At 40.8% G+C, this 72089-nt stretch overlaps 1 protein-coding gene across 2 annotated transcripts; it reads left to right on the top strand.

The window, feature by feature from the left end:
* Nucleotides 1–15462: 15462 nt before the first annotated feature.
* Nucleotides 15463–57990, top strand: HOOK1 (hook microtubule tethering protein 1). Of its 2 annotated transcripts, none has more exons than XM_044430111.1 (22): nt 15463–15590; nt 28231–28316; nt 29622–29694; nt 32521–32571; nt 33401–33533; nt 34973–35040; nt 36489–36551; nt 36951–37034; nt 40422–40588; nt 41590–41730; nt 44667–44868; nt 45607–45717; nt 47273–47360; nt 47438–47498; nt 48765–48905; nt 49161–49254; nt 49831–49865; nt 50500–50582; nt 51662–51762; nt 52011–52112; nt 52390–52458; nt 54222–57990. In XM_044430111.1, the coding sequence occupies exons 2-22, from the start codon at nt 28294–28296 to the stop codon at nt 54390–54392; spliced, it is 2061 nt and encodes a 686-aa protein (XP_044286046.1). In that variant the 5' UTR covers nt 15463–15590; nt 28231–28293; the 3' UTR covers nt 54393–57990. The 2 variants fall into 2 exon arrangements, with proteins under 2 accessions (XP_044286046.1, XP_044286045.1); XM_044430110.1 differs by lacking the exon at nt 15463–15590 and adding an exon at nt 16179–16346.
* The last annotated feature ends 14099 nt before the right edge of the window (nt 57991–72089 follow it).

Genomic DNA, 72089 nt, shown 5'->3' on the forward strand with positions numbered 1-72089 from the left:
CACAAGAAAGAACAACCCTGTGCATTAATATTGTAAGTACTGATCCATGTTCTGGGTGGACAGGGATAACATCTTCAGAAAGCACAAGTGAAATACCTTAGCAGATGTGATTCCCATCATGGTGTTGGGCTGATGTGGATAGAGTTTTGTGCCATCTGGATTCTGGACTCCAGTTTTGACTAGAAGCCACATTGGCCCAAAGATATGACTGAATGGTTATGCTATGGTACAAACTTGGTATTTCATGGCTCCACACAAAAATGACCAAGCAGATTGTTTTTGAAAGCCATGTGCAGCGTATGTATTTATTTATTGGATTTCTATCCTGCCTTTCCCTGCTTTAAAGAATTCAGAGTGTCTTATATCATTCTCCTCCTGCTGCTCTTAATCTTATCTGCACAACAACAGCCCTGTATGGTAGCTTGGGCTAAGAGACTGCGACTGACTGAAAGTTATCCAGTTGGCTCCATGGCTAGAACCCAGATTGCCTGAGTCCCACTCCTGCGCTCTTAGCCACTACACCACACCGGCTCCCAATAATGTACCACTTCAGTGCTGAAGTTGTCAATCTGGGCCTTTTTTCTACTATTCTCATTAGCACTTACTAATGGAGCACTATGTTGATGTTCAAGTGGGAAAAAATATAACACCAAACTGCAGTTAACACAACTCATGTGATATGAACGACAGATAGCATGACCTTGGTCTTTTTTTAAGGAATGAGATACCAAAAATAGAAATGGAGACATAAGTCAAAAGTAAACAAAAAGCCCAAAATAGAAAAGCATTGATAGCTGTTGCCAGAATGGAAGAACTGAAGATAAATGCTACAGAAGAGTAAGCATGTTGAATTGTACTGCACATACACATGTATCACTGTTTAAATGCTGCTGAATGCTTCCAACACATTACAGATTATACTTGCCCAAAGTTTTGCATTCTTCATCTGTTGATATATGCTGATTTTCTTTAAACATTAATCATTTATGGCACTGATAGAGCTTGACAGGGCAAGCTCTGCCACCTAAAAAAGCAGACTAACACTGTTTTGGCAAGATTTGTTTTGCTCTTTTTCAAACAGCTACCTGATTCGAAGTCTCCCATACATACAAAGCTATGAGGACTGGAGGAGCTACTTGTTCTTTTCAAAGGCAGCTCAATATGTAGCATGTGATGCATGTGTAGAATATTCCCCTCCAGTAAGTTGGTGAAGATTAGGGTTAGATGGCAGGATCTGACATCTCTGTAATGATTTAAAGTTGTGTGTGTGTGTGTGTGTTATTTTACATGTCGGTAAGTTTCAGAAGGGCAAGGGGGTAAAAGGGGAATGAGTGGGTGAGGTGATTGGTTGGTGACTGAGAGTGTGTGGACAGAGCTTGGAAGTGTGCAAGGAGAGAGAAATTGATGCTTTTCGGTCGGTCAGCTGTCAAGAGAGTTGTGGTCAGGCAGCAGTTCACAGACTCCAAAGAGGCAGCCTCATTAGAATCTCTCACAGTGCTGTGAAAGGCAGTTAAGATTCAAAAGGAAAAGGAAGGAAGTTGAATACTTAGAGGATATATTAGTGATGATAGAGAGTCAAAACCTAACTTTGCCAAGTATTATACGGGTGTGAGAGATAGAAGCTGACAGAAACCTCAGTGCAGAAGGGCAAGATTAAACTGATAAATAAAATGCAGACTGGTCAAAGAACAAAGGAGGATCTGTGTGTGAGGAGTGTTTGTGAAGGGAAAGAGTGCGATAACTCAGGCGGAAGTTGTTACTATACACTGTTTTACTCACTAAAGAAATAAGTTACTGAGCATCTTGAAACCAATGCAAATAAAGTTTTCTTTTGTTAATTGTAAACTCAGTCTCATACCTGTTTGAATACCAGTATCTCATCCTCAGGATCTCATTGGCCAACGAAGGAGCCTTATAACTTGCCCACAATTTTGAGTGAGAAGTTAATTAATGAGATTGGAATTAAGTTCCTGGTGGCAGCATTACATACTGAGAGAAAGAGAATGAAATAGCAAGAAAGTTAAAGACACACCATATCCAAACAAGTTATCGGAGAGTATTCGTGACAGTTTTGTTATTCAAATAAATGAGGTGGAAAAGAGACAAGGAAGTGGGGTTTATGTCCAGTGATCCTGCCAACTTCTCCCAGTAGTCTACAAATATAATGTGAAATTTAGTTAACAAGAGACAAGTGTTGTTTCTATCTACTGTAATTTGGGCTGTCAGTAGTCATTGCTAATTTCTCAAAGAGATTATTGGAACCATAATTGTCTAACAAGGTTTTATGCAGATGCAAAGAACTGATGAATTATTGTAGTTCTGCAGTATATTACTTCTTCTTCCACCAAGCTGGCGGTCTTTTGCAGCAGCATGTAATATTGGCTCATAGTCATTTGGCACCAGCAAAATCCATGAATGGAGCTGTAGTTTTCCTTAACTTCCCATGAGGTCAAGATAATCTTCCAGTTCGTTGCAAACTGTGATGAATGGAAAAAGCACTTTAAAAAGAGAAGGCACTGAGTGAGCATTTTTAAAGCACTTATGGCCAAGCTTACAAGGAACAGCTTCCATGAGTAAAGTCTTTCCATTAACTTTGGAACTAGATAAGTGATAGCTCTTCATGTGAATACATTTTCAAAAATACTTGAGCAGTATATTTGCACATAAAGTGTGATGGGCAGAGTGATCCTAAACAGTACCTAGAAGGCAACAAGATTTTTCCAATTCCCTGATCCAAAGATAGAAAAGAGCTTCAACCTTGGAGCTGGGGATCTGTACTTGGATCACCCTTTCTGACCATCGCCCCTCACAACCAATGCAGAAAGAATAGTATCAATCACATCTCTGAAATCATAGGAATGACTTAGGAGAGGGTTTGAAGAGGGCATTCCAGGGAGAGGGGAGGACACCAGTGCCTCTGAGCTGCACGGCAGCTTCCCCTTCCCACCCGAAGCATCTCAGCTAGACTGGCAGAACAGGGGAAGGGCAGAGGCGAAGATCACCTCTGTGGTGACCCTGGCCTTAATTGGATGCCCATAATCCTCCCAGTTCAGGTGGTTAAGGGCAGCCCCATGGATTGTGCATACATTTTCAGATATATTTTGTAAAGTTAACATTATTATTTAATACAGTGTTATCTATGCAGGGAATGCAAAATACAGTTAAAATATCTGCCAACTGAATTTATTTCTTTTTCCTTCCATAAGAGTGGACTGTCTCACTAATTTTTGGAGAAAGTTAAGAGGACAGGTGTAGGGTTGATACAATGATTCATCTTCTCCTTCCTCTGGAGACTTTGTCCTTTTGTATTCCTACTGTGAGCAGGGAGAAACAGGTTTAGCACATAGGAAGTAAATCCCTCCATACTTTTGATCCCAAACACCTGCATAGCGCTTAAATATGCAATGTTTTGTACTGTGCTTGCTATGTACACAGATATACAAAATGCTGTAATCTCATTCTAGAAGTACCAAATTATATATGCAATCAGGTTGTTGTTTTTTGCTAATGTAGCCTGAAAACCTCACAGATTTTTAAAAACAAAATTATCTACAGATGTAGACAGTATCTGTCTCCATTTTGGAACATACTCAAAGGGACAAATGAATTTAAAATGGGAAGAACCAAGAAAGAAACATGACAGAATACACCAAAAAGTGAAGGTAGAGAAGACTAGGAAAAGAATAAAGCAAACAAACCAAATAAAGGCCTTTTCCTCATGGCACTGGAAAAAATACAAAGATGAGGATTTTGCTGTGGATATAATCATGAGCCTCAACTTAAAGTTGGCACTCAATTTTAAAAACTGAAAGACAGGTGGAGAGATTAGTGGAACAATAGGTTGGATTCAAACTGCATTATGCTTAAAATAGAGCCCCAGAAATCAATGGGACAAATTAGTTGAAACTGATAAAAGCATCGCTAAGTCTGGATTCAAACAAATAATTTTGAAGGGATAGGTTTTTGTTTTTAAGAAAAAGCAAACACAGAGCACTAATGTTATATTTAAATGCTTTAATATATATGAAGAAAAAAATCAATAGTAGCATTCCCAAATGCAAAGAATAAAGAATACAGCTGTTTAGAAAGCACAAATGATGTGCTGGTTTCAGATTTTATCTTACTTAGAATAGATTCATTGATTTAAACTCTAAGTTTGACTGAATCTGGAACAAGCCAATATGTTTTTAAATTATAAGTATCCAAACAATTTCGGATACATTCAGAATGTTTTGTATGTTCCAATGGCTACAAGTAGAAGTTACCAAAACAGACTGAAATTCAAAACACTCTCATTTCTATCTTCAAGATGGGTGATATAATCAAATGTTGGTGAGTTTCAGAAGTGGGGGGGAGAGGAGGATGAATAAGGTGATTGGCTGGTGACTGAGACTGTGTGGGCAGAGCTTGGCAGTGTGTGAGGAGAGAGAAATCAGTCCGTCAGTCAGTGGTGGTCTGCCTGCAGATACAGCTAGTTGGAATTAGCAGTCTGCAGCCTCTGAAGAGGTAGCCTTCCCTTTAGAATCCTAGATAGTGCTGTGCATGGTCTTTAGGATCCATACGGACAAAAGGAAGGAGGTAGAATATTAGTTGGCATATTCATGATGATGGAGAGTTAAAACCTAACTTTGCCAAGTATTACACGGGTGTGAGAGATAGAAGCTGACAGAAACCTCAGTGCAGAAGGGAAAGATTAAACTGAGATAAATAAAATGCAGACTGGTCAAAGAACAAAGGAGGATTTGTGTGTGAGGAGTGTTTGTGAAGGCAAAGAATGAGATACCTCAGGCAGAAGTTGCTGTTATACACTCTTTTATTTATCAAGGAAATAAGTTACTGAACATCTTAAAACCAGTACACTTCTTGAACAAATAAAGTTTTGTGCTTATTGTTAAGAGCAGCAGAGGCACAGGCTGGGAGAGAGCGCTGAGTGGCCAGGGGACTGGCGAAGGCAAGGTAGGAGCTGGGCAGGGGAGTGGAGGGAAGGAGCAGCGGAGAGGAAGGGGGTGGGGCCGGAGAGGCTAGAGGGGCCAGGAGGGAGCCGACAGGCGGGGCGTCGTCCCTTGTCTGCGTCCCTTGGCTACGGCCCGGGCTGTCCGGAGACTCCCTTCCCTGAGACACAGAGGTTTGATTGTTTGCTTGTTTGTTTTGTTTGTTTGTGCTGTGCTGTGTTTTTCTTCCAATTTAAATTTAAGTTTATTTTATCCTCGTGTGTGTGTGAGTGGGTTTTCATCTGGGACAACTGGGCGAGTGAGAAGAACTGCAGGATTAACAAGGCAGGGGACCAAGGTAAGGTCTCGGAAGGGATACCGATGGCAGACCAGGAGATGGCCTTGGTGGGAGTCACGGGTGTTGCTGTCCGCTGCAACAGCTGCAACATGTTTGCCCTTCTCCCCCAGGAGAGGCAAGGATACACTTGCCCTCGGTGCAAGATGGTGACCCTGCTAGAAGAGGAGGTGAGGTGCCTGAGGGCCGAGAGAGCTCTCCAGGCCCCCCGGAGCAGCCCCCCTCTGGACAGAGGGTTGAAGGAGAGGCCATGGGAGGAGCAGCTGCGGCGACATGGAGGCATGTCACCCACAGGAGGAGGAGGCCAGCACGGCCTCCTCCTCCTCCTGGCACCAATCTGGAGCTGGGAAACAGGTTCTCTCCACTTGCGGAGGCTGGGGCTGATGAAGCCTCGGGGGACCAGCAGGACCCCCAGCCTGAGACGTCAGGCGGCAAGGGGGCCGCTGCAGGAGAAGCAAGGGCCAGGGCACGTCCGCCCACCAGCACCGGAAAGGTACGGCGGCAGGTGATTGTTGTTGGGGACTCCCTGCTGAGGGGCACTGAGCCGGCGGTGTGCTGCCCCAACCTGGAGACAAAGGAGGTTTGCTGCCTGCTGGGTGCACACATCTGGCAAGTGATGGACAGAGTGGAGCATCTTGTTCGCTCCAGGGGTCACCAGCCGCTCCTGGTGATCCATGTGGGCACAAACGATGTGGCCAGGCAGGGTGTGGTTGGGACCACCAGGGACTTTGAGGCCTTGGGGAAGAAACTCAGGGAGCTGAAGGCCCAAGTGGCCTTCTCGTCAATCTTACCTGTCCGGGGATTTGGGCCAGGAAGGGACAGGAGGGCCTCTGAGGTGAACGACTGGCTTAGGGTGTGGAGCCTGAAGGAATGCTTCGGGTTCCTCGACCACGGCACTCGTTTTCTTGCCAATGGACTTCTGGCAAGGGACGGGTTACACCTCACGAGGATGGGGAAAAGGTCCTTTGGAGATGCTCTAGCGAGCTTTGTCCAGAAGACTTTAAACTGAGCCAGGGGGGTGGGTTCAGGCCCCCCAGGAACGTGTCTGCACTGGACAAGTGTGGGGGGAGGATCAGGGCTCTGGGAGCAGGGTTTTAGAGGTACTGCAGGGACTGACAGGACTCCTTCAGAGAGGGGCCAGGTATTAGGGAGGATGGGAGGAAGGAGGAGGATGGGAACTCCAAGGAAAGGAAGCGGTGGGAAGGAGTTGAGGTGCATGTATACCAATGCTAGGAGCATGGGTAATAAGCAGGAAGAGCTTGAAGCTCTCCTGGGAATAGGAGGGTATGATCTGGTGGGAATCACAGAAACTTGGTGGGATGAAAGGCAAGTCTGGAATGTGAACAGAGAAGGGTATCACCTTTTTAGAAAGGACAGGAAGGGAAAGAGAGGTGGGGGCGTGGCTTTATACGTCAGGGAAGGGATAGGATGCAGGGAGATAGAATGCAGCACAGATGGGGATTCGGTAGAGGCAGTCTGGGTGAAACTTAGGGGTTTTGAGAGGGAAAGAGACCTGACAGTGGGGGTATGTTATTGCCCTCCAGGTCAACTTGCAGCCCTGGATGATGTCCTGACAGGCCAGATTCTAAGGATATCTCGGGGGAGAGACACAGTAATTATGGGAGATTTCAATCTCCCGGATATTACTTGGGAGACTCACTCGGCGGTGACAGTCAGGTCACGTCGCTTCCTAAAAGCTATTGAGGAAGTGTTTTTCACACAGAGGGTCCGAGAGGTGACGAGGGGGGGAAACATCCTTGACTTGGTCTTGACCAATAGGGAGGAGCTGATAGATGAAGTACAAATTAGGGGAGCTCTGGATCCTGTTTTCATAAATGACATGGAAGAAGGGTGAACAGTCTGCTGATCAAATTAGCAGACAATACTAAAACTGGAGCAGTGACCACAACTGAGGAGCAGGTACTCCAGATCCAAAAGGATCTGGACAGACTATGGAAGAGGGCAGGAGACAACAGGATGGCGTTCAAGGTGGATAAGTGCAAGGTCTTGCACTTGGGGCATAGGAATATCTGTCATAAGTACAGATTAGGTGACAAGTGGCTGGAGAGCAGCACTTGTGAAAGGGGCTTCGGGGTACTGGTTGACTGCAGGCTAAACATGAGTCAGCAGTGTGATGCGGTGGTCAAGAGGGCGAACGCCACCCTTGGTTGCATAGCCAGAAGTGTGGCTTCTAGATCAAGAGAGGTATTACTACCACTCTACAAGACTCTAGTGCGCCCGCAACTGGAGTATGGTATTCAGTTTTGGGCCCCTCATTACAGAAAGGATATAGCCAGGTTGGAGTCAGTGCAGCGTAGGGCCACAAGGTTGGTGGCCGGTTTGCAGGGGATGGGGTATGAGGTGAGACTGAGGGAACTGGGTCTCTTCAGCCTGGAGAAGAGGAGACTCAGAGGGGATCTGTTGGCGACATACAGGTATGTGAGGGGATGTCACATGGAGATGGGCAGAGACCTGTTCTCCCCTGCAGAGGAAGGCAGGACATGCTCCAATGGAGCAAAGCTCAGGGAGCCAAGGTTCCATTTGGATGCCAGGAAGCACTTCCTGACAGTCAGGACCCCGAGGGTGTGGAATGGGCTTCCACAAGAGGTCGTTGAGGCCCCATCGGTGCGGGTGTTCAAGGATAGACTGGACGTCCACATGGTGGGCATGTCGTGAGCGTAGGCTGGTGCCGGAGGTCAGACTAGATGGCCCGGGAGGCCCCTTTTGACTCGCTCTGTTTTCTATGTTTCTATGTTAATCCAGACTCATAGGCTGTTTGATAATCTGTGTTTCATCCTCAGAACCACATAGGCCAACAAAGGAGCCTTGTAGCTTGGGCACAATTTTGAGGGAGAGATTAATAAGTTTGGAATTAAATTCCTGGTGGCAGCATTACATACACAGAGAAAGAGAGGGTAATATCAAGAAAGTTAAAGACACACCATATTCTAACACAAAATGTCCCCAGTACCTGCCAGCATCATGGCTCATGTGAGTGTCTAATAAGCAACTGCTGTAATGCATACTTTGGAAAGCTTACAGAAACCTGCCTCAGGTATGAACTCTGAAAAACTTCAGAAGTTTGCCTGCATTGCAAAAATTGCTTTTATCTGGTGCCATTGCAAGAATTTGGTACTCAACAAGAATTACGTACAAACTCTGTACTGGTTTCCTCATGAAGAGCACATGTAATGTGTAGAGGGAGAGGGTATACTGTTGTTCTTATGGTCTGTTAGGGCAGAGAACCGAATATTGATTTCCTTGGAACCAGTACATGCTGCATCCAGCAGTTATCCTCCCCTGAAGATGGGTCAGGCTTGAGGCATGGACTCATCCTGAAAGTGTCTGTGTTGGACTGATGATATGTAGGTTAAAATTTCTGTTAACTGAAAAGTTAATTGGGTGAACTAACTTAGTCTCTTTTCTGTCTGGAGAAAATGTAACATAGATTGAGTTCTTCTGCAGAAATTTTGTGTAATCTCAGGCTTGAGAATTTCCAATATCTTGTTGTTCAATGATTAATGGACTTGGATTTGCAGCATGTAAGAATTGCTTCCAGGAAATCTGGTTCTTCATTAACCTTCTCTAATTTGTACTAACTGTCATATTGTTGGAATCATTGTAGCTTCATATCTGTATACACTAACTGTTCCAAAGTACGGAAGAGCATTTGCTCTGGTCTTCTGTAATGTGCTGCCATCAGCATTATTAAAAGGATGATTTAGTGGGGTGACTTTGGGTCAGTCACAAACATTCAGCCCTAACCTACAGCATTGTTATTGTTGTGAGGAGAACATGGAGGGGAGAACCTTGTAAGTTAGCTTGGGTTCCTTGGAAGAGGAAGAAAGGTGGGTATAAATTGAATAAGTGTCCAGTGGGACTATTAATGTGGTCTATAAGACAGACAGACAAATAAAAGTAATATTCCAGTCAATGAGAGTTAGAGTTTTGTGGTGCTGGCGCGGTAGAATTTGTGAACTTATGAACATGTTCTATATTGTAGTTTTTATAGGGAATGCTGAGAGAAATTATTCCATTAATAACAAATCTCTATGGTAGCAATTCTTCTACCTTGGTATCAGTTTGATTAAGGAATGTGTTTTATTATTTATTTACTAGAAAAGTTGCCATGTTGTTTATGACTGTATGCAGATTAGGGGGAAACGCTATTATCTTCCTGAGTGAAGATGCTGTATAAGTTGTTTGTGTTTTTACTAATTTTTCTGCTCTGTGAATGCAATACATGGACTTCACTTATCTGTGTGTGTGTGCATGCACACGCACATCTCTCTCTCTCTCTCTCTCTCTCTCTCTCTCTCTCTCTCTCTCTCTCTCACACACACACACACACACACACACACACACACACACACCTGTTGAAAATAAAATGCATCTCAGAAATCGGAGCATATGTCACCCAGAACTCTTTGGCATACATGTATAGTAGTAATAATATACACAAATGAGAAAGCATGGTTGTTACACACAAATCAGAAAATTCTAGTGCAAACTAGTACTCACAGTTCAAATGGTAAGCTGCTGTGGGGGGCAGGATGGAGCAATGTGGGGGATTGTTTGTGCTTGGGTTTTTGAAGATATTTCTTAGTTCCATAACAGCAAAAAGAAAAAAAAGCTGTCCAGATATATCCAACTGAGTAAAAAGATAGATCTGCACAATCAGGAAATAACTAATTTAAGTAAGTAAAATATTGAAAAAAAATAAGCAAATGTCAAAAAGTTATTGTTACATCAACAATTCTCTTTCATGAAAACCAATTACTCCATTATTTCATGTGCCAATTACATTTATAGTATAGTCCTTCCCGCACAGAGCAGCATAGCTGATGCTCACCTTCCCACCCCATTGTACCCTCCCTACAACTCTCAGAGTCACATTAGCCTGTAAGAAAATGTCTGCACAAAGATTACACCATGGCTGGGTTCGCATGTCATGACAAGCAGCCCTGCATGGTAGCACAGCCTGCAGTTTTCTTTCCTCAGTGTGTCTAACAGAAGATCAGGTTCGTTGTGGTGACTCTCCATCTTCCCACCATCTGCTTCCCTCCGTACTCCAAGCAGTATCCCAGGAGATGTGGCCATGGGGTGGATAAGATTCCTCTCTTTGCTGTGCTTGCAAGCTGAATTGGGCTTGCTGTGGCGGTCAAGCAGTCTCCTGCCCTGACAGGCAGCAGAGAAGATGAGGGACCCGAGCAGGCACCCTTTCCCCCTGCTCTGAAGGGGACGACTGGAACAGGAGGAGGTTGCCTGATGCATACTCGGGCAACAGGACAGCATGTGGAATCAGGTGGGCAGTGCAGTGGAAAGGAGCACTGATGCTCCCCTTTCTCGCTTCTGCTTGTGAGGGAGGCATTTGCAACCTGGTTCCCATTCAGACACTCTTCTTGCAAGTGGCAGTGATGGAGGGGTGCCCCCTTTCTCACTCCCACTTGTAGGAGGGGGTTCGGAAGCCAGTGCCCACTGAGCAAACACCAGTTGGGGGACCCCTCTCCTTTCAAAGCAGGGGTGACTATGGGGAGTGAGTGGGAGGGATCAGCGGAGAGGTGCTGCCTCCAGCCAGGCACTGCCACCCCAGCTAATTCTCATCCCTGCTGCCTGCGCCCCTGAGGGCCTTCATTCAAGGGCACATGTGGGGTGACAGCAGAGCAACCAGCTAAGCTCCAGTACTGCTCCTTTCTGCAACACCCCCCAGGATCACCCTAAGATCTTCAGTGAAGGAGGCGGGCAGGGCAGGGATGCCTCTGACAGCCATGCAAGATGGCAGCTGCCTGTGGCACTCTCTGGCAACAGCCACCCTTGCCAAGCAGCCCTTTGGTTCTGGCCTTCATACTAGAACGGATTGTATGATTCCAGTTTCAGATAGCACAACAAGCCATTGTAGTACAGACTATTGTTTCTATTCATAGTTTCTAAAGACCAAATGTACCACACTAAAATACTATGATGGCATTTGGGTGACATGACAGATCAACAATGGTAAAAAAAGCCACCAGTGGAAATTTGAGCCCAGGTTTGATGCTCTGCCCACTCCCTATACTAGCTCAGCTCTGTCCCAGAATAGTTCAAGGAAGGAAATCTTTTTAAAAGCATCTAAGTTACTGTGAAAGAAAAGAGAAAGGGAAATTGAAACCATGAATTCTGTCTGCTGTACTGTACTACTTTTGATAGTATACAAACAGTAATTATACAACTACCTGCTGTGACTTGGCTGCTTTGCCAGATACTACCATGTGGAGAGGTGAAGCGAGTTCAACAGGAGCAGTTCAGTTCATCTGCTCACCAAGCTCCCCTCACAAAACATTCTCACTTGCTGGAGGCTGAAGAAGGAGTGAACAGATGGTGCCACCCTTGGGGCCCAACAAACTGACACTCTCTTGGAACAGAATTGATGGCAGCCTGTAAGGAAGTGATGTTGTCTACTATCCAGCAACACAGTGGTGCTTACCACTAGGAAAAAGGGGAAAGAAACAGGAGTGAGGAGAATAAAAGGGGACGTTGGGAATAAAAGAGGGTTGAGAGGTTTCCAAGCTCCTCTTGACTTGTCTATTCTATTTTATATATGCTAAAATTAATTACCAGAACTTGGTATTTCTAAATGGAAGCAGGCAGATGATGTACATTTTGTTCTTTGCATTGCATATCCTTCATATGCCCCATCAAGTTTCACCATATCATATATTTTTCTGGTAAGTTGTTTTTATAACTATATATGTTGAAACAATGGCTTGCCCCTGAGGTTTTTCCAGCAGAGCTTCAGAAGGATTTGTTGACTCCACAAATGCACAGATTCATCCAGTTTACTGCAGGCTGCCCAAGAAAACCACCTAAAGAGCTAAAATCAGTTCCTAAACATGCTTCAAAACAAAGGTGCAATGGAAGAAAAAAAATAGAAGCATGCCTATGAAAACACGTGTAAAATGCATTAAAACTGCAGGCCTATGAACATTTAGATGAGTGGACATGCCATGGAACGTAATTAAAAGGATTCACATGAATAAAGGCATAGGATCTGCCAGCACAGCCATTTGACTTACTCGTAGCAGGTAAGATATATGGCGATTAGCCCTTGCCTGTTCTTAGCTGCTGCATTTTGAGAGCAATAACTGTGATCTGCATCAGAGGCAAAAACCTTGTTGACTGGTTGCTACCAGTGGGAGAGTCCATCCAAGGACTCATTTTCATTGGGACTGTAGCACAGGAAGAAAGGATTAATTTAATCATGATAATGATCTGCCAGCTAGTGGCTGCTATTTATAGTTTAAGATTCACACATCAAGTTCAACATCGCATGTAGTTTGGCCTTGAATTAACAGCATTCATTTTGCTGTTCAGCAGGATAGAAGAAACTACACACTAAATACCTGAAGAATGCCTCATTAATTGCTTACATTAGTTTCTCAAAAGTGGCTTGACACACCCACCATTCCCCTTGCCATAAATGCAGTGACGTAACTGAAATAGCTCAGTTTTTCCCCAGCTACTTCTAAGATCTCTACTATTCCTCATATTTATTACCAGTGTGATCATAAATCTAAACATGTTTCAGAGGATTAAATAATGGCCAAGCAAGCCACCTTCTGGACTATAGGCAGGAAGCAGGGGTGGAGTGTGGAATGGACCAATAACTTCTTTATTCCTGCCAATTCAAATGCCCGGGATCATGTTTAGACAGAAAAAGTCCCCTAATGCCCAACAACCCTCATGTACAACTTTTCAATCTACACATGCACAGGACTGTGCCCTTACAAACTCAACAGAATCAGTTGCTCTCAATCAGGATTTGGGGCAGGGACATTCAGCATGCAGAGACTATATTTGAACAGAAATTGGATAGTCCTGTCATTTATATTTTGACCATCTTCACTATAAAAATAACCACTTTATATGATCAAGCATGCAGTGTCGCTAGTATGAGGTAAGCTGTATAAACAATCACCTCTTCTGTGTTTCTCATTGTATCAATGATCATTCTTCTAACTATTAGCAGGATTCTCAGCCTGATCTTTCATGTTGCCAATGAAAACAATGCTGATATTCAGGATTTTAAAAACAAATCTGGAAACAAAAAGGTAGCATCAAATATAGAAGTTCCTGCTCTTTCTAACCTTGATCTCATTTTGTGTGGGATTTTTTTCTTTAAAACAACTGCAAGCAGTCAGAAATTACCCTGCCATTCAGTGGGTTACCACAGCCCTGTAGAGCAGTGCATTATTTATGTTACAGTTTAGAAGTGATGCACTTCTGTGTGCAGCAGGTGGGGACATGGTGACCCTTCAGATGTTCTGACTTGTATCTCCTCCCATGATGCCTCATCATCATTTTGCTGGCTAGGGCTGATGAGAGTTGTTGTGATGGCCACAGGTCGCCCACTCTGGCAGTCTGTAGAGATGGGAACCTTGGTTAATCTGGGCTCCTGTCTCTACAGGAAACCCTACACTTAGAAAAGTGGTATACTTGAAATTAATGTCAATCACATGTCAACCATTTCTTCTTTTTAATTGTAAATTTCAACAAAACCATGACAAAAAGGAAAACAAAAGAAAACATAAGAGATAAAAATAGCCACATAAAAGCTACATTCACATAAATACAAATGTAATAGTTTCAAATGATAATTCTGAAATGTGATGGTCTATAGGAAAGTACAACTTTATATTATAAAAATTATACATAAACTTCAACAAAAGTAGACCAAAAGTATCCATTTGTGAGTGCTGTCAACAATGTTGAATTTGAAGGTTGAAAGTGGCTTCTGCTTCCAGATAGATATGACCTAGTTTTAGAGGTGCATACACAGCTCCTTTTGAAATCAGCTGGCATCTAGACCATAACACGCGCACAGAGACTGTACCTAGGATGCCCCAGATCAGCCATTCCGTGTGAGTGTAACTGAAACAAGTCAGCAGCTGAATAAAATGAGACAGTGGGATCCTTGTGTTGATGCGGGGAAATTAATTGAGATGAACTTTGCTTCTGAGCTGATAGGAAATTCTAGCTGAGCATGCGGCAGGGGTAGTGAAAAGCAGAGGTTTTAGCTGGGATGCTTTGCAAAGCCACCTAGAACTACATGTCATTAAACTCAAGGGGACCTTTTCTGGATAAGTATGCATAGAATAGTGCCATAACAAGATAATTCTATGCATGTCCACTCAGAAGTAAGCTCCATGGAGTTCAAATGGGATGTACTCCCAGGTAAGTAGGATTGCAGTCCAAGAGTTCTTGCAAACTAATAAAGTTTAACCTGCTCACTTCTCAGGAACAGAAATATAAAAAAGAGACCAAGGATGATGAGGACAGATCAGGTATCTGTTTTGCTTCAGAGTTTAACTTTTTTAAATAATCTGGAATTGTCTGCAAAAAAACTCTGAAAGTTAACTCCTCAATTTTCTACTTAAGCTGTAAGTTTTCTGTTTGAAAGAATATCTCAATTATATTCCTTAACAGTATTCCTCCATTTTTGTTCTGAGCAAAATTCAGAAAACAAGGAATGGAGAAATGTCAGAAGAAACACCATTATTTCTGCTAGATTTGTTCAACATATTGTCATTTACCAAAACAACTAAAATGTTACCTGTGTGCTTAGCAGCTACATCAGCAAGCACATGTACCTCTGCAAAACCTGGGAGTTTCAGTGGAGATTATTTTGCTGGTGCCCCACTTACTGTCACAAGATGCTAAGAAAGAAATGCTTTGCTTGATAGTAGCCCTGGCTTTCCAGAGAGACTTACCTGGTCTGAACTCCCATGGTTTACTAGTGTTAGGCAAAATTCCCAGCCTTTTTAAATAATGCTGTATCTTTAATGTTGCTTAGTACTGTGGATTGTTTCTCTTTATCTCTGTTTTTAATTGATTCAGTTCTTGTCTTCTTTGATCTCCATTTGATTTTATTGCGTTCTATTGTGTTTTTACTGGCTACTTTGATCGCATTTTTAAACTGTAACGAGCTTATTTTGTTGTAAGTTGCCTAGAGGACGTTTTAACTCGGGGGCGTTTGTGTGTATGTGTGTGCTTAATGTAAATAAATAAGCAAGCATGCTAATCCATCAACTCCTTTTCAGACGGAAGAAGAAATAGAGGATGCCGCACGCAAGATGAAAAAGCACAGCACGCTCCTCTCTCTTCACCATCCTTATTTGTTCCCAGCTGAACCTTCAACCTGAGGAGTTCTGATACAGGATGCTGGAAGTCGGCTTGCCTTCCAGTTGGCACTGCCCTACTTGCCTGCTTTGTTCGTGGACTAACAGCTGCTTTCCAGTGGTGCATACCCTGTGCGTCCTCCACTTGAGGTGAGGCATGGCCACCCATTTTCTCCAGTCCAACATTCGTTTGTTTGCTTGCAAGTATCTATTCTCCGTTCTTCAACGTTAAGGTGCTGCCAGTGCAACTAATTATTCAAGCCAGCGACAGAAGACGACGCTGGAGGCGTGTGCGGAATACAATCTCGCGTGCGTGCGCGCGTGCGTGCGTGCAGGTCAGGTCCTGGCGACGCATACCGAAAGAAGGCCTGCGAAGGGCGACAGTCACGCCGAGATTGGCAGTCGGGATGGGGAACTGAGAGATGGCGGGAAGGGCGAGCGCGCACCGGCTCCCAGCCAGATCAAAGGCGAGGACGCCACGGCGGGGCCAGCAGTACCGCGCGCTTCCTCCAGGTGGCGCCATGGCAACCCTGTTATGCTCTCCCCGCTTCAGCGCCTCGCAAACCTGTTTGATTGGGCGGAGCGCCTTGTGACGCGCTCTCGTCGACCCCGCCGAGTAGGTTTCCCTCGCTCGTGATTGGCGGGCTCCCGCGTCAAACACCGAAAAGGGCCCTCCGGGACGGGACAGATGGGTGTCAATGTGTAAGGTGACACAAGCGACGGCCGACACGTAACCTGCGCATTGTTCTGGGCGTAAGTGAGGTTGGTGCATTGTGCGTTCCGCAAAAGCGCGGCGGCGGCGGCGCTTCTGTTGCTGCTGCTGCGACCCAGGGAGGGGGAGTCGCCGCCGTCGCCATGGAAGAGAAGCCGAACGACCAGCTGCTGTGCGACAGCCTCATTCTCTGGGTGAGTGACAAGAGGCCGGCTCCGGGGCGTGTGGGGGAGACGTGCCCACCCCGCCCGCAGCGCCCTTCCCAGCCGCGATCGCGCCGCTCGCCCTTCGGCTGCCCTTTCACTGCGCCGCTGCCCCTCTAGCGGCTGCTCAGCTTTCGGGCTGACCGGCGTGCAGACGGCTTACCTGGGAGTCAGGGTCCCCTCACAAAACGGGATGCCCACCTCCGAGTGAGCATGCTGTGCCGACCGCTGGGCTGGAAATCCAATATGGAGATCTGGATCGAAGCTTAGGACTGCCTGTGCGCTGGCTGGCGGGGCTGTGCTTCTGTTTGGCGCTCCCCGAAAGGGAAGTGGAGTTTTACCCAACGATTTGATTTCTTGGCAAGTAGTGGCTCCGATCCGACATCGCCCCCACCTTGCTACAGCAACATGTAGGTTCCCCCGCGATCATCAAATGCTTCCCGTACTCTTTGTCGTGGTTTTTGTCATTTATCCTACATAGCACACACCTAGGGCGCAGTCCTGAGCATGTTTAGACAGAAAGCAGCCCCAGAGCTCTGGGTCGGGAATGCGGAGAGTTGCACTATGCCTTCTGTCAAAGCATGCCTGCAGTGGTGCCCTTTTTAAAAATGTACCCACGCACTTGCCCGTATAACCTCTGCTGTCGCCTATATATTCAGCTTCTATTTCTCAAGGAAAGCAACCAAGAGTCCTGTGGCATTGTCAAGACCAGTACGTTTATTTGGCCAGAAACTTTTCTGGACCAGAGCCCACTTCATGAGGTGCATACATTTCTTAGTCTTTAAGGTGCCACAAGACTCTTGGTTGTGTTTGCGACAGTCATCAAGCACAGATGACCTCTAGACGTCTTCCCTGAAAGTTGCACATACTTTGTGCCCTTTTGTCATTAGAAGCCATCCATGGCTGTAAACGTGGCCATCTGGTGCCTCACAGCTGGCAACTCTTGCATGTACTCAGCAGGCTCAGTGGCAAAGAGGGAGATTCCTGATAAACCAGATGCATAAATGTATCTCTGAGCCTAGGGGCTCTCCACACTGACAGTTCCTAGAGCCACCAACCCCAAAAGCAACATGCTCTTATTCAGTCTTTCCTTCCTCAATGGAAGAAAAAATGGGAAAATAGGCAGGAATTATAAGGACCCCCTGCACAGGAGATGCAGCACCATGTGGTGGTTAGAGTATTGGACTGGAGACCTAGGAGATCCAGGTTCTAGTCCCCACTTGGCCCTTAAACTCACTGAGTAATTTTGGGCTGGTTACAAACTCTCAGCCCAACCTACCTTACTGGATTGTTGTGAGGATAAAGTGAAGCTATATAAGCCACCTTGGGATTTCACAAGAGTGAAAAAAGGCAGGATATAAATGCAATGTAATAATAAAGTCCATGATTGCACAATAAAAGCTTCATCTGGAAGCAACATGTGTATGTGAAGATTAGCACAGAAGATAAATGTACATTGTAGTTAATACAACTTTTACAGTTTCCTTACAAGTCTATTAAAAGTTGCATGAGTATGGTGTTTTAAAAATTGCATTGCTATTTCCCTTGCCCTGTTAAATTATTTTCCACAGGAACATCTTCTCAGTGCAAAGGGAAAGGCTTCAAGTAGCCAGATGAAAAAGAGATTTATTTATTTTAGACATCAGGTTACACTTTAGGTCTGATATAGCAGGACTTTTCCTATGTGTTTATGAGTACCATCTTAGTACCATCAGGCAGTGGTCCCCAATCTTCTGGGACATGGTGCGGGGGGGGGGGGGGACGCATTAGAATTCCCAATGCCTAAAGAAGCATGATTCTGTCTTATTCTGTGGTTGGTTCAATGGAAAATATGCATGTTTTGGGGAGTATTTCTCACTGAATAGGTGGAAATATCCTGAGGACAGCATATGAGTTGCTTTACATCTTTCTTTGTTCTAATAAAATGATTGTGCTATAGTTATGTATGCAGCCAGCTTATAGCAGGACTTTCACTCCTTTGTATTATATAATCAGGAAGTTGTGCTTTGTCTTTCGCCTTGTTCATGATTTGCTCAAAGCCAAAGGTCATTTCAAAAATGTGGTATGCCCAGTAAAACTGAGACAGATGACAGGAGGGTAATCAAGAATGGATGATGATAATGGGGGCAAATGTTGATTAAACTGAACTTAGTTGAAATCCAGAGTAGTCATTTATATTAAATGGTCTCCATGGCAGAGAATAGCAATCAGTTGTACAGTTATTTCAGTTTTGTAAGCTACTGTGCCAAGGCAAGCAAATAGGGAGTCCAGGGAGCTAAAACACATTTTGCATGTTTTTCAGTGAGGAAGAAAGAGCCCTGGATTTATTAGAGGAAACTGTGAAAGCACACACACATTTTACAGTTACCTTGCATTGCAAGAAACAAGACACATGAAAGAGAATGAAATAGTTTCTATTTCTTCATTTCTTTCATATGGGTACTTTTTTTGAGAAAGTGGTAGGAATATAAAGTTATATACAGTGTAACACAATCAAGCTACCGCTTGCTGAAGGAAAGCCCATATTAAATATCTTGTTTTTCTTTCACAAGTTGTCATGAACTATAACTCATCAAAACCAAGATACTGTCGAAAATAAACAAGAGTGTCCTTACCTTACAATCCTGTTGGTTAAAATTAGTGCATCATTAAGCTTTAATTTTCAAGTTTCAAATATTTTATACATGTTAGGTGTTTGCAAGGAATTGTATCGTGCATGTGTATCTGTGTGTGTATGAAAGAAATGTGAATTGTGAACTATGCTAGCTACCCAGCAATGAGAAGGTTCCCCCCTCCCCTTTTTTAGTTCTTCCCAGCACTATATGGGGAGGTTTTTAGGCCTTAGGCTAAAGCAAGAGTGAAGAAAGCATAATGAAGAAAGCATCAGATCCAGTTAGACATGAAGGGCTAGAAATGCCTGGAAATTCCCTGTTTTTATCTTTTTTTTAATCTGGTTTACGCATCACTCTCCTTGCATTCCTTCTGCCTAATGGTTAGGTAGAAGCAAGAAGGAAGTGCTTGTATTTAGCCGTGTTTTTTCCCCATCCTCCCTTTAAACACTTGTGTTTATTTGTAAATCTGGGGTTCTTTACAAATGTGCAGAAACCAATTTTCTTTCTGGATGACCCCATTTCATGGCTGTACTGACTGGCACAGTATTTATTTATTTAAAACTTTTCCATACTGTCCCCTCACAGTCGTCTCAGGATGGTTTACAACAAATCAATTTGTAATCAAAAGGAATGATTGTTTATTACTTGGTGTAGATTGTTGCACTTTTTAATTCTTCCCAAAGTGCTAGTAGGTAAAGCATAATTGTATTTGCAGCCATATGTTGCCCCAGTTTGTGCAGCTTTAATTCTACTTAATTACTTATTCTTGATAAAGAAATAAATTGCTTTATATTTGACTCAGTTCTTAGTAGACAACTGGAAAATAAGACTATGTATTACCAGAAAGGTTGCTACTGCCTGTCCATATTTAGTTGATGCCATAACTGTATACAGTTTGACACATCTTTTCTGTACCTATTATATAGGCAAGTAGCTTTTTGGTTGGGGTAAGTCTTCTTTCAGTTTTTTCCTCTATGAAAGCAAGTTGGCCATCTGAACTGCCGTCCATTTACTTCCTGATTTCTTGGGGTCAAGTTTAGACCACTTCTCCTTGCCATTGCACAAATTTAATCCATATGTTCTGCTAGATTAGAACAAAACTAGAATAAAAAATGTGATCAATAGTTGTGAATTTGCATTTCGAATAAAAAAGATTTAGGATGTGGATCAGCATGTGGTGTTATGTTCAATTGCCTAAAAAGAAACAAGATTATGAAGATATAGTAATACTGAAAGGAGCAGAATAACACAAACAAGTGTGGTATAAGCCAGGGTAGAAAGTAGATTATGCAGTGGAGGACTACCTAACACCATCTAGCTGCTGCTGGATTAGCAGACATTGATGTAATCCTGCTTTGGTACTGCTTAGGTTCTAAAGGAAGAGTCTATAATCTGATCATTTAACACTGTTTTACCAGTTAAGATGGCCATAATGTTAAGACATTCCATGTATGCTTGGTTTGTTAATTTAAAACATATTGATAGATCATAGTTACTATTTTAGCAAATATTGCACTATACAACAGTGAGGTCAGACCTTAAGTCTGCTATGTGAACCAGAACCAAAGAGAAACAGACACTTGAATTCCACCCATACTCTTTGCACTGTTTGTGAGAGTTAGGTAGGAAATTGTCAATGAAAGCAAGTGCATGAAGGTTGCTGGGAAACTTTCAAAGGAAGCACATGCACTTCCCTGCTTTTTGTGTTGTGTGTTTATTATCCTGCCTTTCCATCCAAAATGGTAGTCGAGGCAGCTAACAATAATAACATCAAGATGAAAGCAAAAACTTAATTAAAACATCAGATGAAAACAAATAATTTAAAATACAATTAAAAACACAACAGTAAAAGAAGGAAATATATCCAATGAGTGAAAAACCTGTTCAGCAAAAAGACCAGCTTACATGTCAAAGGCTTGGCTGAATAAAAGTGTCTTTGCATGCCAGTGGAAGGACAACAGAGAGGGATCTGATCTCGCATTCCTTAGCAAGAAATTCTAAAGTATGAGTGGCCATGAGAAGAATCTTTCTTTTGCCCTCACCAAATGTGCCTAGGCAGGCTTTCAGATAGCCTGTGCCTGGAAACAGCTGGGTATGCAGTAAAACCTGTTATAGCAAGGGCATCATATGCTCCATATTAGTGTCCCTGGTCAAGTATCCGGCCAGATTAGTGTCCCTTGTCAACTATGGACCAGGTGAGGTTTCTGAACACCATTCAAAGGCAGCCCACAGAGAGTGTGTGGCAGCCCTACGAATGTGACACACAATGTATACTCTATTGTATATTTTGTTCATTTATATTTAGGTCTCTGACTAATGTAAATGTTGTAATACTGGTAGAATTCTTTGGTACAATAACCTATTTTCTATCCCATGGATAGAAAAATAAAACATAACTTTTATTAGATAAATTATTGAAGTTTGCGAAGGTATTTCCTTTAGCTCTTCCTAAAGTGAGGAGGAGTGTCTCTTACCTAGGTATCATTGATTCTATTTCTGATCTTTTGGTAAAAATTTATTCCTATATAAAAGTTTCTTCTGTTTGAAAAACATCAATATGCTAATGCTGTATTTGGATCATGATATACCTGTGTGAAATGCTAGACTCTCAAAGTGGCCATTATGTATATGTCTTATAGGTAAAGTTAAAGGCTTTATAGGCAAAGACTTCACTCATTTATATTACAAAACCAAAGATAAAATTATATCTGCCTGTCAAGGTTCAAATTCAAATTCTTTCAAATAAAAACAGAATAGCTAAATTACTTCGTTTAGCCATCATTAGAATAACAAGTTTCATTAGAACAGCAAAACAGTAAAGCATTTTTCCTTCTTGCTTTATTTGTGTTTACCTTTGAAAATTATTTCATAAATTGAAACTTTGATATCTTTGTTTGAGTGCATCGTACAGCCTGTTCTTTTATCAGCTGTATATGATTCACTGCTAGGAAAGATAGAAACTACTTGGTAGTACAGATTGCTATAGTCTGTTTGTAATTTAGAATTACAAGAAACATAAGATTCCTTTATCTATTTTACTGTACAAAAGTCAGGGTGGTTAATGGATGTGTGGCTATTATGTCTGATTTTTGTGACTATAAATTGGTGGATGCAAGTTGGAAAACCATGGATGTAGTAAATGTGCAAACACTTGCACGATGCATGTTTAAGGGTAGTCGCCAACAATTGCTTCCACAATGGAGAAGTTTTGTGACATTATGCACTCCATTATTTGTCTCTGAGAAGGCAATCACATATAACTAAAATAATTCATAGTTTTACAGATCAGACAAAAACCACAATTCAGAATAGTTTCTAATCAGGCTAAAATGTGCTTAGGTACACCAGATGATGGTAATGTTTACAGTTCAGAGTATTTGGTGTGCTATGCTGTTCTTAACCAGAGACCCATTTGTCTGCTAATACTAATTAACTGCTTCTATTCAAGGAGACACCCACTTATATAAAGGATTATCACATGTTCTAAGGTTCACTTACTGGAAGTAAGTCCCATTCAACAATTTTAATACCACCTAGTGGCCAAAGCTCTCTGGGCAGTTCACAGCAATTTAAAACATATAGTATAAAACAGCATAAAATGAAAGAAGAAAGTACAAAAGCTGGACTGCAGCTGATGAAAACAAAAATCACGACTACAGAAGAATTATATAACTTTAAGCCAGCAATAAAGAAATCGAACTTGTGAACAATTTTTCATATCTTTTCATACCTTCATCAGTTGAAACAGTGACTGCAGCCAAGAAGTTGGAAGATCAAGACATAGAGGGACAGCAATGAATGAACTAGAAATCAGGTGAAAGGATATTTCACTGGAAACTAAGCCCAAGATCATTCACCTAATTGTATTTTCAGTCGCTATGTATAGATGTGAAAGTTGGAGAATGAAAAAAGTTGACAGGAAAAAAATTGTTGCATTTAAGTTTTACGAATGTCCTGGATTGACAGAAAGATAAACAAGTGAGTCCTAGATAAACTCAGCCAGAACTCTCCCTGGAAGCAAAACTGGCAACATAAAAGCTGTCATACGTTGGGCATATCATGAGAAGGCAAGTAGCCCCAGTGACAAAGCATCTCAGCCCACAAACGAGTCGAGCAACAGGGTGAGTTCAGCAACAGGATGAGGAGGGTGTAGGACTCTGCTCCCTTTGCTAGTCAGGAGCACGGGGTATAAGGAACCACAGAAAAGTGAAGCCAGCACCCTCTCCAGTGGAATAAATAAAGGAACTTGATAAAATCCAAAATCCTGCAATTTTTTCAGGTGAATAACCACTTATATCAATTAAACTGATTATGAAGGTAGAAAGCCAGCAGGGTTCAGGGGCTCTCCAGTGTATTGCACTGACTGCCACACATATGACTTTTTGCCAACTGGAGAGAAGTCATGGATGTGGGCTTGGTGTAATGAGCCCTGGCTCTCAGGAGACATATTTGTTTCCTTGAAGCCAAAGAGAGGTGGATGACGGGACCCCCAGGAACCAGTTAGCAGGGTCCAAACTCCTGGGTGACAGCTCTTCTGTCATGGAGAAGGGGGGTCTTGAGGAAGTAGGGTGGCATTCGGAGGAAGAGGGAAATGATCCCTTAGAAGAGACTAGCCTCTTGGAAGGTAAGCATGTATCCTGTCACACTGAGGATATCCCTCTGGGGGTGAGGGGCTTCTGGTAGTGGAAGATTCACTCATTAGGAACAAAGAAAGCTGGGTTTGGAAAGGTCATGTGGATCACACAGTGAATTGCCTGCATGGTGCAAAGGCTGCAGATATCACTTGTTGTCTAGACAGCCTTGTAGCTTCTGTGGGGTGGAGTCATTGGTCGTCGGTGTTATTGGTACACATGACATAGGGAAATGTAGTCATGAGATCCTGGGATCCAATTAAGGTTGCTAGGTATAAGACTGAAATGCAAGACCTGCAAGGTGGCTTTCACCAAAATGCTACTGGTTCCATGCACAAGCCCAGCTAGACAGGTGCAGCTGAGGAGTTTGAATGTGTGAACAGGACAGTTGTGTGGAGAGGAGGATTTCACATTTGTTAGGTGCTGGGAAACAGTTTGGTATATGGCAGGCTGTAATATGAACTAACCTAACACTCAGTCTGCAGAAGAAGGATTAACTGACACTGGGGAAATGGCTGCAATTGCCAGGTGTTGATTCAAGGAGACCCAGGTGCCCAAGGGCAAAAGAAGAGATACAGTAAAACCTTGGATTGCAAGTAACTTGGTCTGCGAGTGTTTTGCAAGACGAGCAAAAAGTTTTTCTAAATTTTAACTGTTGGTGTCCCTGCTGGCCAGATGACTTACAGACCAGCTAAACCAAGTGCCAATGAGATTCATTCAGGTGGAGATTTGTTCAGTTTCTTTATTCAGCTGAGCAAAGCCACCGGGTGCCTGCTCCCTACACGCAGGCAGGCAGCAACACACACACATTCCTGCTTTTTCTCTCTTTTTCACTTAATCTCGCCCCCATCGTTCCCTCACCCAGTCCCCTCTCAGGGTCTGCGTGACCCTTCACCCAACCCCCTTGCGGGGTCTGCATGTCCACTGCATGCCTGGCCTCGTGCAGGCCCCTTATCTAGTCCAATCCCCTCACAGGGGGAGCATGATCACTGCGTGCCAGTCCTTGCGTGGCGTCTTTCTATACTCACTGCCTCTTTATCAACATTCTTTTGCCTTCCCTTTTTCCTCTCCAAAGCAAGCAGTTATACAAAAAGCAAATGGTGTTAGTTAAGCTAAAAGCAAATAACATTAGTTAAGCTAATCAGGCTCCTTCAAAACGAGCAATGTCTTGCAGTACGAGTATTACGTGCACTTTGCCTGCCCAGCGTCATGTCACAACTGAGCGCTGGTTCTTCTCTCACTGTGGGTGTGTGTACAGCATCGTCTCCCCCCGCTCGAGCGCACCTGCAATCGCACCCGTCTCCCTGTGATCACGCCCGTCTCCCCCCGAGTGTGCCCCAATCGCGCCTGCCTCCCTCCGAGCACGCCCACGATCGCATCCACCTCCCCCCCAAGCGTGCCTGCTTCAAATTTTTGTGATTAAAAAAAAAGATACAGAACGGATTAACCTTATTTACACTGAACCTTATGGGGAAATTTGCTTTGATATACAAGTGCTTTGGATTACAAGCATGTTTCTGGAACGAATTATGCTCGCAATTCAAGGTTTTACTGTCCTGTAAATTGTAGCCAAGGACAGAGGAATTTGCACTACCCAAGAAAGCAGGAGATCATGGGCAATAAGGACAAATTGTCCTTGCCTGGAATATTTCACTCCATCAGCTATCTGATTAGCAACAGGAGATAAAAGAAAGGAGCTCATAATCTTAGTGGAAAACTGTAGTACTGATGCTGAATTAGATGGAATTTACATTGATAAGTTCTTGCTGGGGTTGTGTAACAGACTTACAGTTCTGATAAAAGATTAAAAACAGCAGAAATCCATTTAAACACATTTAAAGATTCAAACGCTATTTATTCAAAGGGCCCAGTGTATGCAAATTGTGGGACAAATATGCAGAGCTCGGCTCTCTGAGTGTAACCATTCCATGTACAATTCCAGAACAGGGTGTGGGGCATGGTCTGGTTTTGATTCCTGTGTGAGAAATGCTGTGAAATTCTGTTGGGTTCAAACAAAATAGATTTCCCAGAGTTGCACTGCTCTAGCTACAAAATCTGTGATTGTTTAGCTTAGAAAAAAGGCATGATAGAGGCATGCCAGAATTATGCATGGTATGGAGAAAGTGAATAATACTATTCACTTTTCTCATAATACTAGAATGCAGGGTCATCCCATGAACCTGCTTAGTGAGAGATTCAGGACAGGTAAAAGGAAGTATTTCTTCACACAGCACATAGTTAAACTATGGAGTCCACAGTGCCTGTGTACATCAGTTGCCCAGGAGCTTGGGCAGGTGGAACTCTTGTACCCATTATGCTTAAGGGTTCTTGTGGGCAGCACGTTGTCTACTATTTATTTATTTATAACATTTGTATGCTGCCTATTTATTATGCACTTCATTTCTATTGTTATTGCATTGTGATATATAATACAATAATTATGCAATTCACCATAATGCTAGAGGCCAAAAGGGCCTTGCAGCAGCAGCGTGGGACCTCAAATAGGCTTTGTGACCTTCCAGCAGCTCTCCCCGTCCCTTCGCACTTCTTCATGGGTGTGCCACACACCAGGCCTGCTCAGCCTCCACACACCTTGCTTGCTCCACCTTCCCCCCTGACCTGAAGCCCAGCCCTTACCTGCTTTCTGGTTCCATCGCTGCTTGCATGCACCCTCCCAGGCTTCTGCACACCACTGGCCACCTGCCGCTGCTGCCACTGCAACTTCCTCCTCCTTTCAAGGCCCAAGACCCAAAAGGGCCCTAATGATCATCTGTATTTGCAGATGCTTCCCAGCAGTGATGCTAGCACAGGGGAACGGCTGCAAAGACAGATGTAGCTTCACTTACCTGCCCCCGCTCACCTCCTGCTGTGTGGCCCAGTTCATAACTGGTACCAGTCCATGGCATGGGGGTTGGGGATCGCTGTCCTACAGCATGGTTGTTCTTATAGATATATGCTACCCCCTATATTAGAGGCTGTGGAACATGGGTTGGTCAGTATTTGTGGTTCTCCTGTGGACTGTTAATCAGCTACTGTGTGAACAGCACACTGGACTAAAGCCATCATCTGATCCAATATGGCTTTTCTTATATTCTCAAAAAGTTCTACAGTTCCTAGCCCTAGCCACTCCTGCTTTTAAAAATGCTGGGACTTTTAGGCAATTTTCTGTTTAAACATGCACACAATTTCAAGTTAATGGTTTTAAAACTGAAGCAACATTTTCTAACCATGAGATTCAATTTGCAAATTTATTAAAAACTGACTGTGAATTCCATTGACACAAATCTCAATGTTCTTAGGAAAAAAGAGAAGGAAGGAAGGAGAAAAGGTGGGATATCCCACATAAGCGGAATAACCCAAATGTTGTTCTACCATATGCAGTGGCAGTGGTGAAATAATCTCATTTTTCTCTCACATGAGGGTTTAAAACTATATTCATCAACTGCTACAGGTCTGAGCCAGAACAAGCCCAGAAACAGGACTCTACTGGCAGCATTCTGTAAGGCATGAACACTAATGTCAGTTATGTTGTACTAGTGTAAGGGACCTACAGAGCTATGCCAATGGTATTTCTTTGTCTTCTGCTAGACGTCCATCCTGCTAATGCACTGTCCCTCATGTTAGCGCCCAAGTCTCATTGAATGCTGCCTTATAGAGCAAAAGGCGAACTGTCAAAAATTTTATTTTCTTCAGATATTATACGATACTGAGCATGATTTTAATTTCCCTAAATGCCAGTCAGTCAAGTATACATTAGAACATTACTTTAATAAAGAATGGAATAAATAACTTTGCTGGAAATTTTACAGAGAATACTAAAGACCTATTTTTCCCATAGTTTCAAAAATTCCAAAAATTCTTCATGTCTAACCTTCTAACCTTCCATAATATCTTCTTAATTACATAGTTTTAGCCATCATTGCGGGGAAGGGGATTAAGGCTGAGTGTCAATACCTACTTTATCTTAACCAATACATTTATCATTATGTAAATATTTCATAATCGAAAACTTTTAGTGTGTAATGAATTAATTGGTTAATTTTATTTCTACCTTATCCAAATAGGCAAAGCTCTCTTGATAATTCATAATAAAAACATAAATAAAATAACAAATTCTAAAACTTCATATACCTATTATATTTATATATGTATATGTATAAATGTATTTCCCTTTCAAAGAAGCCATGGCAGCTTAGCTGGTTCCTATTTTCTCCATTTATGCACATAACAACCCTGTTGGATGGGTTAGGCTGCCAGTCAGTCCATTGTATTTCCTGGCCAAGTGGCTACTACAGCCTGGGACTCCACACTGTAACCATGTTGTCTCTAATTTTTCTACTGACTGTAAATTTTTAGGCTTGTCATGGCATGAGTCAATTTCACTAAGCTTACTTTTGATGTATAATTTGCACTCAAATTAATTGCCATGGGTGCTGTTCAACTGGAAATTACTGCATAGGGATATTTTACTGTGTTGAATAGAATTGTGGTCAAGGTAAATAACTTGTAAAATCCACCACTGAGGCCACCCTGCGTGGCACTTATATACCACAGCTGGGCAGGGCTGTACTTTTGTTTTTGTTTTTAATATGCCTGCATGCAAGACTGACAATTTTGTTCTTATCCATCTAGTTGCAAACATTTAATACTGCTGAATCCTGCAGAGACATTCAAGGCTTAACTAATGGTGTCGCCATGGCACAAGCACTTCATGAAATGTAAGTTAATCTAAAGTATGTTTATGGAATTATTATTATTCCTTGTGTGTTTTTCTTTGTTTTCCTCTGAAGCAGCTGTTTGGAGATGACTGCTTTCCCTGCTGTATAGATATAAATGGACCCATGGTGTCCTTTGGGATGCTATATAAATCTTATTTCATCTGAGAGGATGGTATGGTAAAACAAAATGGGTGCATTCCTGGGGAAGGATACACTTCAATATTTTATTGTACAGTAAGTCTCACTTAAAAACTAGATTAGTATATGAAGGTATATGGCTAGGTTGCAGCTTCTGGGAGTTGTAGGACTTTCTTCTGTCTAAACACAAATAGATGAATAGCGTCTGTGGAGGATCAGTGAGCTGCATCCAAAAGTGTCCTTCCACTGACAGAAGGCTCTTTAACCCAACAGAAACTTCCATCACTGAATTGAGGGAGGAGTGCTTGCAATTCCCTCTCCGCCACATCACCAAATACTGCTCAGAATAGGAAGATGCAGGAGAGAAGGGAAGCCAACGAAAATAATCTCTCTCCCTGCTCCACTGACAGATGCAGCCACTGGATCAAAGAGCATTGCATCAGTAGAAGGTCACCTCTGGATGCAATCCAGTGTACTTTGCCAATGTACTTGCCATCATTGTTTACCTACCTTTGTAAAAGAAACAGGACTGGAGCTCAGATGTAAGCTTCAGTAATTTTGCAGTCTATAAAAGAGGATGTCTGTCTGTCCACCTGTCTTTCAGTGCTGTCACTCTAAGACCATGGAAACAGGTTGTGTGAAACTTAGCACATTTTAATTAATGTAAATATGCACATGTGGTTGATGGCTGCAATAATATATTTAACTCTTAGAAGCAGGCTTCCCTAATGAACACAAAGCTTTGCAGTCAGCGGAGGTCAGAAGTTTGAGGTCAGTGGAGGCAGAAGGCAGATGTAGAACTCTGTCTTCCTCCACACCGCTATGGGGCAATTAGGGGCAAAAACTGGCCAGAGCTTTCTCTCAAGATGCTATAAGGATGCAACATGGTTATGAATGGCTCCTAGGCTTGCTGGCTGTGCACTCCGTCTGTTACCACAGAGGCGGCATGCCTGTATACATCAGCTGCTGAGGAGCTTGGGCAGCATCTAGAAATGTACCTAAAATGCCAGCAGCTGTTGCTTCTTAATAGTGGGCTAGGAATTGTATCCAACTTTAGCAACTATAGAAGTTTGATGGCTGGACTGTATCAAACTAATCGCTATTCTAGCCCATGCAAGGAGGGTCCATTTGTTAGTATTTAATAAATATAGATTATTTTTATTCTAGTGATGCTGCCTGGTTTGACAAAGCTTGGCTAAGCCGTATTAAAGAAGATGTTGGTGACAATTGGAGAATAAAGGTAATGAAAGCATATTTATACATTTACATAGGGTAAGATTTCAAAGTTAGAACTCTACACTCTACAAATAAACATTTTACACCATTAAAGGCTACTTGATTTAGCAAATTCTGGATCAGAGTCTCATTAGACCGTAAGTTCTATTTGGGCTTCTGTGAAAGAGTTACTTATACACTTGGGGGATATCCCAAATTGCTTCAGAGATTTTCATTTTATGTCAGCTACATAGATAAGAAGTATCAGTTTGAGAATTTCTTAATCTTTGGGTCAGATTTTTGTGTTATTTTTGATGCTGTGGCTTTCTCTTGTTGGAGTGCTAATAGCTGCTCATAGGAAACAATGGAGAAATCCTAAACTTATTGTTGCAGTGCTTTGAAATCTATGCCTACCCTTCCACACCACATGTATGTGTGCATACAGAGTAAACAGAAGCAATGGAATATAACCTTTGAAGCTGCCAATCAACAATTAGCAGTTGCAGAGCAAATTTAGCAGGTATAAAGATCACTTGGTCATGGTCTTCTCATGGTAGAGTGATGCATTGTATTTCTATTTAAATTACTGTGACTCTAAATATCCATAGCTTTCTATTATATATAACAATATAAATCAGAACATGCAATTTTCATGCAAATCTGACCTCTTTTTAATGATGTTTTTTGTCTTTTTTGACTGATACCTGTGGCCATCCTAGATCAATCAAAATGCTGCTTTTTCAATTGCTGTAATAATTTATGATGGAACTAGGCAGAGCTCCCTTGCTAGGGCATCCCAGATTGTTGGCACAACATTTGTAAAGGTCCTGTCCTTCATAACGACCTAGTACATTTCAGTGTCAGAGGTCCTGTTCCATGAAGTGAGAAGGCAGCATCAGATAAACAGACATTTCAGGTGATTTCATTTCATGACTTGTATCATCTACCAAAGTAATAACTAGTTGAATCACTACCTTCATCTACCCCTCAAACACCAGGAAACAGAAGCAAGTAATTGATCCAAAAAGCCTGTCATTTACAGAGCCATGCTGTGCTTTACCATTCTAACAATGGAAAAATGCAGATCCCAATTAAATCAAGAAAATAGGGCAAATGTGTTTATTATTTCTTAGGTTTTAACATCCAGTTTGATTGTATGCACCCAGAGCCACACTTCTTTGCTTAGTGTCTATTCTAGTCACTGAGGAATACTATCCTTGCATGCCCTAAATAGCTAGTGTTCTTTACATACTGATTAATTCTTAATCTACATGGATGCAATTCCAGCCACCAGTTATCCAAGGGCTTTAGAATCTGACTAACCTCTTGAGTAAGCCAAATAGTGCATACAGTTTTTAAATGTTTCAATTAATTCAAAATAGCTATATAAGCAAGTCCTAGATGGATTCTTCTGTCCCCTCTGTTTGTTTATTTATTTAAACCATTTTTATGCCGCCCCATTCACAAAAAGCCTTGGGGTGACTTACAACATCAATAAATAAACACAAACAGGCGTATAATCAGACTTTAAAAAACCGGAAACATCTCGGCATGTACATAAAAACCCAATAAATACAATTCATAAATTAACAATTAAAATAACTTTTAAATAAAAAGGTCTTGGCCTGTCACCGAAAAACAAATAACGACAGCGCCAGGCAGACGCCGTGTGAATGTGTGCCTCTCTCTCCCCTTCACTATAGTGGTTTTGTCCATGGAGCTTGAAAAATATTGAGGTTGCACACAGCCTAAACTTGCAACAAATTAGAAGCTGCGAGCAGTCACAGAAGGGTGTTGTTGTATCTCTCAGTACTTAACCACTGCAACAAAAAACATTCAGAGACTGTGGAAAACCAGTTTAGATTTTATACTGAAAGTTCCAATAAGAGCATCTGCATGTGCACACAAACAAATGTGGGCACCCCCCACCACAACCAAACACCATGTTTTGGTAGGGCCTTGTTCATCACTAAGCAGTGATGAACATTTTTTTTTTTGCAATAATATGCTGAGCTACATGAGACATAAGAGATCAGGTGACCAGAATTCACAGTGTTGTGGTTTTCATTTAAAACTGGGGAATGGAGAAATTGGATTAGACCAGGAATGCGGAGGGTAAGCTTTTTCCCCAGTGCCACTTTCCCAATCGAAATCCTCCATGCTGCCAAAGCTGCTATCAAAGCCCAAGCAAGGGAAAAATAGGTAACAGTATTTTTCCAGTGTGGCCTAACAGTAACTAGGAATTCAGGCAAGATTTTGATAGAGCGAAAGGGTTAATGCTGCTCAGCACAAGCATTCGAGTAAAATTTGGGGTGCCAGGTGGATGCTTTAAACAGAAAATACAGATACCTTATCATAGACCTTTTGCTTGGTTTAATAGATAGATGGAGAAATGAGTATACAAACAAGAGGATTAATTATCTGTTTTCAAAATTTCAAAAAGTGAAAATCAAGTTATTAATTTCCATGATTAGTGACCTGAGAACTTCCCTTCTTAAGCTAGGGAAAAAAGATTTGAGGCTGGGCCTCTCCTTCTCTTTGAAAAGTTCTGCTGCATTTCTCTCCTCCTCCTCCTTACCTGCGCATGGGCAGCTACTTTACAGGAATATTCGTTGAAAGTCCTCATATATTCCTGAGGTGTCTGTCTGCTTTTATTGTTTAAAAAAGCATTTGTAGGTTGTTCAGCTGATTCTAATGTACATTTCAGCTATGTCATATTTGTTCATGAAAGACTATATATGAGAAATGTAATTCTGCATTTCACTTTTAAAGATAAGTATCTGGCAAATGGATTCTGAATTGTATGACAATCAATATTGGAAGTATAATAATTTTATTTAAATGTTCTTAGGCTAGCAATTTGAAGAAGGTACTTCAAGGAATTATGGATTACTATCATGAGGTATGGAAGAAGCAGAAGTTGTTGAATTTTCCTGGTTTTTTTCCTACTATAGTCAGAGTCTGCATTTCAATTTATAGAACAGTTTGCAGTCCTTTAATAAATCTGTTCTTGGTTTACTTTGCTTTTTTGCTTATATAAAAATAAGAACAAAAAACATTCAGGACTTGTTTGTATGTGGATACACATGCATTCCATGATTAACTGGAAGGCTGGTTTTATCCTGTGAACTTTATCTGCCAGATTCATTAACAATTAAAGATAAGTTTATCTTAATGGAGAACTTCAAAACACACACACACTGTTATTTCCCTTCTTTATCTGAGCCTGCACTAGGTGGCATAGCATGTGCTACACAAATGCCAGCACTGCTTTGCCTTCCTGCTTCTGCAGCTTTGTATTGCTGATCAGTGTCACAGCCACTTAAGGGCATTTTCATCCTCAGCCTAAGGATAAGCTGGATGCTGGGGACTGTTGTGTTCCCACTCCACTCACAACTTGCCATTCTGTACTTCTCAGTCACCAGCTAGTCCCTGATGATGCATCTGGGTCCAAATTTTTAAAAATGTGCTTTGTTCTAGTTTTTCATAAACAGATTTGTTCTACTGTAATTGTATAATTTATTTCTAGTTAATGTCAGCAGATCATTTGAAAATATTTCCTTATATGAAAGCCCACATAGAAAGTGTCCTTTTATCCAAGAAAGCTAGAGGCGTTTAACTTTTCTATCTTCTTTGCAAGTAACTCTTCCTAGACTAATTCCAACCCGCTCCCCTTGGCCAACATAATTATTAAATTATAGCTCAAGATTTCCTTTGTTTCCATTCTGCAGTTTTTGGGCCAGCAGATTTCAGAGGATCTCCTTCCTGATTTAAGCCGGATATCTGAACATTCTGATCCAGTAGAATTGGGCAGGCTACTGCAGCTCATTTTAGGCTGTGCAGTCAATTGTGAAAAGAAACAAGGTAAATGTTTTCTAAAGAACCAGAAGCTCCAGTTACATAGAAACAGAGCGAGTCAGAAGGGGTCTCCCGGGCCATCTAGTCTGACCTCCGGCACCAGCCGGCTCCGCTCACGACATGCCCACCATGTGAATGTCCAGCCTATCCTTGAACACCCGCACCGATGGGGCCTCAACGACCTCTCATGGATAACATATTGTTATCCACATATTGTTACAGATCAATAATTAACAAATTAGTTTACAAGAATGAAAGTGTTCATTCTTCCTTTCTTGGTAATATACCATACACAACGAAGTAACAGTTTTTAAAAGTTTAAAATAGTTAAAAAACTTGGAGTGCTCAGGTATGCTTAAAATCTTTTCGTAAATTTAATGTGTAATGAGAAAGTGTATCTGTCAGTGCCGTGGCACTAAGACTGTGAATCTAAGTACTTGAAACAGCATGCATACTAAGGGGGGCATTCTAAGGGTGTGCATTCCAAATTATTTGGTTTTAAAAAATATATTAAGTATCCTGTATGTTCATGTCTCTGTACAATTGAACCCTGCAGCGTCATCTTCAGCCTCTAAATGGCAGGCCTCCCCAACCAGTGGATAGCTTTGCTGCCAATAGAGTTTAATGCTAGAGGAGCAGCTATACTGTGGCCCTCTCCTTCCTGTTGGGTGCAGCCCTCCCCTCAGGGAAATGCGATGGACAGACCCCTCCCTTGGCAGATTATATGGGCACACCATGCAGGGCCTGTGCGTACAGTCCATTTGCTAGTAAATAATATGAAGAAATCGGTAAGATAAAAATAAGGCATAAGTCTCAAAATATGTGCTCTGTATCTTTCAAATGTTTTATGAGTTGAGAAGTTAACTAAGTTAATTTTCTTTGAAGTGACCAATGTGCATTCTAGACATAGGCTTAGGACCAAGATTTTTGGTTTAGCATGATGTACATGTGGCCTGTAAGCTTCACAAGCTTCCCCCTCCCCTGCAGATCCAAGGTTAATTGAAAGCAAAAATGCCTGAACTTCCTCCAGCTTGTTATTCAGCATTCTGTGCTGCTGTGTTGCAGAATCAGATGATGAATGTGGTATAATCTTACTCTCAGCCACATGTTTGGGGATAAGCATTTATTCATTTTACAAGAAATGAACTAAAGCTGTAGTTAATCAATTGTAGTCTGGAAAATATTAATGCAATGCTGTACCCAGTTATCTGTAATCACTCCCATTGTTAGGAAGACTTAATGCATAGGATAATCTAGGATTGTGCTGTTAATTTACCACAGTACTTTTTTTATAATTAGTAGAAAAATGTGGGAAGCCAGGAATAAGGCTTCAGTAATGAATCACAGGGTAAACATTTCCTTTGAAGCAAAGATACAATACACTTATTCAGGCTGTATAGAATCTTTTACTGCAAAAACAAACCTTTGCACATTTTGTCTTATAGAATACATACAGGTTATAATGACACTAGAAGAGTCTGTCCAGCATGTTGTCATGGCTGCAATTCAAGAGGTAAGAAAACAAAATATGGAGATTTTGTCACGAGCCTTTTAATCATCTGTTAATGTACTGCATCTACTTTTGTTTTCATTGCAGAATTTAGATTTCAGCACTACACACTATTGTTTCTTTACCTGCTTTTCTTCCATACGGCCTCTAGGTGGAACTATGCTTTATCAGAATAGCATGAATACATCAGTAAAAGTAATACTTCCTTTGCTTTCACACCAAAATGTAACATTTCCCTTTTACTAAAGTGCTCACTAGAAGTGAAGCTGGAAGGTCACTGCATTATCTAATGAACCCATAAACAAGCACAAAAATATACATCAGAATGTGGATTTGCTCCTTATAATGTGGCTAGTTTAAATTGATTGAATTGGTAACGGAAATTGACAGCAACTGACAGCAACATATCAATTGAAATGTGATAGCACCAAGCAAAAGGGAAGTGCATTTTAAATATGGACCACTTTTTTTGGTTACTGTTTTGGGGATGATAATAAATCAAAATAGGGCTCTTTTTTGCTGCCTCTAACTACTGCTGTTTTTCTTCTCAATTCCACTTTTTCTTCCTTTGTCCTCATCATAATTGATTTATGTTTTGATTTGTATGAACTGTTCTGAGAACATTTTGTTACAGGATAGCATATAAAATCAATAATGTGTTCAAACTTACATGCATTTTAAGCTAGGATGCTTGGTTAAAAAAATAAGATTTGTTCTGGGATGTTCTTTTGAGGGTTTAAGAGAATTTGGGCTGGAAGGGGCATCTTTATTCTTAAATGTAATTAGTTGTTTTTATTACTGTGAATTCTGAGCATTTTATATGAGAAGTACCATGTGATGCATGTCTTAACCATGTGTAAACAATAAAGAAGCAGTTAAGTCCTTGTACTGAGACAGCATGCTTGTGCTATCCTGGCATCACAGAACAAAGCCTATTTTTTAGAAGGCCAAGCAGAAATTAATTTAGGCATTTATTTTAAATGTAATACTAAGATAGAGTACATATACTATATACCCAGATGTGTGTCAGTTGTATAATATTGAGATAAACCTACTTTGAAACATTGAGATAAACTCCAGATGCATAAATATTGAAAGTCTAAGAAATATAACTGTTTGTTGTAAATATCAGGGCACATGTGCTTTAAAATATCAGAAAATAATTTTATATTTGCATCTCACTGATGTTGTCCCTTTGCTTTAGATTTTTTGATTGGGCTTAGCAAACAAGGAACATATTGTAATGTTAAAAGGAATACTTGAAAGGTTACTGTAATAAAACTGCATCGGTCTGAGCAAAATCATTTCTGACTAAATACAGTGTACTGCGTATGATTAATTGGAAAGGGTTTTTTAATGTAAAAAGTTTTAGAATACTATTTGCAGAAATTTGCAAATGGTTTCTAGTATGACAAATTATATATGTGTTACTGTATTTTTTCCTGTTACAGTTAATGAGCAAAGAAATATTGGGCTTTGTGGCAAATGACTTACCTGGTGATCTGGAGCAGCAGGTAACTATAAAACATAATAAACATGTCCAGAAACAGTTAAGCATGTTTGGCTACCTACAAAGGAAAGCTGGAAGAAATGGTCTTTCAGCTCCACAGTAGGAATTTCTCAACAACACTTGTTTGTTTTCAGGTTCCTCATGGCCTTATCTTTAATGTCTCAAATACTAGCCAGGACTAAATAACTATTTTTAAAAAAATAAACTTACCTTCATAGGAATCAAATTTGGTTACTTTACTCATAAATCTAGAAGGTGGGAGTCCAACTTGCAAGAAATCACCTATTTATCCAGAATTCCCTTTTTTTCCTCAAGGCCTAGTCATAATTTTTGGAATGGAGGGCTGCTAAAAGAAATGTCCATTGCTAAATTACTGAAAATAAAAATTTCTACATTTTTAAAGATGAAAAGAGCATTGGAAGAACTTAATGAAGTGATAGCTGAAAAAGAAGAACTGAAGCAAAGATGTCAAGAACTAGATCTGCAGGTGAGCACATTTTTTCAAGTTATTTTCATAGAGATATTGTCTCTCTGCATGTTCCTTAAAGTCGCTTAAACTGTGTTATTGCATTATAGCACAAATATCCCCTCCATTTACTTCCCTGTTTTAAAGTCTGCATATATTTCCTGGTCAAAAATGCACAAGTTTCTCTGTTGTTGGTTTTGTTTTGTTTTGTTTCTGGTTTTTTTTAGCTCTTGGAGGTGGCAAAATGGAATAGCTCAAATGGGGCACTGTAAAAAGGGAATACGCTTAAGAACTCCCAGTTCTGGACTCAGGGAAGTGTCCAAAAGGTGGAGGGTACAGAGACGTGAAAGTTCGATATTACAAATCAAGATGAGCACCTTTGGGCATACCTGCTCTGATGCTTTCTCCACATTGTCTGTGCTTTCCAACTAAATGTTAGACAACTGATGGTTGTCAAGCAATGCATGCAATCTCACCCCATCAAATTGTTGCCATTTGTCAGTAGGCAACACATATCAGAAAGCCATGGAAGTAAAGTGTGTGTGTGTGTGTGTGTGTGTAGATATAGATATATATTTACACACACATCTGGAGCTGAGAAAAGGGGCAGATCAGCAGTGGTTGCTCTACAGTGCTGCACGTGGTATCAGTGGAGGGGCTGTGACTAGTGGCCAGCACTGGGGAGGTCACAAAGCTTTACGCACCCAGACTTATTCATTGCCATGCTGGTGCTGGGATCACAAAAATGGATCACTTTTCATAATGCTTTTTTATATAGCTGTGCAGTTATGGAATGCTCTGTTTAGAAACCCACCTACCACTATGATGTCATCATTTTAGGTACTAAAATTTAGAACAGTAAAGGCAAGTCGTTATATTTCTGAATGTGATAACCAGACATGTCCAAATGTGTGTCTTACTACCATTGTTATGATGCCTTACTCTGGAATGGTGATATATATTGCTGCCATTGAATTCTGTCTTGTTTTATGATTAGCAGTTTTGTATGACTGAGGGGATTTTTCATAAGCAGCTTAGAGTGCCTGTCTGAAAGGCAGAATTATAAACTTAAAAGATCAAATAATATACAAATTCACTGTGAGTACCTAACACTTACACAAGGCACAATTTCTGTGCAAGGCCAACTCTTGGTCTTTAAGAAACTGGCCCAACATCATGTAAAGCACGCATTTCTCTTTTCCTTAGCCAAGTTAAGGAATGACTAGGGCTTTACTTCTATGCACACATAGGCAAGCATTCTGATTAAGTTTCCTTTAAACATGCCCGGAGAGAGCATGCAGATGTACTTGCTAGTTTTGCCCCTTCTCTGCTCTCATAATCCTTGTATTCAGGGTGAACTATAACTTGGAGCCTCTCTATCCATATAAACTTCAAGAAGAACCATGATTTTCCAGGGTTATACACTGCATACACAGAAACATTCACCTAAATGTAGGGAGAATGATGGAGAGGGCAGAGCTAGTTTGTATGCACTTGTCCACCTCACATGCTCACATTAAAAAGAATGCTTAAGCAGAGCTTTTCTTCAGAGCAGTTTTCCCTGAGGCTAGTAAGATTTCTCAGCAGACATGCATAAGATGGGGCCATCTTCCTTCCTGCCTGATAAAGGTATCCCAGATTTGCTGTTAAAAGAAGCCACAGCAAGTCTTCATAACTTATCCTAAGCATTTAGGGGAAACATAAAATGCAAATGTAAATAGTGGGGATACTATCCTAGCCCTTATATCTGATTGTGTAATCAATGTTTCCAGTGTAAGAAATGTGGAAGATAATTTGCCTGGCTTGGTACAATAAGCTAATACCACCACAGTGTATTGAATGTGTGTTTATGTGAAAAATATATACTTTCTTAAACTAATTGTTAATAAATTCACTTATAAGGTCTCAGTCTTCCATGATACAAGCATTTACGAAAGGTAGGTTTATTTTTGTTTGAGGAAAAAGTAACCCAAAGAGCACATTGCATTCTGAGTACCAAGCACTAACATGTGACATGTTCTGATGTTCAATATATTAAATTAACACAGTGGCTTTCACTAGAAAAAAAAGCTTAAAGCTCTGTTTTTTTAATCTGTGGCTCATATTTGACTGTTAATATACTCACTGTTGTATAACTATGTCTCAGCTAGCAATATTTTCAGAAGTAATTGAAAGTGCATGTTCTCTATACATACAATGCTATTTAGGGCTGTTAAAAAACATTCTACTGGCTTGTGGCTCCTGGAACTCACTGCTGAAAATTAGTCACTTCTGTGCTTTTTTGTGTCTTCAGTTTACTAACTAGGTAGAATTCTTACTGTCCCCACTCCCATTTGATTAGGGATCCCCATGCCATTTTTAAAAATATTACTTCTGTTCCCAAGTAACCTGAAAATTTTTATCTACATGGATTCTAGCTTGACTGAGCAAGTCAATGTTTGTGTTCTTATATTGGGTGAGGAAAAATTGCATTGCTGGATCAGACCAGTGTCCATCTACTTAAGCATTAAATTTCCAAAAGTCTAGCCAGGTTTCCCTAGTCATTGATAAGCAGGGCACGGTGGTGAAGGCCTCGCCATTTGCTTTGCTACCAACATTAATACACCAAAGCAAAATGTTCCTTTCAGTGGACATTCCAATCTGCTACTATGGGGAACCAAGATTCAAGGTGGATGCGAGGAAGTACTTCCTGATGGTTAGGGTATGGAATGGGCTTCCATGGAAGGTGGTTGAAGCCCCACTGGTGATGGTGTTTAAGGATAGGCTGGATATGCACATGCTAGGCATGTCTTGATTGGAGCCGGGGGGTCAGACTAGATGGCCTAGAAGGTTACTTCTGACTTGCTCTGTTTCTATGTTCTATATTGCAAGCCTTGCTGTGCTTTTAGTCAAAATCTGTGGTGCACCTCAAAAGGAAACAGCCACTTGGCAGTTTCCTATGTGGTTTGCAAACTGTAGCTAAACAGAGTGAGCCATGAGGGGCAGTAGACCTGATACAGAGCAGCAGATGGAGGTTCCTACATGTATTGAGACTTTGCCCAGAGCTATTTGAATGGGAGGCAGGGGGAGCCTCCCCATCAACTGATAATCTTGGCAGTCCCCCCTGAATGTGAAGCTCTAAGTACAAACGATATTCACTGAAATAAAATTATGGGTCTTATGCCGGATAATATGATTATGCATATAAACATAAGCATGTGATAACAAAGTTCCTTAAACTTGAGTAAATTTGACCAATTAAGAGTCTGCTGCTGAACTATATCTAACCTGTGAAACAGAAAACATGACTGAGGTCAGTCAACTCCTTCTCTTGGATATGTTTTTCTAAGCCAGCAGTTGAATGGTTATACGTTTTTTATCAGGCGTCTTGATGAACCTATAATCCCGAAATGGATTCTGCATCTTTAGGTGGCTGCCCTTCAGGAGGAAAAGAACAGCTTGATGTCTGAAAATGAGATCATGAATGACAGGTTGGACCAGCTGGACGGCTCTCTGGATGATACAAATACTGCAGTTGCAAAAAAGTATTTTCATGCACAGTTGCAACTGGAACAACTGCAAGAAGAAAATTTCAGGTATGGATTAATGTAATCTTTAAGTCCCACCAATCTGTGTAACCTCTTCATTCATTAAAATGTGCTCTGATGCTGTCCTTGAAAAATTTCTGAAGCTACAGGTGATGCAGAACACTATGTTAGGTGTTACATCACATGGCTGCACCTCCATGGTGTGTATTTCTAGGACACCTTGAAGGGCTTGTTTTTGTGCATAGAGCCCAGAGGACAATTCACTCCATAGCAATCCACAAGACCTCTTGTTCAGGGGTTGCAACAAAGAGTGCACTCCTCAGACAGGCTTGCAAGGCAACTCTGTAACAGACCTTTCAGTTGCTTTAGGTAAAACTCCTCTTCCACCAAGCTGTTGGGAAGAAAATAATTTGCTAATCTATTTTTGCTCTTGTTATGGAACACCTGTACATCTGCTGTTTGTAATATTGCCATATGTCATCTTATGGGTTTAGACAGGAACAGGCCTACATTCCAGCATCCTTCAGGAACCATACTGGGTGTTGTAGGACTTTTCTGTCTAAGCATGCATAGGATTGCACCCTGCATGGGTTTCACTGGAAATGGCATCACACCCTTCATGATTTGACTTTAAACAAAGTATACATCATCCATTCAAATTGTCATGCCATGTTTTTCTTTATTTTTTGTTCTTTGTGGTTGCAGTATTTGAAGCAATGTGTTGCCTTTGACTTCTCATTTTTGATAATGCTGGGAGCCTTCAGTGCCTTTTTCTTTGTCATTAATTTGAGTGATCTGATTTGTTATGAAATGACTAGACACAGACTAGATGGGAAAAAATAAAATGCAGTAATTAAAACAGAGCAGCCATTCTGTAACGTGCCCCATATTCATGCATATGAGGAACTGCACAAATATTGTTTTTGTGCTAAAGCATACCTAAATATGTGTGTGCCAGTACTGCTGCATAAAAAAGTCCTCAGAACTACAGGTGTTCAGGATTTCAAGAAGTGAATAACAAGGACACTTTCCATTTTCTTTATGCAAAGACTTGAGACTGCAAAGGATGATTATCGTGTTCACTGTGAAGAACTTGAGAAACAACTGATTGAGCTTCAGCATCGGAATGATGAACTGACTTCTCTGGCAGAAGAATCTAGAGCCCTGAAAGATGAAATTGACGTTCTTAGGTATGATGTGAATCACTTTTACTAAAAATCCATCCAATTTATATTATGACTTGTGTTGACCTGCTAAATAGAGAGCTATTGGAGGATGGTAAAATAATTAAACATAAAATATAAGAAGTTACAATAAATATGATAGCATTCAGCAATTGTAAAGACTGGAATTTTTAACAAAATGTACCATATTCTGTTTCCCAAATTCTGTTTTCTGTTTAGTTTTCTAAACTAAAACCTCAGTTTTCAGGTTTTATTGCAGTGTTAGAACTTCGTGATAAATAAGTGGGTTTTGGGATGAAGTTTGGGCGCTCGGTCTCTAAAATGTTCACCATCAGTGGTGTGCTGGCAAGATTTTGATGTTTGGGTTGTGTTTAGTATGGGCAGAGATGATGAGCAGTGCAGAAAAAGCTACTCTAGGAAGGCTTTTGCAAAATTGCATTATTTTCAATGGAACTTTACCCCTATATTAGAGTTAGGGGTGTGCACCAGGGGTGTGTTAGGGTTAGAAAAATGAGGTGTCCTGGCATGATTTCAACGGTTGGAATGTATTGAGAATGGGCAGAAATGTTCAGCTGTGCAGAGAAAGCTACTCTAGGAAGGCTTTTTCAAAATCGCATTATTTTCAATGGAACTTTCACCATCTATTATGGTTAGGGGTGTGCACCAGGGTAGGGTTAGGGTTAGAAAAACAAGGTGCCCTGGCATGATTTTGATGGTTGGAATGTGTTAAGCATGGGCAGAAATGATGAGCAGTGCAGGAAAAGCTACTCTAGGAACGCTTTCTCAAAATTGCATTATTTTCAATGGAACTTTACCCCTGTATTAAGATTAGGGGTGTGCACCAGGTTAAGGTTAGAAAATGTAGGTGTCCAGGCATGATTTTGATGGTTGGAATGTGTTAAGCATCGGTAGAAATGTTCAGGTTTGCACAGAAAGCTTCTCTAGGAAGGCTTTGTCCAAATTGCATTATTTTCAATTCTTTTTCAAAATTGCAGTATTTTCAATGGAACTTTACCCCTATATTAGAGTTAGAGTTGTGCACCAGGGTTGTGTTAGGGTTAGAAAAACAAAGTGTGCTGGTATGATTTTGATGTTTGGTTTCTGTTTAGAATGGGCAGAGATGGTGAGGAGTGCAGAAAAAGCTACTTAATGAAGGCTTTTTCAAAATCGCCCTCTTTTCAATGGAACATTCACCCTTTATTAGGGTTAGGGGTGTGCACTAGAGTAGGGTTCTGGTTAGAAAAACGAGGTGTCCTGGCATGTGTTTGATGGTTGGAATTCGTTTAGTATTGGCAGAAATGATGAGCTGTTCAGAAAAAGCTACTCAAAGAAGCCTTTTCTAAAATCCCCCATTTCAATTGTATTTTTCTACTATATTAGGGTTAGGGGTGTGCAGCAGGGTAGGTTTAGTCCAGTGGTGGCAAATCTATGGCATGCGTGCCACAACGGGCATGCAGAGTCCCCTTTATCAGTATGTTAGCCAAGTCACCCCTGTATAACCCATCAGTCAAGCATTGGATTACTGGACACATAGGGGCCACATGCTTGCTCACAAAGTGGTTGTGGCGCCAGGTGATGACGTTACAAACTGTGACTCATTAGCCACGACTCGTTTGTGCTTTTGCGTGGCCGGTCAGTGTGCTGCCAAAGAGAGAGAGAAAGAGAGATGCTTGGACTGGCTGTGAATTGTTTTTTCTAAACTGAAACCTCAGTTTTCAGATTTTATTGCAGTGTTGGCACTTTGCGATAAATAAGTGGGTTTTGGGCTGCAGTTCGGGCACTCAGTCTCGTCATCACTGCCCTATATTCTCTTTCTTAAGGGCAGTGTCCAGTAGGGCTTCTCCACCTCTGTGGGTTTCATTGGACTCACAAGAGCGACTCTTCTCACAATGAAGCGCCCATCCTTTCAGGCAAACTCATTTCTGGATTGGGACAGGTCAGCAGTACCCCTTCTGGAAACCTCATTTTCCTGTCCTGTCCCAGAAAGCACATGTAAATTCAGCTCCTACTCATAAAGAGACGGTGTCCTTACTTGGAACACCAGGACCAGTGGTGATTAAGGTAGATACAAAACTTGGCGTGATGTAGTAGGTGCAGAGGCAAATGCAGCAACAGGCAAGATATAAACGAAGACTGCTCAGGACTGGAAGTAGACACCAATCAGAAATACAGAACTTCCGTCGCAGAGACTAATATGGCTTTAGCAAACCTTGGTAGCACTAAGTAGGGTTGTTTTTGTTTTTTAAAGAGCCTCCTGTGGCTCCCAGCTAGTTTGCATGATTGCACTAGTTGTAATCCTGCAAGCACCTACAAATCTGATGCCTGTCCTGCAAGGACCAGTCCACCATGGGAGCTGCAGTGTTCTGTAGATCCTGACAAATGTCAGTTCCCGGCAGCATAAGTGCTTTTTTTCCTTTCAAGCTCACAAGCACAATAGGATACTGCCCACAGCAACAAATGGGTCCCCTTGAAATGTGTCTCTGTATGTGGGGGGAGAGAAAGATCTGAGGGGAAAATACTTAAGGTCTTTTATTTCAGAGAAATCACTCCAAAAGATGTAACATTAGAAGCTCTGTTACTGGTTTTTTAAAAATTTCCAGCTTGAAAAGAGGGGCCTAATCTCTCTTGAGACCATATGCATTTACTTTAGCTCCTTTTATAAACTCTTGTCAAGGATTCATCCCCAACACTTAACTGTGAAAATGCCTAATGTTTCAACTGAGAGCTTAATCTGTATCAGTTCCACAGCTTATATTCTGTGGAAAACAAAACCCTAAAGAATTAACATTTGATAAATTAATTCTTATTCTACTCTTTAGAACCTCTTTGTACTTTGTTCCCTGAAAACAATTATAACCATGGTGTGGGAAAAGAGGATAGCTTGTCTGGTAATCTTATTGTTTCTAAGTAAGAAACTCCCAATCCATGCCTTGCTACTACAGGATGGTTGCTGACAAGACAAATAAGCTGGAATCAACTGTTGAGGTATATCGTAAAAAGCTGGAGGACTTGAATGATTTTCGCAGACAGGTGAAATCTCTTCAGGAAACAAATATGATGTATATGCACAATACAGTTAGCCTAGAGGAAGAGCTAAAGAAAGCAAATGCAGCCCGCGCACAGCTAGAAATGTATAAAAGGCAGGTAAGAAATGAGCTTGCTCTCTTACTTGTACTTTGGGTTTTTTAATATGTCATTTTAATTCTAAAAGGCTGTGGTGCTTGGCTCAGAGCTGAGTCACCTCTTTCTCACCATCCTAAATGTGAGGTAGAGTCTGCTTTTTGCGTGCAGGTATTGAATGCATGTCTACATCTATTGTTGGGACTTTGTTTACAGCACACTGTGCTTATATTCCATTGCACATTTGGGTGCTGTATTGAGTTAGGTGCATTTATCCATGGAAATGAATAAAGCAATAGGCAGATGAGTTCAGCCATTCCACTGGAGTATCTCACTGACAACCAACAGGGTATTTGAGTTAAAAATCTGCAGAGACTAGTATGCGGTTTCTTTGTGGAGTATTGCACTACAATGTTTGTGCCCTATTAAATGGAATGTGGTGACCTGTGTTTTCAACATGCAGTTGGGTGATTATCTGTTTTTAAGAAAGTGGTGCTCAGGATACCTCTGAAATGTTTTGGATGGATAGTTAAGTAATAGGCATTTATAACAGGGAAGAGTTCAAAGCATCTTTTTGAGTATACCTTTTAAAATACAGTTTCAAGGGAGTATAAAGCTAGTAATGTGGGCTTATGAGGATGTCCTTGTTAAATGGCAGTAGCATTTTGACTGTGATGTGCTCACAGACCCATTCGTACCCCAAGAACTTTGTATTAAATAAGCAAGTTGTAAAGCAATTGTGTGGTTGCCTCTCTAAACAAGGTCCAAGAACTTCATAATAAACTCTCTGACGAATCCAAAAGAGCTGATACAACTGCATTTGAACTGAAGCGATTAGAAGAGAAGCATGAAGCATTAATTAAAGAGAAAGAGGTGAGGCTTCTAATGTGTAATCTAAATACATTAGCATGTTCTTTTCAAAATACCTAAGATGCAAGATAGGTAGAGTGATACCGTGTTGGTGGGTCATTGGCTTTTGGTGAAAGGGAATATAAACCTCTTGAGTTTCAAGAGAAGTAACTACAGAAATGAAAATTCTAGAAAGCAGTGTTGTAATTTTAAGTGTTTCTTGAATAACATCAAAATGAAACTTGTTAAATACAGTACATAATTTCATTGTTTGAAACTTGTTGTGTATTGATTAATGATCCCTTAAACAGCACACAGTTGGCTTACATATGGTTTAGCCTGTACAGGAGACTTCAAGTCAGAGATTTGTCTTTAGGCCAGTCTGGTAAGAGTGCTGCAGAAATCCTGTGGACCTATACATTACTCTGCAGGAAAAGAAGGGAGGCTTTTATGATTTCCTGTTTCTCCAAGTTTGTTATTTCCAACTAGAGAGGCCTCTGAGCTGTCACCTTAGTGGGTGGGGGCACAGAACCCTGGAAGAGGAGTTGCTGTAGTGCATTCTCACGTGGATTTTCCTCCCTCACAGGTATATCTTTGTCAACTCAGCTGTGAAGTGTAGGGAGGACCCATTCTATCCTATGGGATGTCCCCACATGGACCATAGAATTGCACTTCTAACCAATTATAAGCCCTTATTTATTTGAAATCAGCACGACAAGGTTCTTATCAAGGTTTCTTTCTTCGCAGGGCTATGTTCTCTCTTCTATATATGTGTTAGAGTTTCCAGGCCCCCTTCCCCATTAAGGCACTTCATGCTACCTGAAAAGTTGTTCTTGAGGGTTCAGGTTTTCTCTGGAGTGGAGTTATAAGGGATTATACCAAAGAAGCAAATGGATGCAGTGCTTCCTGTGTAAACAAAGAAGCACTTTCGCAGGATATCTAGTATTCTTTATATCACAGCCTATATTGTATCCTGTGTATGGTATCCTTTCATGGAGTAAAGAACCATGGCATGAGTAGCATTTATATTGTATGTTGCATTGTGGGAAAAACTTGTTAGGTTTCTTTCTGCATACAACATACCTGGCAAGCTGTGGAGGTGACATGCAAGGATGCTGACAGCAAACATGGATACTGTTTTATTCAATTTTCCCTAATATTTCAGCTGATAAGAAGCTTTACAACATGAAAATGATTGCATCCTAAAACAATCTAGATTAAAATCAATAGCATCAACCTATGAAGAAATTCACAGCCATTAAAATGCTGGAAAGAAACAGGCTTAACTGATCTTCCTGTAAGTTTCTACCAAAAGTTTCCTCTCTAAGTAGATGGCCTGCCATGGTTGAAACAAGGAAGGCATCCAGAGCAGAACTGCATCAGAAAAATGTAATGCCCGGCTTATCTCTATAAGGAATATTAGGTTGCCTAATAGTTGAATTTTATAACCAAGAATGATGCAGGGCTATCATTGGGAGAAGGAGGGATAGTATAAAGTTTATACTATAAACCATCACAATTCATAGAGAATAAATATTTTATCTACATCTGCCACCATTAATTTTTATATTATTTTCAGAGATTGATAGTACAGCGTGATGCACTAAAAGAGACTAATGAAGAGCTCAGGTGCTCACAAATGCAACAGGATCACCTGAACCAAACAGGTACCCTGTTGCTTTCTTTAGAAACATTCCAATACATAAACTGGAGATAGCCTTATTATGCTGCTTTATGATTTCAGATGCATCTGCTGTCAAAAGCCATGAAAATCTTGCTGCTGAAATTCTGCCTGTTGAATATAGGTAAGGAAAGAGCTTTAACGTATGGCAAAGGAGTTATGAATATTGTGTGACCGATTAGTATAAATGAATGCTTATATCATGGGTCCTCAAACTACGGCCCGCGGGCCGGATCTGGCCCTCCATGCTGATTTATCCTGCCCACCTCAGAGCTTTTGGACTCGTTCAGAGAAAGCTATCTCCGAGCGAGTCCAAAAGCTCTGAGCCGGCTCAGGCATACTCAGTGGGAAGATGGCCACGATCGCAGTCATGCTAGTGCAGGGAAGACAGGCGCAATTGCGGTCGTGCTTGCGGGGGGCGGGGGTGAGATGGCCGCGATTGTGGTGGGGGTAGGTGAGGAGATGGCCACGGTCGTACTCGTGCAGGGAAGATGGGCACAATCGCAATCGTGCTTGAGGGGGGAAGATGGCCGCGATTGCGCCCACCTTCCCTGCATGATCGCGCCTGTGCCCACCGCTGCCACCTCGCCGCCACTGCCACCTTTTAACTGGCCCCCTGTTGAAAAAGTTTGAGTACCCCAGCTTATATAAATGCAAAAAGCTGTTTTGTCTTCATATGAATTCCCTGGATTTTCTTAATGTGCATTTCAGTAATGCTTGAAATATAATAGTAAGTGAAATTCTATTACCCCACTGCAAAAAGAAACTGGATTCTTATATGTAGTACTCTTCTTGCATATTTACAATGTGAAGCCTTTATTGTTATACTTCGATCATCTGAACCACACAAAATTGATGCTGCTTTCTAGAAACATGCCTCCTATTCTCCTCACTGTTTCTAGTTGCTTTCTTATTTTACCACTCCCAGTTAATGAATTAAAAAGCAGTCTGAGTAATAATGGAATTTAGGAGGGAAGGAATGTTAAAACTCTATGATATGTGTAGAGAGTCAGTATGGTATAGTGGTTAAGAGTGTGGGATTAGGACTCAGGTGACAGGTGATCTGGGTTCTAGTCCCCACTCAGCCATGGAACTAACTTGGGTGACTAAGCCAGTCACAGACTCTCAGCCCAACCTACCTCACAGGGTTGTTGTTGTGGGGATAAGATTGAGAGCAGGAGGAGGAGAATGATGTAAGCACTTTAAGTTCTTTTTTAAAAAAGAAAAAAGGTGGGATATACATCTAATAAATAAGTCCATGCACCACTTAGTACCTTGTGATCCAAGGCAGTTGTGCTTGAATGAAACTGAAAGTATTTTTGTGACTAGGTTTAAATAAATGGCCTTAATATATATTTTGTCTGTTTGAAACTTTGTTTTGAAACCACAGAGAAATGTTTATCCGGCTACAGCATGAAAATAAAATGCTTCATTTGCAACAAGAAGGATCAGAAAATGAACAAATTGCAGAGCTTCAAGAAAGGCTAGAACAAAAGCATCGGACAATAAATGAATTAGAGACAGAAAACAGGTAATTTTTATTTTTTCTCACATTGACATTTCTGGAAATATAGAACAACCAAACACATAGATTATATGAAATCAAAGATAAAATACTGGCAAATTTCGCAAAACATAAAATGCAAAGAAAGTGACTGTCACATGTGTAAGAAAGTGACTTTTTCATATTTTTGAACACTTAAATCTTGAAATCTAGCATTTGGGTTACATGTTAGATGTACATGCAATGTTGTGTTTCTGTGTGTTTTAAAATGCTTTGCTGTAGGCTGAGCAAGGAGCGTATTGGAGAGCTACAGCAGCAGATTGAGGATCTCCAGAAGACGTTGCAGGAACAAGAATCCAAGACAGAAGAGGAAGAGGTAGGCATCACATGGTGAAATGTTTCATAGTAGAACTAGAGTCAGGTATTTCATTGCTGGACACTTGCCTTGCAATGAAAATATGCATTTACCATGGGATATCTAAAAACAAAAGCACAACACGTTGTTCAGAAATTCTAAGGAATAAGTTTTTTAAAGGAGCTGGCGTGGTGTATGTGATAAAGTGTTTGGATAGCATGTAGGATGCAGATTCAAATCAGTGGACAGTCCTGAAGCTCATAATGCAGTGAGAAGACTCAGTGAAAAGGCATTTTATTATATATACATTCATTCTTTGGAATGGGGTGGCCTACCATTCTAATGCTGCAGTATAGACAGCCAGCCAGCCAGCATGGCTGGTCAGGGAACACTGGGAGTTGTAGAACTTTTTCCAGTCTAAGCATACAAAGGATTGCTCCATAAGTAATAATTATGGACTAAATCCATACTCAGTATTGTTTCAAATGCTTCCTTTGCAGTATCTATACTTGTTGGCAGTTTGAAATAAATTACTGGTATATATAGATTGTAGATATAACCTAATACAGTTCTAATCAGTTTAACTTATTTTTTTAGTCAAGCAAGTTAAAGCAGAAGATAGCAGCACACATGTAAGTTAAACATTGTATCTAATTTTTATTGTGTTTTTATGAGTTTTGCACACATACACATGATTCTCTGCAGGGGGAAAGTTCATTGCAATGCTAATGTGTGTTGAGAGGAAATAATGCTGCTGTTAAGCATTGGAGAAATTTTTCCAAACTGTGAACCTTCCTTGATTCAAGCAGTAATTCCCAGTGATAATCCCTACTGATAATTCATTTGGATACTTATTCTGCTGTCCATAACACAGCACTATATTTAAGATGTTCCGTAAGCACTCACAACAGTAGCATCATTTCCTGTTTTCTTTCATCTGGTTTTCTCTACTAGTAAAATTATTTTCTTATCGTTATAGATTTAGCTAAAATACTTGTCATATAAGCCTCCCTGTTTTAAAAACCATTTAATAGTTTCCTATGTTTTGGCTCTGAAAAAGTATCTATTTGACTTTTGATTCACAGTCTTAAGGCAAATGAACGCATTACTGTTTCCTGATTTTAGTCCAGGTTTTAAATATAATAAGAGAAGCACAATATAAAGAGACTTTATTCTGTTGTTATAGTTCATGAGAATATGAAATACTGATGTGATTTAATTCTGGATCTGACCCCAACTCTGACCCCAAAGTTCTGGATCTTACAGGGAGAAGCTGAGTGAAGTCCATGATGAACTGCAGAAGAAGGAGGCTCTTCTTGCAGATCTCCAGCCAGATGTAAATCAAAATGGTAAGTGATCCGATGTGATGGTCACTTTTGGCCACAGATACTGCTTTCTTATTATTCATTCCTTTGAACGCCTGCATAGCAAGTGGAGGAGGGCAGCTTATATACGTAGCAGTGAACTGTGCTCTAATGCTGAAGAAATGCTTTACTGTCCACAAATACTTGCATAACATAACAAGCCCTTGTTTGGGGAGTGGGAAAAACTTGGTAATATGCTGCTAAATGTCAACGGCACCTCTGAATTTCAAGGGCAGATTGCTGCTTCCCCCCCATAGCACTAGGCATATTGGTTTATGGTGGTGCGACGACATCAGCACTGCTGCTGGAGCACAGCTGGATCCTGTGCTACTTTTTGTGCTGCAACTCTGTGAAACGCTGCTCCATAGAGTGTTTGTGGAAAGCCGTCTTTTTTTCTCTTTGCTCTTATAATTCAATATTAAAGTATTACTCCCAGTACATGAGAATGTTCGAGCTGTGTTTCATGATTATGATGGTGAACCACAGTGGAGAGAAGGGACCTAGACACTAGATTTTCCTTGGCTGTCTTTTCATGGTATCAGCATCATCATCATCATCATTTTAATAACCAGGAAATACAGGTTGTATTAATAGAGTGACTGGGAACCTTTTTTTTAAATCCAGGGCTACTTTTCATTTTGGAAAACTTACTAAGGACCACATGCTTGAGAGGGTTTAAAATTAAAGTGATTGAGCGATCCTCTTTCTCTCTCTCACACACACGCTAATAAATAAGACACACTCATTCATTCATTCTCCCTCCCTCTCTCCTGCACACAACACACACATGCAAACACATTTCCCACCCCAGATATTTTCCATGCAGCAACAAGGTCTTCTTTTAGAAAGCTCAACTGTTTAAAGCTGAATCGCTGTGGGGGAGGGGGCAGAGGATGGCCCATGGGCCACAGGTTCCTCATCCTGTTTTAATGGATTGTAATTAATACATGAACCCATTTGGAGTCCACTTTATCCCAGCTCACCATTAATTTTGTCCATTGCATTAATGTTCGGCTAGGGACATTTGTCTTTGCTAATCACTAAACTGGGTTTTCTTCTAATAGCACAAAAAATTGAAGAACTGGAAGCTGCTTTACAAAAGAAAGAAGAAGATATGAAGTCAATGGAAGACAGGTATAAGATGTACTTGGAAAAAGCAAGAAGTGTAAGTATATTTTCTATAATATCAGTGATTTGTTTCCACATCCACTTCCTATACATTGAAAGGTGGAATAATTCTATGTTTTTCAGTTGAATTAATTCAGAATACTTTTTAATGTAGATGGCATTTTCAGCCACACTGTGACCATTGCCCTTTTTCTTTATATGTACTGTTTGAATCTCCTGATACATTTTGTGACTAGTTGAAAGATAAGGTTGCCAAAGGCATTTTATGTTCATCTTTGTTGGCAGGTGATAAAAACATTAGATCCCAAATTAAATCCAGCATCTGCTGAAATCATGTTACTGAGAAAACAGTTGATGGAGAAAGATAAAAGAATTGAAGCACTTGAGGTAAAGAATGGTTTTAGCATCTTTTTCTTCTTTGCATTTCAAGCAATTTTACTGTAAGAACTATCATATGGTATTTGGGTAAGAAAGGAAAGCCTAGTCTAAAATCCTGCACTGATCTCTAGAGGATGCTCTAAAATGGTGCATTTATCACCAGAGAAATACAGAAAATAGAAATAATAAATTTAACTTGCAACTCTATTCTCTGTCTGTTAGTTTTGACCTTGAAACCTATATAATTTTCTTTCCCTCCATTGTAACAGTTATACATTCTTTTTAGGGAGAATGTAAATTGGCCAAGCTACATGATCATGAAGAAAAATTAATTGTGTCTGCATGGTATAACAAGGTGAGCTACTCTGTGTGTGTGTGGCGGGGGGCGGGAAGAGAGAGGGAGAGAGAGAGAATATGAAAAACAAATATTCATATTTTCAGAACAAAATTGTCAGGCTTACTAAATTTTGAAAGTTACCTATTTCTTGCAGTGATTTGCATTGCAAGAAATCTGTTGCATGCACTAATAAGAGTAATTAAGATGGTCTACAACTTTCCTGCTGCTAGTATAGCCAATATTTAACGTGCATGTAGTAGGTGTGCAGAGTCATCATGCTAAGCCACCCTATGATAGGTGGGGTGTTCACTAAGCAACCCAAAGTGTTCCCAGTAGATGATCGGGCTTAGCATTGGTGCTTCTTCCCCACATTTTCCCTCCGTTCTCCAGCTGCTTCTAGCAGGTATTCCAATAGCAGCACTCGTTCTGCATTTCGTATATGGAGGCTGCTGCCTGCCAAGCAAAACACAGCCTCCTCCATTTCTGCCCACATCAACTTGCCAGATGGAGTTAATTGTCTGAGTGCTCATGAATGCACTAAGATGTTCCCTGATGACTTTTGCTATTGTGCAACTTTGAGTGATATTTACGCATGAATCTCTCTATTCCCCCTTTCCATTGCGGAATTAAGATTTTTTTTCAAGACTGCATCATATTACACTAAAGTAAGCACAACTTTCTGACAGTAAGGGTACTTGCTGGTAAATCCACTTCTCTCTAGCCATCTTCAGCTCCCCCCCCCCCACCTCCCGGGGGCTTCCTCTTACTTCCCTCACATCTTGGTACAAGTTACATGGCAGGACTGGGAAATATTTGCAAATTTCATGGCAAAGCAGTTGCATGAAGAGAAGAATTACAGAATGATAAGGCATATTCTCGTGCACTTGTGCCAGACCAAAAGCCAAAGTGCAAACCCATTCAGGACACTATCCAATGTCCTTTCTTTGTGATTTTTAAGGCCATGTGTCAGAGGACACTGAGAAAATTCTTTGTGGAGAGGGTAGAACAGCATGAGCAAGAATGCAAGGAATGGCGGGGGATTTAGCCACTACAGTGAGGTAGCTCTCTAGCAGTTTCCAGCAGCCCATGATAAAATCACCATGCTAAGTTTGGGTTTAGACAAAATAAGCCAACATGGGTATGAACAATCCTATAACAAGCCATGGTTCTCAGAATAGCCCTTGGCTTTACTCACATAAAGTTGCCAGACAATTGAGCACATTGTGGACTTTTTAACCAATTTATGAGTTGTTTTGTTCTGTCCTCTCACTTGCTCCCAGCCTGTGTCCAGGAAACCTTTGCAACACTGTCCATGGTTTGAAAAAAAAAAAAAAAAAACATGGTTGGCAGCCCAACAACAAGCCATGGGTTCTCTTCAAGGGTAGTTTTTGCTTAACAACTGACATTTAACCCGTAATCCTGGATTTGGATTTAACAAGAACCATCACTTCAATAACACATGGCTGAATGTGTTGGCCATACTTGTCATTAGGTACAAATGACACATTTCTGACACATTTACGGACTGCTTTGTGGCATTTAAAAATAGCATCAAACTGTACCATTGAATTCAGCTAGTGTCTGAAAACATGACGAAAGTATGATACATAATATTTTCTATTGAACACGTAAGGGGTGCTTTTTCCCATACACTGCATGATTTCATTGGTTTATACAGTAATAGTTTTGCATAATAGTAGAAATCTACCATAATCGGTTCAGTTTCTAAGCATTTGATAATGGAATGCAAAGCATCATAACGTTACCTTGTTTTATTCCAGAGCTTAGCATTTCATAAACTGGGCATGGAATCCAGACTCATAAGTGGGAACACCCCCTGCAAGGATGCTAGTGGCTGCCTACCTGCACGCTCTTTCCTTGCACAGCAGCGGCATGTAACTAATACCCGAAGGAATCTTTCTGTTAAAGTACCTCCTGCAGCATCAGATTAAACTACAGAAGATATTCGTGCACTGAAGTGTCCTTAACTTATTTTGTAACTTCTGTATTAAACTACCTGAGAAAGAATGAAATTGTGATGCAGGGCATCAGCTATTTTACATGTGAAACCCAGATGCTGGTAAATTTAATTTGGCCAGCTGATTCTAAGACTTGAGGTATGTGTTGATAAGCACACCTCCTAAAGGATTTATATTTAGTGTCATTATGTTGTGTATAAAAATACAAAATTGGCATTGTATTTAAAATACTATTTAATGGTTTCAGACTAGGATGTTTACTGATTTTAATGGGAATAAATTTTTATTAATAACATTTTGGGATAGTATACCTTCCTTTTCCCTGCTTGTCCAGTTCTTTCTGTTACTTTACAAAAACAACAATAAACAAATTGGAAAATTTAGTGTACCATTCATGGCACATGGTTGTTTTGCTTCCATGCAAAATACAACCAAAGTGAGCTACTGATTTCACAATTTGATTTTAAGGTTCTGGTATTCTGATGTCAGTTGAAAACCTTTTATACTCCCCTGCAACAGGAATTGACTAGATTGTAAGAACTGCTGAATCATCATTTTATGTAGCTAAAATGAAGGCGCTTCCCTTTGCAAAAGGGTGAAAATCCTGCAAAGCCAAAATGTCTATTTCAATTGAAACAATGATGTTTAAAAACAAACAAAAACCTTTGTAGAACTTCAGCATTTTTAGAGGCTGCAAAACTAATCTTAAGCCTTTTAATATGCTTCTGCTCCAGGACCCTGGATGCTTGGCCATGCATGGTTTGTTCATTTAGGGATGCAGTATCTTCAGCTGGGCACACTGAACAGAAAAAATTGGAGACATGCTGATCCCCTAAAGGCTAGATACAGATGTCCCAGACATCGTGTATCAGACCTGTGGACATGACTGTGCTCTAGCCGGGAGTGGACTGAGCCTGTGTCCAAAATTTGATGGCATGAAAATGCTTACATTAAGCAGTTACCATTCTGTTCTTGTACCTTTGTCAATTTAACAGCTTTAGAATAGATGTTCTGCAATCAGTAGCCTTATAAGAAGCAGCCCCTATGTTTGATTTTAAAGCCTTCTAAAGGATTTTAATATAAATATGAGTGACATTTCAATCTATTTAAAAGTGTGATAAAGAACAAGAGCAGCAAGTGCAATCCTTTTGGTGGTTTATGCACCCTTTACATTGTGCAAATGGAAAAATAGGCTGTTGTCCATGAAAATTCTTGCTGCAGCAGACCAGCTTGCTTCTAAGATTCCACTAACTTTAAAATCAAGGCACAATTAAAATCAGGCAATTGTTTAGTTTGATAATTATACAGTTTTAATTGTATAATTATCAAACTTTTATACAGTTTGATAATCCCAAAGCAAACAAAACACAGCTGAGTGCAGTTCATAGGATGCAATGCCTGTTTGTTTTCAAGGTGGATCTTGAGTTTAAAAATAAGCACATACATTCAAAGTAAATTCTGTGTAATGGGCCAGGTTTTTATGTTTGTGAATATAATGCAAGCTTGAACTTTATTACCGATCATTCACACACCTCAAATAAATGAGGTATATAATTTGGGTTATGCAGTTTTGTTGTTTTATTTTGGTTAGACACAGCACTCTAAGATTTGTAATCTGAAATGACGTCAGGCTTGACTAATGTTTGTGATTTATTAAAGCAGGGCTGTGATGACTGGTGTTGCAGCTGCAGTATTACATGCTATTGTGTATATGTTAATACTACAATTCCAACTCTTCTGTGTAAATCTTAATACCAGCAGTGATGTCGTTTAGCAGTGCATCCCTGTGCATGGCTACTCTGCCACAAGTCCCATTGAGCTCCATGGGGCTTATTCCCAGATAAGTGTATTGCAGCCCAAGTGTATCAATGTCAGGGCCTTCACAGTTTCTCCAGTTCTGTTTTACACGTTTGTATGTGTCTGTTGACAGCCTCTTAAGTTTTAAAGAGCATCACTTTAGTCTCAGCAAAAGCATACTTAAAAATATACTAGGCTTCTTCAGCTACTGTAATATCTGTTACTAGAAAGGCAGTATCAATGTCCCAGTGCAGTTCAAGTTAGTTATGACTTGGAAAATGTGGCAATGAAACTGGCCATGACTGATCTGATTTCAACTAACTTGAGCTGGCTTGAGTTTGGTACTGAAAGATATAACTCTCCTGTATGAATATTTCAGTATTGCATATCTCCATATTACTAGGTCAGAAAAATGCAGCCTCTGGCAGACTTAAATAATAAAACTTGGATGAAAAGGTCCATGCTAGTTTAGGAAGACTGAATGCTGTCATCAGTGAAAATTGTAGTCAAGCATTTAGATGAAATGACATTTGAAGCATGCTCAAAATATTTGATATTGTAACACAAAAAAAATTCACCCAACTACTATGGAGATGGAGCTGCTAGATGACTGGCTGCCAATTTTGGCAATAGCAACGTATGACCTTGTCTAGTTCCAATTCTAACTTGGTTTAATATCATGCAACTACTTCCCTTGTCTTGTTTCTCTATCTTCCTGAAAACTCACCTGTTTTGAGGTTAAATCTAAAAGGCAAAGACATTCAGGTTATATACTCAGGTGATGCACAGGCTATGGACAGTTCTAGGTCCTCTTCAGTCTGTTCAGGTGAGGACAGCCTTCTCCAACTAGGTGCACTCCACATGTTTCAAATACAATTCCTATCAGTCCCCACCAGCATAGCCTGGAAAACAATTGTATGCAACACCTGTCTATGCATGTTTTGCCTCACTACTGAAGGCAAAATCACATTATGGGTCCTTGAGCATGGTAAAACTGAAAGTCTACAGGCAGAACAATTTGTTGTAATTGTGTGCAACTGAATTTTTCGTCAGCTACTTGGTATAGCACTAATTTTAAACTTGAACTACCTCCTTTAATATAATTGAAATATTTGATCACCAGCAACTGAATTCAGAATTCCCCTCTTTTAGTCAAGAAAGTATAAAGTTAAGATAAATCAAACTATTCTGATTTTATTCTGAATTTTTAAGTTAATAATGATTTAACTATAATTTGTGTGTCTTGTATTACTTCACTTAATATGGCATATTTAACCCAAGTGGCGCTTAACAGTTTGTCCCCTGTATTGATTGCATGATTGTTTTCATTAGATTCAAAAGTGTTCTGTTAGTATAGCAATTTATGAATTTTCACCACTTTTCATTACTTTTTTAAAAAAAATCATGATCACCTTTTAGAAATTTGCTTTTAGAGTTCTTTATTATCAAACTAAAGTGTACTATAGAAATGATGACAAGTTTCTCTTAAGACAAACTTTTTTAAAAAAGTAAAAGTGTTGAGCTCTTCTTCAGTAATCACAATTGTAAGCAATACTAATATATTCCTTTAATAAAGATAAGTTGTAGGTCTGACTTTATATTTTCAAAATATTAGACATGTCAGAATCTAATGTCTTTGATGTGTTTATGTCTGCACCTGTGCAAAAAAATGGACAGTATAGAAATAGTGGGAAAATTGCACTAATTTGTAAACATGGTTTTATTCTTTCTTCAAGAAATATTATTTTATATTCACATTAAAAATGACACTATTTTTGTGGTCTCTGTTTATTTTATGTATTAAACTTAATTGGAGTGATAGCTTTGTCAAATTCAGTGCACTCAATTCAAGCCTTAGGTTTGTCACACCTTCATACATGCAGATGACACTTACTAGTGAGGAGTCATGAGACTAGAAGGAAGAGAGAAATGAAGGTGTCACTACTTAGTCTTGGCTCTGTCCCCACCTCCTCCTGGCTTTGACCCCACCCACCACCAGCCTGTAGCCCATGACAAGAATACACCATTCCTGTGTTAGAAAAAAACAGCCTAAAGAAAAGGATACTAATTATGAGTTTAGATGTGCAAGTTTCATCTGAGAAGAGAAGGGCCTGCTCCATTGGGGCACATTTGATTACCCCTAATAGACCTAGGCACCTCTGAAAATCTACACTGAGGACCGTGCTCCCTTTGGAGCAGCATGAGAGGCAATACAGAGAGAAAAGGGAAATTGGCAAGCTCTCCTCACCACCCACTCTCTCCAGTGATGCTGGAGCTTTCTTATCTGGATTCAATCTCTTACAAATTGCTATTGCCTGGGTACCTCATGCCTGCTACAATGATCAGTTAGCTGACCAAGAACTCTATCAGAGGGTTCTTGGACCTCTTTCAACCATTTCAGAGACATTCTTGGGTGGGTGAGAAAGAAGGCAAAAGGAGAAGAGCAACTTATTGCCTGAAAATAGTCTTGAGGAGGCATTTCAACCATTTAAAGTGGACAAAAAACTGCACAAATGCTGGGAAACAGCCAAAGAATTGCTCGTTATGGGAAAGATGAGGCAGACTCTTGGAAATCACATCTCCTAGCTGTTGCAGCAACTGCTGAGTACATTTCTTTGAGGTCTGAGTTGTTCTGACACGGGATAACCTCAAGAGGGACTGTCACCTAAATGTAGAAATTGCAAAAGGTTGAGGTGATATCCCTGTCTGCCTTGTCCTAATTCTAACTAGGAAAGCTGGGTTCAGAGTGAAATAAGCAGAGAAACAGAGAGTTCTTCATTACGGTCTTCGTTCATCACACATTATAGGTGCTGCATCTGCACAGTACCTATTGCCTGGAAGATTTACTAGCATTAATGGTTTTTGGCAGGAACTCTGCACCTCCCCCCCACCGTAGTATAAAGGGTCGGAGTGCCCACCCTTTCTCCAGTCTGCTTGCGACCACCATTCACCATGCCTCAGACCTTTTTCTCTTCACTTGTCTTCTCAACCGTAATCTCTTAAACTTGAACTTGTCTTTTTCTCTTAAACTCTACAACCCAAGCCCAGTTCGTCCCTTACGGAACCCCTACCCTTTATTTCTTGTTCCTCCCCGCCTTCCCCTTGCCTCCTCCAAATAAAATCTTCTATTGTCCTTCTTTCCCATAAACTATCTCTGTTCACTGTTTCTCTTCTCTCTTCTTCTCAATGGCACAGCGGGTGGCCTTCCGTAAGTGCTCTCAGTGTAGAGCCAAAATGTTTCCCACTGATCGCATGATCTGTACCTTCTCTGCCTTGGAGAAGGGCACAGGACCGACAAGTGCAGCCACTGCCAGTCTTTCACCAGGCAGGCACGCAGAAATCACGAGAATAGGCTGCGCAAAATGTTGTGGGACCAAGCATTGGTCATGATGAAGCAGGTCTCGGCTGAGGCCAGCTTTTCAGCAGCTTCGGGTCTGCAAAAGCTGCTGCTCCTCGCCCTTCTGAAGGAGACCTCACCGGCAAGGATGGAAAGCACTCCTGACATTCTCTTCCCCGTAAACAGAAGGAGAAGAGGAAGCATGTCTGGTCTGAGGAATCTTCAAAATTGAAGCCTCCTAAGAAGGACAAGCCAGACAAAGCCTAGCACAGGCACAAAAAGCATGACAAAATGCCCCACTCTGACCTGACTGCTGCTTCGATCCCGGTCCCGATCTCAGTTCCAGCTGAACCTTCAATTTGCCAATCCAGCATGCAGGTGACTCCACCAGCGTCACCACCGCGAATTACCATCTCAAGTCCCAAGCATTCCGATCACTTGGCCAGAGGGTCCATGTCTGATGGCGAGATCCGGGAATCATCCGTGCATTCACACAATCCGCCCACTGGCCCCACTCGGTGTCGGTGACTGGGTATACTATACCTCTAGTTACGTATTTCTTTTCTCCCTTATGTGCTGGATTCGATACCGGCTAGCTCCACCTGGGGGTGAAAGGACGGTCTTCAGCTGACTGGGGAAAGGGCGGGCACTCCAACCATTTATACAGACACCTGAGGTTAGACTAGTGGTGGATTAGACCTTTCCAGTTTGCCCATGTCCTTGACATCATTTGGTGTGAATCAAGTTGAGGAATGTGCATGTGCTCAAGCCCTTCACTAATGGCTGACTATTAAGAATGAGTTTGGTTTTCAGGAAGGGGCTGTGTTGAAATGCACTATATAGGAGGTAAGCAGATTTCTTGGTTCTTTGGCTGTGTAGTCTCCTCAATAAATATCAATAAAACCAGGGTACAAAGTCCATTACAGCAGTGAGTTTGTGCAAGCAGTAACAAAAACGGGATGCTTGTTGAAGCTCTGTTACCCAAGTGTGTGTGTGGCGTGTTCCTCTTAGCCAGGGGTTCCGGAGCTTTTTGTGCATGGATGCGTACAGGCTTACCTCAGTGTAAGTGGTCCTCAGCGCTTGTGTATTATTATTTGAATATCTATAGGAACTTTGAATATCTTTAAAGCCTCAGATCCAGAGCTTCTGACGATTCTACAGGGACTGTTAAACTTGCTTAAAGCTTGGGGCGAATGCCCCCCGCCCCATGTCGTGATTGCCAACCCTACCTGAAGTAAATAGACCTGGAGGAATTCAAGGCAGACTTGGTGGCACCAAGAATTAAACTAAACTCTTTGATCTCATGGTAAGAAGGAAGGTCATAAGGCAAGAGCAAAAAGAAGTGGGACACACTATTTGCCCTTCTCTGTTTCACGGATGGAGTCCACCCAAACAAGGATAATCAGGACAGGGATTGAGAAGAGAACAATCACTATTGGAATGTGCATAATCTATGGTGCAGCCACACTTGGAATACCTTGTATTGTTGGGGTTGATGTACTTAAAAAGGATGATGTGGAGCTGGAAATGGTGCAGATAATGGTTCAGGGACTAGAGCAATCTTGTAGAAGGAAAGGGTATAACATTTTGGGCAATCCAGTTAATGAAAGGTAAGGGAGAACATGCTGGAGACACATAAAATTATCCATGGTATGGAAGAAGCAGGTGGAGAGGTGTTTCTTCCTTCTCCTAATCCTAGAAATCCAAGGGAAATTCAAACCCAGATTAGGAACACTGAAAGATAAACTGGGGGACATACCATCCGAGCAGGAGAAAATAAAGATAAGGTGGAAACAATATGCAGAAGGACTATATGGAAGATATGAAAAGATGGCAAACTCCTTTGAAGAGGATTCCTATGAGGAGAAACCTGCAACAATAGAAAGGGAAGGGAAAACTGTTCTTAAAACACTTGAAAGGAACAAGAATGCTCTGGATTGAGAGAAAGGAGTCTTGGATAATTTTAGTACATTCTAAAAGATATAAGATGATTACTTAAATGATTTGCTTATTTGGACAGTTTCAGCTGACAGAATGCCAGCTTGTTCACTCTGCCAGTGAAGGTTTAAACTGGCAAAATAGGGCACTGGGATGCTCTCCTTTCACTGGAACTGCTGTACACCTCAGAATTTCTGTAAATTTGAAAATGGATTGTTAAAGGGATGGTTATCATAATGTCGCAGTCTTGTTTTAAGCTCTAAACTTCGACTTTTGGTACATTTTTGGTGGAAAGTTTCACGCAAATTGAACAGCTGATGATATATGAAGATAATGGTGAATGTTCATACATCATGTCAGATACTTTTGCATGTACAAATGTTCTGAGAATGTGCGTTGGCAGTCTGCAATTGAAGCTACTTGAAAATGGCTGAGTAAACTCCAGAGAGACTCAAAGCATCCACACTTCTAGCTTTGAGTGACCCTGTGGAGGAAACGAGCTCCTTCTGGGTACTCAGGATTTCACAGGACTTGAAGAGAGATGTGGAGACCTTCTAGATCGTGCTGGTGCAGGAATGTCAGAGCTAGTGCATCTGTAATGGTTAGAGGTCCAGTCTCTCTTGAAAACCTCTTCCAGGGAGAGCCCACCTCACTCCCCTAGATAATTGGCTTCCTTGTCAAACTCTCTTATGACCAAGACCTTTCTCCTAATGTGCAACTAAAGTCTAATCTCTTGTACCTTAAGCCCATGAGATCTTGTTCTCCTCTCTTGGACAGGAGAGAACAGCCTTTTCAGGATCTGAAGTGTGCACTTATATTTCCTCTCTGTCGTCTTTTTCTCAGAGTAAACACGCACAGTTCCTCCAGCCTTTCCTCACAGGATTCATTTTCCATTCCACCGGCCATCCACTGCTCTCCTCACCACCTCTTCCAATCTGTCTAAATCCTTTGTAAGCCTCAGGGTCTCTAGGTGGCCCCTCAATTAACATTCACCCCAACTGGCCCTCGTCCTTACCTTTTGCACAGCCAGGTGAGGCTTCTTGACAACAAGATGCAGAAGGTTTCCCAGCAAAGGAAGAGGCATAGGGCCTGGGGGAAAACCTCTTGGGTGCCTGCGTTTGACATAATCAGCAATGAGAAGGAAGGTGCCCAGGGACACCAGAAACACAGAAAGAGACAGGCCCCCTGGAAAGTGGAAACTCAGCAGACCTGCTCAACCAGATTATTTATATGGGGGAAACCCAGCAAGACAAGCACTTCCCGTCCAATCAGCTGATACTGTGCATATTTTACTTCCACAGCTGCAAAGGAGGTGGGGCAGACTTGCATATCATAATACAATATGATATTATTCCACACCCACTTAATGGGAATTGCGTAGTGGGAAAAACTGGGGGAAAATAATTTTGTTAAGATGTGAGGAATGACAGAAAACATGCTGCTCTCTGAGCGCTGAACCCCCTTGCTGTGTTCTATGTATGGAAGTGGCTGGCTCTTACTTCAGCCCTGGTGGCCAAGCAGTGTCCCGCACAGCACCTGAGGTGGGATAGTAAGTGGGGGCAGTGCAAGCCACCTTGCAGACTATTCTGTCTGTCTCAGCACCCCCCAGCCTCTTGACAAGGCAGCTATGTTTATTCAAATATCTACTTCCCACTTTCACGCTTTACAATGCTGAGCTGATTACCCTTCACGCCTTTCCTAGGAATGCTCTTCTGAAGTTAATGCCCTGACTACAAGGTCTCCTCCAGTGCTCCTGTTCCCTTGAGTTCCTTGAAGCAGAGACAGGTTCTGTAGCTTTTTCCTTTTGCTTGGAAACCAGAGCAGCTTGCCTATATAATACTGCAGAGATGCAGAATCTTAGGGTGGATTTAATTCAAAGATTGTATTCAGCGTGCAAAGTGGCATATTCCCTAGCATGGTTTCCTCCAGACCACAGCTCCGATTTTCCTCAGCCAACACAGCCATTGGCTAGGCTGTCTGGGAATGATGGGAACTGTAGTCCAATGCATTCAGAGGCCACCAGATTGGGGAAAGCTGCCTAGGACAGAGGTCTCTGGCATAGCATCTGCAAAGTTCCCTATTTCTTGGCCCCTTCAAAAGTGCAGTTCTATTTCTTACATAAATGAAAAAGCTACGGCATCAGTTTCTTGTTCCTTTTCAGGAAGCTGTTGCTGATCAGTTGTTGCAGAAAGACTGGGAAAAAGTTGCTTCCTGGCTGCACCCAATCTTTTTCTGCCACTTGTTCCCTCTGTCCCAACTCCTAACCATTCTCCTCACTATTTCTCTCCCATCACCATCGCTGGCTTTCATTTTGCTCTCATTTCCTAGCCCCAACCTTCCTTTTCCTGTCCCATTTGTCCCCTTACCCTCCTGCTTCTCTCCACTCCCATGTCCTTAGCACTTCTCTCAGCTTCTAGCATCTAGCTTCACTCTTCCCTCCAGTCTTATGCCTTGCTGGTTCCCTTCTTTCCACCAGCCACTCTTGCTATTTCCCCACTTCCACAAACATCCTCTTTTGACTATCCAGGGCTCCATGATAGCTGTTATAGGACCAGACACATCCTCCATGAGAGCCATACTGTGGTGGTGCACACAGCCGTTTCTCGACTCTCTAAAAATGGGATCAAACCAGCTTTGGACCCCTAGTCTAGGGAGTCCCCTTGCCTATTTTCTAGAGTGAAAGTGGTTGGTGTGGTTTTAAAAGAACCATTTTGAACATGAAGTGAGTAGGAGCTATCCCTTGCTGAGCAACAATACTTGGCATGGCCTTATATGGTCAACTTTAAAGAGGACTTCATGCTCCCTTATTCCTTCAACACAGGTTGCAGCAGGTTGTGAGGCAGCAATCACAACCACATATGCAATTGCCTTCTTAGATGGAAAGTAAAAGGAGGCAGAATTAACTGCTGCAGAAGCAAACAGCAATAACTTCCTAGACCATTTCTCTTCATTTGTGCATAGACTGCCTCTGCCATGCTTGCACCTCAGATATGAGGTTCAGCAGCACAGGCTAAAGCTGGCATGGTGCAAACTTCTGGGAGACAGGGGTACTTGCGGACATCAAGTCCCTAAGAATGGTCATGCAAACCAACCTACATGTGAGCTATGAACCAGATGCAGCAAAAGGTTCTTTGCATTTTGACCTGTTTAGGAGTAAAGGATTAAAGGTTGTAGTTGTGCAAACATGTTGTCAAGCAGGTTTTGCACAAAATACTTTGAGGTGCTTAAAGTTCCCTACCTGCTGAGAAGTCTGCTTTTGACCAGGTAAGAACATTGCAACTGGCACAAGTACAGACCAGACTTTCATTAAGCTCAACACTCTCTGAGATGGACAGGTGCAAATGCCTCCAACAGACTGTGGCTTGCAGTTTCTGTGGCTTGCAGTTTTTAAAAGTGGCCCTGGATTGCATCCCCCTTGGCATCCGTGCACGTGAGCAATCTGCTCCTAAGTGGGCGAGAGTGGTCAAGTCTGGTCCTTATTAGAATGGCTAGCAACCGAAGATTGGAAAAATAAGTTGGCTGAGTATGTAGTGATGGCAAAATTGACTAACTATGTAAACAGAAGACTGATTGAAGAATTTAATGATAAATAGAAATTCTATTATATGAGATTTAATTAATATAGAACAAAAGACAGCTTGTAGCATATTATTGATGATTTATAATTGACTCAAAGTGATTGGAAAAGTTGTTGGTTTAGAGAACTATAATTACATTTTTTGCAAGTTTTAGCAAGTTACTAAGTGATAGAAAGATAGAAATGTTTGGCTTTGGGGAGGGAATGTGCAGGTGATGAATGCATATGGTATATTAGTGTATATAGACTCTTGGCATTTTATTTTTATTTTGCATTTTTCTTCCTTTCTGTGCTTCATTTCTTACGGTAGTTTCTGTATTATTTAGTCAGCCAGGTAGCTATATAGAAATATAAAAAAGGAAGAGGATGTGGTTGGCATCCTTTATCTCACCAGATTTAGCAGGAGACTTGCGTAGACTCTGGATTACTAAATAGCTATCTCCTACTTGTATGAATTACAGTCAAGGACAAATTTTTAAAAATATAATAAAAATAAAAAATAAAAATATAAATACTTATTTCCCTCCCACCAAGTGTTCACTAGTAGTTGATAAGATCTGAAAGGATTTAGCATTTCTTCTGGAGCAGGTAACTCAGAAGTTGCCAAATGCATTCACTTCATTTGCGGAGACTTCAATGCCCAAAAAGTACAGCTGCAGATGGCCCTCTGCTACTTCTCAGCTTAGGGTTGGAAGACCTCATTCTAGCAGGAGTTTGTAAAGCATTATAATCTATACAGACATCATGGCAGTTCAATGGACAACACTGGAGCTTGTTATGCTTACATGAGTAAAGGCAGCAGTAACATCATGGATCATGTAAAGGTCTCGCCATCAGGATTTCCCTGAATAAACACCTTTCAAGCTCTTGACTGTGATCAATGAAAAGCAAAATGGTCAATGAAAGTGACCATTTCACCATTTTATATATTTATTATGTATTTATTGAATTTATTTGAAAGTTGTCCACTAGCATCATGTTTTCTTTCCGTGTCTCTTAGTGCCTTTCCGTCTGCTAACTGAAAATGCAAAATTTACAGAAAAAGTGAATTTGACTGGAGAAATGTTCAATGAGGGAAGATTAAAGTGGTCACACAGACTAATACTATTCAATGACTACATAGCTATTATATGACTAATATGCATCTTTTATTTTGGAATAAATCTGTAAATCACACCGATCTATTCCAACACATTTTTACAGAACTTAGACCCCGTTTGACTACCTCTGCTAATAAAAGTACATCAGTATTGCATTCTAACTGGTTTGATGACAAATGCAGAGCAGTTAAGAATGGCCTGGACAGAAAAAGGGGATCTCATCAGAAATCTTCCAAGGAAACTTTGGAACATTTATCAAATGCAAATTACATTGTAAAAGGCTGCTTAAAACAAGGAAGAACAGCATATGATAATGCAGTAGCAGGAAATGGGTCTGGTAGTATTAAAACAGAAGAAGATAAATTCTGAGAAAGTGTCTCCTGAGATTTAAATGAGGTAACTTCTACCCAAGGTGCTCTAATTCTAGCTTCAGCCTGATTTAAATATTTTTCTAAAATATTTGGTGCCTGGCTTTGGCAATCATGTGATGCAGGGGAAAATTGAGATATTTTTAATTTATCTGAATGGCAGCCAGTTAATTCGTGAGATTAAAGACACTTATTTGTTTACCATTTTAAAAAAGCTCTTGGAGAAGACATGCTTCCCCTAGAGCCATATAAAGAATATTCAGAATGGTGGGAGCCAATTTTAGCTAGCTTATTCACTCAAGTAAAATCCATTGGACTAATGCCCTCTGAGTGGAAACTGAATATCATCTTCCCAATTTATAAGAAAGGCGACAGAAGTAATTCACGCAGTGAAGATCATTAATGTCGGTGTGGGAAAAACTAAGTTAAAAGTGTATAATAAACTACCAAGATGGCTTTCACCTATGGAAGCTTTTGTATATCCAAATGTATTGAACTTTGAAGAGATCATAAGATATGATGATATTTTGGAGAAGGACGGTGGTCTGAAACTAGATCAAGAAATACAAGAACAGGGACTTAATATCTCCTGGTGGTATAAGGTGCAGATGCAATCGAGATATGCTAATGATCGTAAAGCATGGGGGTTTTACAAAGACTTAACAGCGTTTGATCAAGTGATGCTTAAAACAGATGAGAAAATGATTAAAAGATTATATGATTTTTTACTTGACAGGAAAATGGAAGGGGAACAGGTTAAGGAAACTATGATAACATGGGCACAAAACTTCGGATATAATGTTGAACTAGGGGAGAGAAATATTAAGGTAACATTAGCAACTTCGTATAAAGAACATTTATATAAAATGTTCTATAGATGGTATTTGTCACCAAGTCGATTAGCTAAGATGTTTCCAAATATGTCAAATAGATGTTGGAAATGTAAACATAAAGTGGGTACTTTTTATCATATGTGGTGGACTTGTGATAATGCGAAAAAGTATTGGATTAAAATACATAAATGGCTGGAGGAAATACTACAAAAACCCTTTGCTTTTAAACCTGAAGTTAACAGACAGGAAATGTATTTGATGTTGCACTTAATCACAGCGGTGAGAATTGCATTTGCTCAATGTTGGAAAAGTGAGGAGCTACCCACCGATGAATTGATTTTAAGAAAGATCTTGGACTGCGAAGAAATGGATAGATTGACTTTATCATTGAAGGAGAAAGAAGACACTGACTTCTATCAAACTTGGATTTTTTTTAATAATTGGCTGGAGAAACGGGACTTGGTGTAAATTTAGAAATGTTTTCAAGTTATTATAAACTGATTTAAATATGACTATAGAATGTTAAAAAATATGTAGTAGGGGGTTGACCCAGTAAATCCGATGTAAGTGATGATTGATGTTTTTAGTATTAGTTTAAAAATTTTAATAATGTTTTTTTTAAAAAAGGAGTAATCCACACAGTGACCAGCTAATTAGTTTGTTAGATATTTCTTCAAAGATATATGCATGGTATCTACTCCCAAAATTATTAGAAATGAAGAACAAGCCAGTTTTAGGAGTCATTTCAGCACTATTGATCAATACTTTACATTAAGTTAATAAGGAATTGTACTAAGAATATTAAGAAACATCTTAATACAGCTTAATTGATCTTTCCTCTGCTTTTGAGTCTATTAATAGAAGTAGATTGTGGCAAAAGTCACAAAACTCTATGACTGATTGCAGAGTTTTGATACTGATAAAGGAGTAATATTCCAACATATAGCGGGGAGGGGAGGGGTTAGGGTTGAGAAGACTGGCTGTTTTGCTGAAACTTTGGGAGGAAAACAGGTATGTGTCATAGCGCCCATTCTCCATCACCACTAATTATGAATAGAAAGATCTTCATTTTGATGCAGTAATCTCTTTCTCCTGCCTGGACTTGAATAATTTCCTAGAGGCATTTAGTACTTAATGCAAACATGAAGACTTGTCAGTAAACTATTCTAAGACTAAGATTATGGTTTTTGACATAGATCTAATTACAGATGGTTCTTGAACCAACATGTTATTGAAGAAACTCACTCATTTAGATGTTTGGGCATCCTTTATAATGAGTTGCTCTCATGGAAACAGCGCAGAATGGCACTAAAACTGAAGGTACATAAAACTAGACAAGCATTAATAAAGTTTTATTATAACAAAGGTGGGCAGCTGAACCTACTTTAAAAGTTTATTGTAGTAAAATTATTATACAAAGGCTTTACGGGCTGAAATTTGGCAGATTGAGAACATGGCCATAAATGCTTTGGAAATTGTTTGGAAAGGCAGCAGAGCAATTTCTTTTGTAAATTCTGCTGCCTTTCCACAACTCCTGCAGCCTTTTTGTGTACAGAATCAGAATGGCCATCAGTTAAGACTGAGCCAAGGGATGATATTTTAAACAAATCTCCGTTCTTCCGAATGTGGACTTCCTAGCATTTTGCTGTTTGGAAATGGCCAAAAACCGTATCTGAAAGACAGGATTCCACGATTTGGCATATAGCTATGATATTTCTCATTTGAAGGCCATCTTTGTTCTGGATAAGAGCCAATTAAGGGGTTGCTTATCTGGAGAGATTCTTGGAAGTATCTGCAATTTGAAATTCTACATTTTCTCAGTGGTTCTCTCTTTCGAAAGCATAACATTACAAGGTCAGATATCTGTACAGACTGATACCATCCTCTTTCAGAAATCCTCTTTTAATGAGCAGCAGTTTCAGATTATGCTAACTCCCATTTTGGATGGGTGATATAACAAGGTGCCTTTTAAGTGCAGATTATGTATTTGTGGTCTCTTTCAGGCAGAAGACTTCACTGATTACATGTTAATTGGACCTTTATATAGTGCTCAAGGTAGAGATTTCTGAAAATCTTGTTATCACACAGACATAGGAAAGCCTTGGCAAAAACAATTATTTTTCTTTTGAGTGATGCCAATAGCTATGTGACATGGAAAGTTGCTTTGTTTACTCTGGGAGTACAAAAGATCAGGAAGAGAGAATTAGACAAAATGGCAATTTATTGGATTGAAGACACAGAGTTAAGTTAAAGATGAATTTCTGTCTATAGTGTATTTTAATCAGTTTTAATAATAAAGTTTGACATTGTGGTACTTTGTTGTTTATGTGTTTATATCTATTGTATTTGTCATGGCCTTTGGCTAGTACAATGAACTTTGGCATGGTACTTATAAATGGTTTGTCTTTCCTTGGTTGCATTTCTTTTTATTTGACGGAGGTTGCTTTCAGATGGAGGGCTCCTGGCACTACCTGCCAGAAGACCTGGCAAGCCATTTCATCTTTTCCTCCTTAACAGTTTTTCTGTGCCAAGAAAAAAGACAGAAAAAGCAATGAGGAAACAATCAAAGAGGGTAAAGGTGAAAGACAATGACATCAGGACCCCCGTAAAATGAACGAAGCAGGGATTTCCTTTACTGTCCTTTACAGTGTTTTGAAAATCAATGTGCCTATCAATTCATTGGGACTGAGGCAAGCTCCTTACAGTGCTACCTTTTGCATGGCTACTGAGTAAGCACTGCTCTGCTTTATGGGATTTATTCCCAGAAAAAAATGTGTAGCAGCCTTCCTCAAGTTAGTATCGTCAAGATATTTTTGACTACAACACCCAGGCTTTCTGACCATTGGCCAGCACTGATGGGAGCTGATGGCCAAAACAACTGAGAGGCTGCATAAGACTTAGCCTTTAACAATAACCATACTTAATATTTGCCATTTAATACGGAAAGAATGCCCCCTTGTGGTTTAAACTCGCAAATGCACTATATCACAGTTTCACGAAAATGAATAATACTGAATTGGATTCCACCGTGTTATCTATTATTTGTATTAAATAATTTTTACAATTCTGGGAATACAATAAAGCCTAAGGAAAGCACACCAATCACACTATAATTCAGAGCTGCATGCTTAAACCCATCAATTTTACTGTTTGTGTTCTGATTATAGCCATTCATTTCCTTCTTAACGATTTATATTGGTTTTCAGCTAGAAAATCATGGCCTAGCACATGTTCAAAATCTTCAAGTTGCAACTTTGGTTTAAATGTAACATTAAACGAAATGTTTTGCGATCAGCATTTAAAAACATGCATCCACATAGGAATATTTTGTATGTTCATATATTTTCCTTCACATGTGTTAATACAATTAATATATTTAAGTCATTGAAAGGTCCTGATCTTGTAAATTATTCTTACTTTATAAACATGTGGGCCATCCCCACTTCCAAGACCAGGGGAGGGGGTGTGCCTCAGTCACAGGAACTTTGGAGACAGAAGGACCAACGTTCAGTCTACAGAAGCCTTAGATGGGGAGCAGGATTCCTTCCTGAATTCCTGAAGCCCTGCTGCTAGCCAGTGTTGACAATAGTAAGCCAGGGGTCTGACCCATGATGGGGCGGCATCCTTCATTTCTGTAGCCACATATGGTCTATCATTCCACTATGGCCATCACAATAAAATCCAGAATACATAGGCTAAGTTCTCAGAGCTGACTTTCAAGACATAATCCAGCCATTGACTCTGTGATCCGTACACGGGTGACATACATAAATGTGGACATACGTAAATGTTTAGAGATATCAGAAGTAAGAGCAGTGGGATAGATAGGAACGGGTCAGACCCAGATGCTGTATCATCTGATGTAGCCACGTAAGTATGCTAGTGAGGAAGCAGCTTGCAGGGAAATCCCTAATTCTAATTCTAAACAGAGATAATACCAGGACTTCTCCTACTGCTCGCTTTGACTTCCCCATCCTCCCCAGAATGGAGGGCTTGCAGCAAGTATAGTCAACCCCCAATCAAAGTATGGACTGGAGTAATTCCAATTACTTCTCCAGCTGACTTCATCCACCCCACACAATCCCCAACAGGGAAGCTTCATGGCCAGCAAAGCCAGTCCTTAACCAAACTGCTTCAGCCAAGCTTCAGTGGACACAAACATGCCTATGTGATGTCATCCAGACCATGGAGGGTAAGGAGGGCAAATGTTTCCTACCTTGTCCTATATTTTATAACCTCCAGCTTTAAAGAGAATTGAACAAATTAATGGAGGATAGATCTAGCAATAGCTATCTCCCTCCAGGTGGTTTTGGGCCACAGTGCCCAGCATTCCTTAACACTGACCACACTAACTGAGCTGATGGGAGGTGAAGTCCACAAGATACAGAAAGCATCAGGCTAAGGAAGGTGGATGTAGCTACATGGAATCTCCAGGCACAGAAGGAATGTGCCATTGAATATGCCTGTTGCTAGATGCCTGCTGCTTATGGCATCCCATTGTGCTATCTGGTTGTCCACTGTGGGAAAAGGGTGGTTGAACTAGACAGGTCTTTGGTCTGATGCAGAAGAGATCTTCTAACATTCCTGCACTGTGGCTACTATTGTATGGTTATGGAATGCATTTGCAACTACAGCCCTTCAGACACCATCTTGACCAGCATTTAGAAACTTCAAGTCCCCAAGTCTTTATGGTTTTCTTATAACAGAGACTTTCTAGGAT

Source organism: Varanus komodoensis, unplaced genomic scaffold (genome assembly GCF_004798865.1).
Source record: "Varanus komodoensis strain SLA01 unplaced genomic scaffold, ASM479886v1 scaffold20_1, whole genome shotgun sequence".
NCBI lineage: Eukaryota > Metazoa > Chordata > Lepidosauria > Squamata > Varanidae > Varanus > Varanus komodoensis.

Coding starts and splice junctions, on each gene's coding strand:
- HOOK1 (XM_044430110.1), top strand. CDS start 16,296: ATGGAAGAGAAGCCGAACGACCAGCTGCTGTGCGACAGCCTCATTCTC. Junction 33,534..34,972: donor CAATTGTGAAAAGAAACAAG/GTAAATGTTTTC, acceptor TTTGTCTTATAG/AATACATACAGGTTATAATG. Junction 52,459..54,221: donor TGTCTGCATGGTATAACAAG/GTGAGCTACTCT, acceptor GTTTTATTCCAG/AGCTTAGCATTTCATAAACT.